Source organism: Gorilla gorilla, chromosome 15 (assembly GCF_029281585.2).
Source record: "Gorilla gorilla gorilla isolate KB3781 chromosome 15, NHGRI_mGorGor1-v2.1_pri, whole genome shotgun sequence".
Classification (NCBI taxonomy): domain Eukaryota; kingdom Metazoa; phylum Chordata; class Mammalia; order Primates; family Hominidae; genus Gorilla; species Gorilla gorilla.
This window is the reverse complement of record NC_073239.2, coordinates 115068871-115140959: the sequence shown is the minus strand read 5'-3', so window position 1 is coordinate 115140959 and position 72089 is coordinate 115068871. Positions and strand designations below refer to the sequence as shown.

Sequence of the window (72089 nt, the reverse complement as noted above, 5' to 3'; positions counted from 1 at the left end):
TTCAGGGAAGAGCATTTAGGGCACTGCATTGTTGGAAGAAATAAATGAAGGAAGAAGGAAAGAAGGAAAAGATCAAGGGAGTGAGGAAGGAAAGAGGAAAGGAAGGGAGGGAGTAAGGAAAGGAAGGATAGCAGAAGAAGAGGAGAGAGAGAGGAAAGAAGGAAGAAGGGAAATGTAATAAGTCTCTGTGGTATGAGCAGTTTTACAGTATAGAGCATTATTTTGCAGTTTGTAAATTATGAAGACCTGAGTGTAGACTACTCTGTACATAATATTATGCATATAGAAGGCAGCTGATAAATATCTTTGATTAATTTGGAGGAAATTTTACATTTAAGTTGGGAAAATAATAGCAATTGTTACCATTACAAGCAAACTATTCTGTGTACATGTGTATACAGCAGTATGTAATTGTTTTCCTCAGGTGATTCCAAAGCTTCCTTTAATTTAATAAAATTTTAATTTTAATTTTAATTAAAATTTAATAAATAGGCCAGGTGCGATGGCTCACACCTGTAATCCCAGCACTTTGGGAGGCTGAGGCAGGCAGATTACTTGAGGTCAGGAGTTTGAGACCAGTCTAGCCAACATGGCGAAACCCCATCTCTACTAAAAATACAAAAATTTGCCGGGCGTGGTGGTGGGTGCCTGGAATTCCAGCTAGTCTGGAGGCTGAGGCAGGAGGATCGCTTGAACTCTGGAGGCAGAGGTTGCAGTGAGCTGAGATCGCACCACTGCATTCCAGCTTGGGTGACAAAGCAAGACTCCGTCTCAAAAAACAAAACAAAACAAAACAAACAAACAAACTAAATTAATAAGTAATAAATGAAAGTAAGAGACACTGGGCTCTTTTTAAAAATTTTATTGCTTACATCGAAAGAGTATGACTTGATGAGTCAGTATATGTATGCCTGTGAAATAATCACCACAATCAAGCTAATTAACACTTCTATCACTTCCCATAGTTACAATTCCTGTGTGCATGTGTGTGTGGTTAGACAATGTGGAGGGGCCTGGAACATGGAGGACATTATACTAAGTGAAATAAGCCAGACCCAGAAAGACAGAAACTGCATGACCTCATTTAAACATGGAATGTAAAATAAGGGTGTCAGTCTCTATCTGTGCTCTGCTCTGTCATCAAGTCATGCGCCTCCTTCACCATCATTGGTTCTGAGTTTCACAGAAGTCCATAAACGTCCTAAGCTAGTGAAGAATGGGCCCTGTAGCTCACTGAGAACAGTGGCTTTGGCTGAAGCCGCTCGGGACCCTTCCATCAGATGCGCCCACCTGAGAAATCTGGTATACTGCTCAGCTCAGCAACCTCAGGTCTCTGGTTCGGGAAGGATCTCTGAGCCTTCCTTCTCTAGGCTGGGGTCGGTGGAGTGAGTTCCTCATGGACAAGTAGTTTCCATAGTGGTTGACATTCTTTTCTGGGGTCACTTGGCAAATTAGGGTCAAGACTTGGTTTAGAAAAAAATTGTTCAGAATCTCTGTTTGTAAGTGGGTGGACTCTTTTGATCAGGTTGCTTCCTTTTGATTATAAAATAAGAACTTTGGGCTAGATCTCTTTGGAATATGATCACTCAGTCATGATGTCTGGATACGCACGTTTATTTCTAGGGGACCTCATAGTATATGCATCTAGGCCAACTGGAATTGGGCTAAACAGAAGTCTAGATTTGGGGGAAAGTTGGTAACCCAGATTCATTTCGTTTTCTCAAGAGGGGCAGGTTGTGCAAATCAAGCTCCTCTGGCGGTGGCCCAGAGGCTATGTCTTCAAAGATGGGGGTTGGCAACAGTCCATACAGTGTCTCTGCTTGACTGGAGCTGATGCTCATGTCAGTCTGCAATGTTGGCACCTGCTCTGTCCAGGACCAATGGACACAGGGGGGCCTCTATCCATGTCTGACAAGTGGAGAAATGAGCCTTTGTGCTTGAAGATAGCATCAAGTCCATGCTTTGCTTCTTGGTGTTAGGGCCCACTGTGGGTATCACTTGCTTGGAACAAAAAGTTTTTCTGCTTTTGATCATAGAATCAGATGTTTTGCTATAGATATGGGATGAGCCCAGAATAGTCACACTTATTCTCAGCTCACTAAAGTCCTTTCAATTAGCTACCCTCTCTTTACCTGACTAATGTCCAGAACTGCAGTCCCCTATATATATTTAGACAGATTTGCATCAACATTGCATTGTTACACTTCACTTCCTCCTTTTTTTTAATTATGTAAAAAAACCCACATTAAGCCGAATCTAATTACTGCAATGTATATTAGAAGCAGGGCACCATCAAAATTTTATTTAAATTAATCAGGTTTTGATTTAAGATATTAAATTCAAATTAATCATGTAAAAATGGAAATGATCCTTGACGTGCTTCCAGCTGTGACTTCAGTCTGTTTTCTCGTGAGTCACTTTCGGGATGTCTTGGGGGGAACATTACAAAAATTCACGCCGGTGCTATTTCAATTAGATTTATTTAGCAGGACAGATGTAAAGAATATGGTATAATTAAGAAGGAGTTGACGACATGGCTACAGATTTTCAGGATTAAAAGGAAAAAAAAATACAGGAACTAGAGTGAAAATTGACTACTGGCCATGATGCCCAAGTTCAAGTGCAGGGAGGTTAAGCATTCATTAAAGACAGAAATAAGATTTGCAGAACCACAGGACTTTTTCTCTGGAGCAATCTGCAGATCCCACTTTGGTTTCAACTTTGAAGTCTCATTAACAAGCCGGTACTAACTGGTATCGCAATTCTTATCATTCCTAAAATTATCTTTCCCTGTGGCAATCATGGCCTTTGACTAATTTGATTCCGGGGCCATCAGAAAGCTACGAGAGTTAAAATAGTACTTCAAGACCCATTTTAAATCCAATTGCATATACCGGCATATATAATACTACATATAGATATCCAAATATTATTTATGCTCATGAACATATATATTAGGTGTGACTATGTCAATAAATTCTTAAGATGATGCTACTTTTTCATATTTATATATGACAGACTACAAATTGTTTGAACATACCCCGACTCATTTTTAATAGCACTTAGGTGAGTAATGGTCCTCTATTCATGGAGAACTAAGATTGGACTTAGAATGGTTATGCAATTTGCCCAAAGCCTCTTATCTAACTGGACACTAGAGACCAGAACCTGACCATTCTCCTGATCTTCGCACAGCAATTTGTTACTGTGATCCGTATACTCCGTAGCAGTCTCACCTGTAGGTGAATCTGGTTTTCAAGTCTTTAGAAAGCCCCAAGAGTCAGAATACAACTTCAACGGTCTGTATGGGGCACACCTGGTCAGAACAAAAATCCTGGCAAGTGTGATCACTGTGCTGGGGCCCCTCGTCTGTTTCCAGTGTTTTGGCTGAACCCCAGAGAGGGACTGGGGCAGGGGCTTTCCTACCAGAGGATGTGACTCAGTCTGGGTTTCAGAGTCTCAAATAATCAATATTTCCATGCAAAGAGCAATGCATGTGTCCTTTCTTGCATCCCCTCTGACAAACACTATGCTCTGTCATCTGGGCTCCCTGTTCTGCTCCGACCCACCTGAGCCCCACAGACCAAGGCTGTACCCCTACACCCCAAGGCAGCCCACTGAGGTCTGGGGGCAAGCAGAACCTTTTCTCCACTCATGTCTTCAGGTCCCTGGTATAGAGCCTTGACTCCTCCCATCCTACCTTTGACTTGACCCTTACCTCAGGCTGGATTCTAGTGTCTTCAGTTGTCCAGCTGCCACTAGAATGTGAGTTCCCTAAGGAAAGGTACCCAGCCTTGTTTCTCATAAAGAAACCCAATTTAATAAAATGCAGAGACTGTAGTTTGTTGGTCTTTGGATGCTCCATAGGCAGCAGGGGACTCAACACCCAGTAGGTACACAGTAAATTGTTTAATGAGCAAAAGTGGAAGGAAGAGAAAGAATAAAATAATAAATTAGTGAATGAATGTTTCTATGACTGAGTTTATCGTGGATGTTCACTGTATATTGAAGGTGAAGGTGCCAGAGACTCTCCTCTCTCCCTTATGCCAACACACCTTAAGTGAAGATCCAATCAGGGAAATGGTCCCACACCATGGACATCAACCTGACATGTGTCTGGATTGATTTGAGAGTTGTAGAAAGGAGATGATTCATTGACGGCTTCTGCTTCCCACTCATGTGATATCAATGTATGTAATTCTTCTTTCAAAATCACGTTTCACTCTTTTTAGAAAATGAATGAGGTAGGAGGTTAAAATAATAACCCTTTTTTTTTTCTTGGTGGAAAATAGTCTTTGTCAATGAAATGCTGTTGCTGATGGTTCACAAATCCATTCAACCCAAATTAAAGGCGTGTTTCAAATACTAGGAGAGAAATGGTATTTTTCTCTGGCATCCTTTTGCTTGAATTTTTCAATCTCATTTTACACTTGTACGCTAGTACCATGCAACAAGGTGAAGGGAAAGGGTTTGAATTTAGATCTCACTGCTCACAGGCTGTGGGCCTTGGATGAGATGCTTGACGTCTCTGAGCCCCAGTTTCCTTAGTTGTGAGTGGTCAATTGTTTTGGGGTTCGGATTTCAACCTATCCTCATGCTGTTTCTCGCCTCCTCCTAGAAGCCGGAGTTTTCAGGATTGTCACTTGTGGTAGCTGTTCCTGACTTTGGAGGCTGGGACAGTTGCTCTGTCCCTATGCCACTCCATTTGAATAAGATCCTAATAGCTGGCTGCTGCTTACAGCTTCATTCTAAGTCCTCCAGCTCTAGTAAAGCCTTGTGGAAGGCAGTTTGTTCTTTGTAGGTTTTCGTTAGAATCTCACCTTAGTAACTAACTTGAAATTTCTGTGATTTGCGTCCAACAATTTCCATTTTCTGATCCACATTTTGCTAATGACCTCTCTCTAGAAGAAAGATTGCAAAGATCAAATGGGAAAATATTAAGCTTCTCTAGCCCTTTATTCTATCATCTTGCATACTCTTGGCTAATCTTTAAATACACCCAGCAGGTTTCTGCCGCAGGGTCTTTGCACTTTCTCTTTTCCTCTGTCTGGGAAGCTCTTTCCCGGTTAGCAACACACTTTGTCACTTCGCTCAGGACACCTCAAAGCTCCCTTGTCAGTGATCATTCTCCCCTGCCCCCAGCATTTTCTATCCCATCATCTGCCTTTATTTTTCTTCAGAACACTTATCACCTCCTGAAATGCCGGGTCTCATTTACGTCTCTATATAATGCCTTTCCCCAGCCCACCATTAGAGCAAAGACTTCCTCTCTTGTTCACTATTGCATCCACAGTGTCTGGCAGGTGATAGGTGCTCCATAAATATCTGTTGAATAAATATTTCTGTTTGAAATATAATAGAACTGTCACCCAGAAAATGACAGCTATCCTGTGCTCTATGAATCACCTTCTCTTTGGAGAGAACCATGGGCTCAGTGGAAGAGTAGGGACCATCAGCCGCCACGTGACTTAAGCTTTATGCTCTGAGAGTAGAATGCCCTGGAGTATGCATGTGAGAAGAGACAGCCACAGAGACTGGGAGAAAGGCCTAGAGAGAGACCGGCAGGGACCAAACCGCAAGGTCGTAGACAGAGACATGTAGAAGAAGGCAGGTTAGAGAGAGGCCCAATGCAGGAGAGAAACAGAGAGATCAGAGCAGAAACCAAAAAAAAAAAAAAAAAAAAAAAAAGAAACAGAGGGGAGAAAGACTAGCCACATCAGAGTGGAAACAGGGAGGCTGAGCATGCAGGCACCAGGCCCCAGTCCTTCCACCCACTGTCCGCACTTCATCCTTCCAGAGTCTGCCTCTCACCTGCGCACAGAGAGATACTTCTTGCATCAGCCCCTGGCCCTTTGGAAGCCAAGCTTTATCCTATTTACTCAGCTCTTATGGTCAGAGCTAGCTCTTTTGTGAGCTCAACATCCCTGAGGGCTCTCCAGAGGCCTGGAAATCCTCTGTAGCACCAGGGCAGGGACAGCTAATTAATACTGAGAAGGTCTTGGTGGCTCCTGCTAATTGCCCTGACCTAGGCAGGTCTTCATGGGCTGTCACCTCCTCCCCAGCCCCAAGCTCCCAGGGGCCATGTCCTACTCCAAGCACAGGACAGCAAATTTGGAAGAGGTGAAAATTTTACTACATCTTTGTGCTTGACTCTGAAATTCATTACAAAGAACATCTGCAAATATGGACAACCTTAGAGTGTCCCAATGGCCAATACACGAATAACCTTTAAGTATATAATCTCACAGAAACCGTGCAAGGGAGATGGTGCTGTTTTCCTCTTTGTAACTGGGCAAACTGAGGCTCTAATGAGTTCCAGTTTGGCTGATGATGCCACAGACTTTAGTTTCATAAACGAGAATTAGGGTTGAGGTTGATCGATCTCTCTGACCCCTATAATTGCCACTACCCAAGGGTGTCTACAGGATACACCTTCAAAGTGGGACTACAGATTTGGTTTGCAGGCCCACAATCTGTTTTCAGAAACCTTTGAAACCACATGTAATTTAGAAATCAGAATGTGGTACATTTAAAATAATTAATATGTCTCGTAATTACATATCATAGAGCATCTTGCAGCAGAGTCTAGGACAGCACTTAGGGATAGAACACAAAATTTTTGCAGTGAAATAAATGACTGTTCACATTACATGAGAAAAATAAAGACTATCAATAGCCTTATATTAGTTCTATCAGTTCAGGTCAGGTTTTACCACCAGATTAATGATAAAAACTACTTTTGGTTTTGCAAAACGTCTTTGGAACCATGACTATAAGATTATAGGCTGGAACAGAATAAGTCTCAAGAGAAGGTCTTTCTTCTTTTCCATAGGCAGACCACACATATGGCAAGCAAGAACCACACACAGTTTCACTTTTTCAATTAGGTGTTGTTCACAAGTAGGGCATGCATGGAAAGCAGAGAACATTCTTCAACCAAGTTGTTGAGGGCAGACTGCTGTCAGCCTGGCCAGGTTTAATTTGGGGTGATGCCCTCATGGGTATGTCACCCAACCTCAATGTGCATAGCAGTCATCCTAAACTCTGCTTAGGGAGGCCCCTTGGCCTGAATAAAAGATCAGCCCAGGGGCTGATGCACAGTAGGTGTTCCCTAATGTTGCCTATGATTGCTATTACCCAGAAGAGGCTTCATGGCACTCACATTAAACCGACATTAAGTAAGCAGACACATAGACCGTGGGCATTCAACAATTGGTAACTCATTTCTCCAAGCCTTTCTTTAATCAGGGTCTTTGCAATGCAGTGCATTTAATGTGAAGCAGTGTTCAGATGTGCATTTCCCACCCTCCAGCCAGTGCACAGCTCTCCACTATTAAAGCTCATGCACCACCCTCTTTAGAAACACAGAGGGTAGAGTCAGGTAGAAATCACAGGAGACAGGGCTTTTTCTAGGACTTTAGTTAGGTACATCTTCTCCAAAATTCTGGAAGAATCTTTCACACCACTCAAGACAGCTCATGAGAAAAAAAAAGCATCTCTTTATATTTAGACGGGCGATCTCACCGCAGGTGCCCCACTTGTGTGGGAGACAGGCTATTTTTTTTTCTAGGCCCCAAGAAAACTTCTCCCTCCTCCCATCTGATAGGTTGCTGCTACTTCCTTTACAGTGCAAAGATCAGAGGGGCAGCTCCCATCCCCCACCAGTGTGGCAAAGGAAGAGGGCAAAAAACAGGCCAGGTTTTCACAAAGGAAGACCAGAAGCTGCAATGATGTAACGAAGTACAGTGCATGCCAGTTCATGGGCAGGCAGGAAGGAAGGCAATCGCAGGCTTTGAGGCAGGGCACCTGCCTTCTACTTGTCTGATTTTAGCAGCTGGAAGACAAAAAATAACTTGGGCTTCCTGCAGCGTGAGCTCCTCAGTAATCCCCTCTGAGATGGGGTGGGTATGGAGTCTCCTCATATGGAATCACAGCTCAGAAAGGATTTGCTGCCTCGGTTTTCTCATCTGTAAAGTGCGTGGCTGATGACCACTTCACAGGACTGTGAGGACGTAATAATCTTAAGTATAAGAAAGAATCTAACATATAGCAAGGGAGCAAATGAACTAAGGCTTCCTAAGCTCATGATTTTGCAATCATTTCATTTGATCCTTTCCAATCTATGGCACTGATTACTTTTATCTCCATTTGTCAATAGAGAGATGAAGACACAATATGCTCAAATGATTTGCCCAAGTCATGGGTAAAACCAAAGCCAGTGTTGGTTCTTTCTGACTCTGAAAATACATTAATTAATTTCACTAATTATGCTAATTGTAAAACTGAAGCTAAAATGGTAACAAAGAAACACTGATTGGTAGCTATAACAGTAAGAACGCAATTATTGCTCTGATCAAAGAGTCCATCTTTGCAAAGACTATTATTGCAAGAAAATATTAGATGTTCCTATTTTTATAAGTAAGCACCTTTCCTAGTTCAGGGTAGAGGGTCAAGAATTAACTGTTGACTTAATTTGCATCCGGACTGCAACCTTTTTGTGGGCATCTGGACCAATGTGCAAAGATGGACTTGCCCTGCAGATGGCATGACCCTGGAGCATTTCAGGTTCTCTACTTGGCTGAGTCTCTGGGCCTAGGAGGGGAAGAGGTTAACTTTTGAGACCTTTGAGAATGGGGACCTGTGTGTTTAATAGATTGGCCTGCTCCTGCCTTCTCAGGGCAAAGCGCAGCAGCTGGGCTGCCCCCCAGGCCCAGGCCTCCTGTTTTGCACAGCCTCTGAAGCCAGCGTGGCTCTGCCCTGGGAGTCTCCCGGCCACAGGTGAGGTTCCTTGGCCCCAGCAATGCCCAGGGGGCCAATCAGGCTGGGCCTGCATGAGGTAAGATGGAGAATCACCCTGTGTGCTCTGGGCTCTCTCAGAAATCTCAGCAGATCAATGTCACCGTGGCTTTAATTACCCCTCCTAGGCCTCATCCTTATTTCATGGCCTTTAATATGCCTGGTAGGCAGCTGTGGACACACAGATAAACAGCCACCCACCATGGCCTGGCCAGAGGTGGTGCCCACTGTGGCCTCCTAGGCCAAGGGACGGTGGTCTGACAGGGCCCTAGCCCTGCCCAGTGCAGAGCATTTTGACACCTAGATCCTTTGAGTATCTTGCAACAGCCCTGTTGTGCAACGGAGGCTTGGCACCAGTTTGCTGAGGACCTACTGTGTGCCAGGCATTGCCCCTGAGGCTGGAAGCACTGCGGCAGGCCCCAAGTGACTTCTCTAGGCTGTTTCCTGCTGAGGCCCCTCTAGTCACAGGCTGTCCCTGTGTGCTTACAGCCTTTTGCCTAGAGCAGTGTTCTCAACCCAGGGCGATTTTGTCCCCAGGGGACATTTGACAATGCCTGGAGATATTTTCCGTTGTCACAACTGAAGGAGGGACTGCTACTGGCATCTAGTGGGTAGAGGCCAGGGCTGCTGCTCAGCACCCTACAATGCACAGGACAGCCCCCCACAAAGAAGGATCTAGCCCCAAATGTCAACAGGGCCAAGGGGGAGCAACCATGTAGCACAGACAACTTCCTTAACATGGCATATATAAGGCCGTAGAGGTCCCAGGGACTTCCTGGGCCACTCCCTGAGTCAGGGTTTCTTCTTCAACAGTTTAAATCAACTATGGGTCCCCTTGCTCCTGACCGGCCACCCACCACACAGAGCTTGCCTCTTGCTTGTCCTAGTTCCTCTATCTGGATGTTCTCGTTTTTTTCGAGGGCTGACATGCACTCATCTTTAATTACACCTCGCCTTGGAAGCCCCCTGGAGTGGCCATCCCTGGCTTAGTTGTTAGCCCCAGGAATTGCATGGGTTGGTTTATGTTCCTTCCCCAATACCTATCACAGCAAACCCACAGGTCACACACTGAATCCCACACATGGTTCACAGGCATGGTTAAAGTATGGGAACTTGGTTTACATTTTTAAGTAGATTAGAGATATCCAGTGACAACTCTGTAAGATGGTCTTTTTATTGTACAAATGCGCTGCTGCGTTTCTCTGCATATACAAGGACCCTGTGGCTCATGGGGAAGAACACAGGCTTTGCAGCTGTCCTGTCAGTCCCCGGGGGCACACAGCCCCCTGTGTCTGGATCAGTGATTGGGACAAGTCAGTGCTCAAGAAATACCTGTTGTGTCGATGAATCCATCGTATGTTCCTTGATGGAAAAGAAGAGTTTGAACTAGCTGACCCAGGCTGGGATCCCCTTGAAATCAGGATCAGGGGTAATGGCTTTTTCATTCTTCTAACTCCTGCTCCCATCCCAAGGTTACTAAATCCACATTTGCTAATCTCGGGATGCAGGCCTTCAAGAACTGTCATTTGGTTCGAGTTATTCCTTCCCTCTCAGCTCCAAGTTTTAAATCAGTAAAATGAGAAGAATGAAAGGACCTCCCTCCAGGTGCTCATGCGAGGGATTCCCGGTGTGAGGCCCATAAAACATTGATGCCTGTGTAGCCGGGAGTGCAGTGCTGGGAACAGACTAGGGACTGTCTCTCTCTGGAGTACAACAGGTTGGGTCCTACTTCCATGTTTTTGCATACGATTTTTCTGCCTGAGACGTCTCAAGTAAAGGAGGCAGAGGGGGGCAGGAAGAACTTCCTAGGGCACCTTCTCACTCCCCATGAAGAGTGCCTGAGGGATCTACGAACCAAATGAGAGGCAGTGGCCCCTGCTGAGGAGTCTCTGCCCCAGGTCAGCTGTGCTGCCTCCCAGACCACACAATAGACCTCAATGACTAGGAAAGATCCTTCCAAACCTTATGTCATGCCATCGCCAAGTGGCCTGGCTGGTATCTTACCCTTTCACAAAGCACCACATCTGAGGGAGAAAGAAGAAATACCTCTCAGGTTCAAATTATAATACAGGGTTTGACACTGAGTCGGATCATCATTGGGTTGTAATTTATTTTGTTTCTTAATGGAAACTGAATCTATAATATTTTTAACTGGTCAATAAACTAATCAGTTAGATAGCTGATTGCCTATTAGACTTAGAGAAATAAGAAAAAAAATTCATTTGTTTTGGTTTAGGAGAGATTTGAGTTTAGCTTCTCACCAATTCGACTTTAAAATATTTGAGTTTACCTAAGGGAAAATTCTTTCAAGAAAAAAATATTCAATTTTTTCCAATAAAAAATTCTGAAAAATTTGAAAAAAAAAAAACAGCAGCAATTTGGAAAGGACACAGAGATCTATTTATTTCAGTCTTCTGCTCACCCTCCCATCCTTTTGCTTGTCCTTCTGCACCCATTCTGGAACTCCTACACATTGGACCACGGCCAGAACGCCACCAGTGTGATACTCAGGGATTCACGCTGGCTCAGGACCTAATTTGCACTGATGCCTCTTTGAGGAGCTTTATGTCACCCTCATAGCAGTCCTTACAGGGAAGCATTACTTTCCCCACTTCTGCACAGATTTGCCAATTTTCCCACATTCACAGAAACTGCACCTTTCAAAGCTGGGTTTTGACCCAAGACAGTCTGACCTCAAAACTAGTGATCTTTCCTCCACAGAAACATTCATGAGGTAGCCCAAAATTACATGAGGAGCTCTCCAAGGCAGTTTGTCCATTCAGTGATAGGCTGTACTAACAGGACATTTTGAACTTTAACCTCAATTTGAAGATTGCGTTTTTCCTGGACTATGGACATTTTCCCAGAATGGGAGTTGGGGGCGTGGTGTGTCATTTCAAGCTCAGAGACAGAACTCAGGACATCTCTGACTGAACTGTGGGCAGCCCTGACTGAACTCTGGTTGTCTCTGACTGAACTCAGGCTATCTCTGACTAAACTGCCTCTGACTGAACTCTGGTCATTTCTGACTGAACTCTAGCTATTTTTGACTAAAATCTGGTCATCTCTGACTGAATTCTGGCCTTCTCTGATTGCATTCTGGACAGCTCTGACTGAACTTTGGTTGCCTCTGGATGAACTCTGGGTGTCTCTGACTGAACTCTGGGCAGTTCTGATTGAACTCTGGTTATTCCTGACTGAATTCTAGTTGTTTTTAACTGAACTCTGATAATCTCAGACTGAACCCTGGTTGTCTCTGACTGAATTCTGGGCATCTCTGGCTGAACTCTGATAGCTCTGATTGCACTCTGATCATTTCTGACTGAACTCTAGTTGTTTTTGACTGAATTCTGGTAGCCTTTGACTGAACTCTGAGTGTCTCTGACTGAACTCTGGTCATTTCTGACTGAATTCTGGGCATCTCTGACTAAACTCTGGGCAGCTCTGACTGAACTTGGGTCATTTTTGACTGAATTCTGATTTTTTTTTTACTGAACTTTGGTCATCTCTCACTGAACCCTGGTCATCGCTCACTGAACTCTGGGCATCTCTGACAACTCTGGGCATCTCTGACTGAACTCTTGTTGTCTCTGGCTGAACTCTGGGTATCTCTGACTAAACTCTGGGCTGCTCTGATTGAACTCTGGTTATTTCTGACTGAATTCTAGTTGTTTTTGACTGAACTCTGATACTCTCAGACTGAACTCTGGTTGCCTCTGACTGAATCCTGGGCATCTCTGACTGAATTCTGGGCAGCTCTGTCTGAACTCTGGTCATTTCTGACTGAATCCTCGGCATCTCTGACTGAACTCCGGGTGTCTCTGACTGAACTCTAGACATCTTCAGCTTCTACTCCCTGGTGTGTTGAGCACAGGGTGTGTCCTGGAGCCATTGCTGGAGACCCTAGTAGGACTCGTTGGCCCTCTCCCATCTTTTAAAGTTCTCCACCTTCTGTATGTTTTGTTAGCGCCTTAATACCAACCCCTCACACCTTCCTGGCACCCTATGATCCAGTAACGTTCACAACTTGTTCCCACATCTAAGCTCTCCCATGAGGCCGCAGGGCAGTAGCTGTTTCCCTGCTGATAAGCCAGTAAGAAGTCTTTGAAACCCTGAGCCATTTCTTTTTCTCTTTTTATAATGGTCTGCCTCTTAAACAACTTCATCTCCATCATTTTTCCCCGTTTTTTGGGATTTTATTATTATTATTATTTTTAATCTGATAGAGAGGGTGGAAGCTAAAAAAAATCTCACAAAGAAACTGTAGAAAAATCCGTCACCATCCATTTCCCCCCACCCTGGAGACCTTGCTGTTTTAGCCACTCCAAAGAAACACTTTCAGTTGGTCACACCCTTTGCCAACAGCTGAGCTCGTGGCCTGGTCACGTTTACAGCTCGCCCTGGAACGCTCCATGTGGCAGAGGCTTTGGCAGAGCAAAACCACAAGCCACGGTGTCAACTGGCTAAACACCAACCCAGGTGATGGGGGAGGAGGCTCAGGGTAGACACCTGCACGTCCGCACACACTGGTGGGAGGGCAGGGGCAGGAGGCCGAGTTCCGGCAGGAAGGCCACTGGGCCCTGGATCAGAAGGAGGGGTAGGGCAGCAGAGGCCAACATCAGCAGCTGGGACCTCAGCACAGCTGGGATGCTCTCCAGCAAGGGATTCCTCTCCTGATAATGGAGCCAGGGAAACAAGAAGGGCACGGCCACTGCTCCACTGTGCAGAGCGTGCATTTGTAAACATTAACCACCCTTAAAGTCGCTCTTTGAGAGAGGCCTGGATACAGAAGTGAATATTTTAAAATATTAGGGTTTATCAAGGCACTTTTTAAAGAAAGCACCTGCACAGTCCCCATGGGAGGAGAGGTGCGGTAGGCAGTGCAGCCCCTGGCCCGTGTGTGGCCAGCTCATCCTAGGTCTGCCCTTCCTAACAGTGAAGTCTCCTTTCCAGCAGAGGCACCCTAACGGTAGAGAGAGGAGAGGCAGGTGGGAGCCTCCATGGTGGCATATGATGAAAGGAAAAGCTAGACGAGGAAGACAGGAAGAAAGGAGGAAGGCACCGTAGGCAGAGGCTGGTTTTTTGGGGAGTGTGGCTGGAGCTGTGAACAGTCAGTGCTCCTTCTCTGAATGAATTTTCTGGAAAATCTCCATTTAAGATCCAAAAAAAACTAGGGCTCCTTTCTGTCCTCCCCTTCAGTCTTGCTAAGTGGTGCCACCAGCAGGACCAGAGGATGACCCTGAGGGCTTCTGTTTCCGAACGCTTAGCCCCACCCTCCTGCCACCCCAAAGCACTGCACTCCCCTCTTTGCTCATGGTCAGCAAGTAGCCTTGATAAGTGTCTCATTTGTTTGTCAACGTTGGCTGTGAAAAATCATGGGGAAGCAAATTGCTTTTCTGTGGAAGGGGGTCAGGGATCTGATGGGAAACCCCAACTCCTGGAAACCAGCATTGGTGGGGACATCTTTGAGAAATAAAAAAGGAAATGCCTGGAAGCCCTGGAGTTGGGGCAGAAAGCCAGTGCCTCAGAGCCAGCCTCGAGAGCTCTCAGGGCGAGGCGGGGAGGAAGCTGCTGTCAGAAACACGCGGCGAGTGTGTGGCCAAAGCACTCCATCCAACAGGTCCCCATGCATTCTAAATAATTAGGCTGACATCTGGGAATGATTTATAACCACAGTTTATTTGATCCAACAATAAAATTCCAGAGTTTGGCAAGGTGATGAAGGCCGCCGAGGCCGAAATGTGAACGTGATATTGTTAAGCTAAAGAAAATGCATCTATAAATCACATTACACATTCTTATGGGGATTGCAGATTAATGTGCTCAAGTTGACAGGATTTTGGACTCCAAAACCAGTTTCACAAAATGGTCACAAGAAAATAAAAATGTAACTAACAAAACAAATTTGAAGAAATTTGGTGGGGATAGGAAGAAAGGGAAACTTAAGGAAGGGCCCACATCTCTGCATGTGTGAACTCTGATTGGGGAGTAAAGCCAAAAGAAGAACATTTTGGCAAGTTGGATTATAATGATGAGTAGGGTTTATTGAGCATTTACTGTATGCCAAGCACGATGGGCCTTTAAGGGGTATCTCATTTCATCCTCACAATAGCGCAGTGACGTAAGCAGCACATTACAGCTGAGGCAACTGAAGCATAGAGAAGTGATATAATCCCCCAGGTAGCCCTCCTTGACCCTGGTGGAGACAATATTCAAACTGAGAGCCCCCGCACGCTCACCTCACAGACAGAGCAGACAGATCAAATGGAAAGGCTCCCCCATCCTGTCCTCTACACCACCTTGCAGCTGGGCCTCAGCATCTGGGTATATAGAATGCGGATGATAACGCTCGCCATGTGGACTTGTCATTGGGATAATGTTTAATTTAATCTGATAAAAATACTGATTGACCACAGTGCTCAGTACCATGTTGGCTCTCAAGGTGTGGTAGCTTCTTCCTTGCTTTTATTCCTCCTGTAGAAAGTTAATTGAATTTCACATGACTTGCAGCCGGTGGGCAAGAGGTTGACTCACAGCAAGATGCATGCTGTTCTATGTAGGAGACAGGCCATGATGGCTATCGGGAAACAATCTGAGGCATGGTATTGTCATTCCCTGCCTAGTGGTTTGTTGGGTAATGAGGGACGTTGAGACTTCTACCTTGTGGCAAATCAGCTCAAGGCCTACCACCTGTATGCAGAAGATCATTCACTCAGGGATCAGCCAAGGTAAATCACAATGGTCCTGCCAACTGGCCTGTTTATCTGATCAGAATAGACATGAGCTGGGAAGCAAAAATGAACATGGGTCATTCGCTCAGTGCCTAGGCCACAAGGAAGATAAGCAAAGTGTCCCTTAGTCCAGGGCCAGCTCAGCCTAAGAGGGTGAGTCCTTACTTGTGTCCCAGCCTGTCTACACTGAGCTGGAGTTCCCCAATTCTCACAAACCCATGGCTGGGCATATCCACTCTAGCAATGCTGTTTGCTCTTCAGGGTGGTCCTTAGGATTTCATAAAGCACTTACCTAAAATTAACTCATATTTTATTGCAAATAAGACCTACACATTGCTAAAAATTCAAACTACATAAAATGGATAGACAAGAAAAATTATTTTTTGTTTTGGGGATGACCACTGGTTTTTATTCATTCTTTCAGGAGTAGTCTACATGTTAGCATGCATGTTTGTCTCTTTGCGTGATACGCTGTTCTGCCTCTTGCTTTTTATCCAGTTAACAATAGTTAATTTTGTTAACTCTTCTGTATCAGCACATTTAGAGTGACCTCATTTTTCTTCACGACTGCATAGGGCTCTTTTGCATGACTGGATTATCACAGGGATTCCTGTTTAGCTGAACATCCTGGCTGCTTTCAGACTTTTGCCATTATAAGCAATGCAAGCAGCAAGGCCATCCAGGAAAACCAAGCCTGGTCTTAGAAGTAGGTTTCTGGTAGCAAAGCAGAGTTTCTTTCCCTGCAGGTACTATGTGCCAGGTCCTGAGCCTGGGTCTGGTGATAAGGAGGTGCCTCCTGCAAGCCCTGCCTTGAGGGTGTCTGGATGCGTGGTTCAAGGGCAGCTCTTAGAAACCATAGAAACCACAACCAGCTTCCAGCCCTCAATTCCAGGCAATCTCCAGATCCCCAAGTCTTGCTCCCAGCCCTCACTGCACTGCTGGTTCCATTAGGCCATCCAGATAACACAATGGTATTAAGGTGCTAAACAGAAGGTCTTCAGTCCATTTAAGAGATGAGAGCAGAGCTATCTCTTAGGGTTATTATGAAGATTACTAAGGGCTCAGTGTGTATCGGGGTGCTGACTTTTGTGATGGTTATCAGGGAGACTGACCTGAAAACAGATCCTGTATAATACAACTTGGTGGGTGCCATTACTCAGGGATGAGAAAAGACACGCGGGGTGTTGTTTTTGTTGTTGTTGTTGGGGGGAGTCTGTATTTTATTCTTGAAGGGTAAAGAAAGATTTCACAGAAAGTAAAAGGTTTTGAAGGATGAATAGTTTTCCCTACCTTTAAAAAAATAATAGAGAGAATTTCAGGATTCCAGGTAGAGAGAATAGCATAGTCAGAAAGGTAGAGAGGACATTGTGTGTGTGTGTGTGTGTGTGTGTGTGTGTGTGTGTGTGTGTGTGTGTGTGTGAAAGAGAGAGAGAGAGAGAAATAGTGGAGAAAGTCACAAAGGGAGTTCAGATGCAGTGTCAGCCCAGGTCACCAATCCTGTTGCTCTGTAACTTTGGGTGGGGCTGTGGCAGCCCCCAGGGCAGAGGGTACCAGGACAAGATAGCGCTCTCAGGCACCTTTGCTCATTACCAAGACGCTGCTGTGCCAGAAAGTTGTTTCAAAGCCTTTCCTAAACTCCTCTGTCCCCATGCCCTATGCCCTTGGCAGAATAGCACAGCACTTAACAACAGACTGCTGGTCTCAGAAGTAGGGGTTCTGATGCTGGGTTCAAATCCTAGGTCTGTCCCTGGCTAGCTCTTTGACTTTCTGCAAGGTGCTTAACACAACTTTCTATCCCAGTTTCCTCATCTATAAGATGAGAGCAGAATGGCCTACTTTAATGGGTGGCTGGGAAGTCTAAATGGGCTAATCCATGTACAAAGTTTAGAATGCAAAAAAAAGCCCTCCAAAATACTATGGTTACATCGCTCTTAATAGCCACTGTAAAGTCTTGTAAGCATGAGGTTCCGGGATAGAGAAGAAAGTAGGAGGATGGGCTGTGAAACAGGCAGTTGTCACATAAGTGCTCCTACAGGGCAGGGAGGAGGGGACAGGATGGTGGAGGAACCAGGGGCCACTCCCCACAGAAAGGGATTTGATCCGGCTCTTAAAGCAAGATCGGGCATTGCCAGGCCTGAGTGAGGACACCTGGGGCCAGGTTTCTTTTAAATCTTTCTGTTCTCTCCCATAAGCTGAGGAAGCCTGAGTGTTCACAGCCACCATCTCCCCTTAATCCCGATGCTTCCTTCGCCTCAACGGGCATTTAAATAATGCAGCTTTGGCGGGAGGTGGGATGGGTCTGAGAAACTTCCTAACTCGCTGGCGCCCCTGTATGCGGGTGCCACTGCATAATGATCGGGGCTGGCTGGAAAGAAGAAACTTGGTTCAAAATGTATGAGTTCATTTTTATGTTCTACTGAGAAAATTTATTCAGTGTGACTGCTCAGTAGCGAGTGCCGTAAAACACCTTAATCCCTGGTTGAAGAAAGGTAATGTCTTGACAGATGTGTGCCTCCTACTTTCCTCCCGGCCATGTTTCAACAACAAACCTTTATTTCTGCTTCTCGGCTGTAGCAGGCAAGAGAAAAAAATGAGGAGAGCAATAAAGCAGTCAGAAATCTCAGGAGCCAGGCGGCGATGCAATCGTAATGACAGATTTTTAATGTGGCGGGAGAGATTGACAAGGAAATGTCTTCAGAGCAAACGCTCACCAGATGGAATGCAAACGGTTTATTGGAGTAGAGAGGTGCAGCTGAACCGAAGAGAGGGCGGGTGGAAGGTGGTCTTTCTGGCTGCTGCAAGTAAACACGCCCGACACAGGGAGAGGGGGAAGAGAAAAGACACGAAAAATAGCAAGAGGAGGGAGAAAGGCACTGGGCGAGATCCCAGATAGGCCATTCTGAGAAGCGTTTGGCATCTCCTCACACCCCGAACTGGAGCCCAGCGTGAGGCCCCAAGAGGCTGATGAGACAGCAGAGGACCACATTTGGAAGCAAGAAGACCTGGATTCAAGACTGGCGTTCAACTGACAAAGTTCCATTGGATCTTGAAGCCCAGGCGTTGTTCTGGAGCTTCTATTCCTTCCGACAGTGCAGATGTTTTTGTGTGGCCAACATTTTCAGCATTGACTTGATGGCAGGTCCTGCCTGGACCAGGCACTGCAGACAGTGAGGAGAGAGGAAGCTCTGTCCTTGAGCTCAATGAGACGCACACGTGTAGCATTTATCAATCAGGTCTCTGTACAAAATAATACATTTATTATTAAAATGGTATGTATGTGTGCAAATGTAAATATATGCCTGTGTATTCATTTATTTACTCATCCACGCTATCCATCCATCCATCACTCTTTAAAATCAGTTTCCTGTATATAACTCATAATATATTTGAAGTGGCCAAAAAACGATAGTATCCTCCAATTCGAAATTCTCCAAAGGCATATGATGTCATTTAAAACAGTCATAGTAGGAAAACCATTTTATAAAATTCTGCAAAATAATCAAATATTAATAATATGTGTGAGTCCAGAGAGATAGTATTACATATAAGGGCCATCTGTTTTTAAGTATACGAAGATGTGGTATAAAAGTGCATAAGAATGGCTACAGTAAAAAATAAAATGAACATTGAATCAATCCTGAAGACCATGTGGATTATGCCAACGATCTGAGGCCCTCCAATTCGGGAATTCTTCCAATGTTATCTTAACCAGCTCTGACCTTGCGCAAACCCTTTCTTTTTCGCCAGACTCGGTTTCCCCACCTTGTAAAATCAGATGCCCAGGTAACATGATTCTCACCATCTTTTTGTGACTAACATTTTAGAATGCTAAGTGCGAATTTCTGCCAGTGGATATTCTCAAGGCCAATAGTAACTTTAAAACAACAAAGCAGTGAAATGACATGCAAAAGTGGAATGTGCTTTCACAATACATAATACAATAAAAATACTTTTCTTAAATAATACATGACAGTCGAATTCATCTCTTTAGAAACATCCAATCCAACATAAAGATACCCCCTTTCAGCACTAAGAGCTACAGCCCTTCTTGTCCTCGGAAGCAAACAAATGAAACTCCACGTTTCACAGGGATGGCAAATCAAGTTGAAACCTGTTGTTACAGCCCTGCAGAAAATGCAGATCCGTAAGATTTCATGCCAGACTCTGGGTGCCAGACATCTTGCAATAAGGAGGGGAGGAAGAGGGGGACAAGAAAATAGTGGCTAAATGGAAAGACAGAATGGGAGAAAGTAAAACTGTACTTCTCGCCATCCTGACTGCATTCTTCTCTGGCACACTGGCGGTACTGATACCTGCTGAGACAAAACTCCAGGGGGAGAAACTGTGCACCACAAGCCCTGAGAGGTGGAAGGGATTTGTGTGTTAGGATTGGCTGGGCGCAAAGGGGCCTTTCGGATCACTTTGCGTATGACGGTATTCTCCAGCTCCATAGAGTGATGGGGGCATCAGCTTCTGAGAAAAAGAAAAAGGGATGACCAAATCAGTGTGTGATAGAAAGTTGTGTTTGTATTTGCGCAGCATACATCTGGCATGTTTTCTATTCACGTTTCATCCTGCCCGGTCTCATGGTCTCAGAGGAAATTGCCCAAAGCCTCTCCTGTCTCTGTTCAGCCTGGTGTTTCTACTTTTGTCTTAAAACAAATGGCCAAATAAACAAACGATTTGTTTTTCGTAGACTACTGTTCTTCGGAGCTTCCATATTGTCCTGTTAAAATTTACTTCTTAAAAAATTGAAATCCTGCTTGGCTTGGAAAGCTGGCTGAGTAAAGACATTTTGGTCCAAAAAATAAACTAGGTGAAAGGTTTTAGAAGACAGACAAAACAGACAGCTGGATTTTTAGAGTACATACAATAGGTTTTATTGGTTATGTTAGAAAGAAAGAAGGAGAGAAAGAAAGGAAAGAAGGAAGGAAAAGAAAAAAAAGGCAATGAAATAAATTCCTCATTTGATTTTGCACCCCCTTTCCAAATTTCTGACAAGAATTTTCAATCCAAAAGCTATTATAAAAAACCTTTTCCAGCCGGGAGCAGTGGCTCATGCTTGTAATTCCAGCACCTTGAGAGGCCGAGGCGGGCGGATTACGAGGTCAGGGGTTCGAGACCAGCCTCACCAACATGGTGAAACTCCGTCTGTACTAAAAATACAAAAATTAGCTGGGCGTGATGGCGCATGCCTGTAATCCCAGCTACTCAGTAGGCTGACGCAGGAGAATCACTTGAACCTAGGAGGCAGAGGTTGCAGCGAGCCGAGATCGCACCACCGAACTCCAGCTTGGCAACAGAGCGAAACTCTGTCCCTCCCTGCAACCTCCCCGCCCCCATAAAAGAACCTTTTCCCATTCTGTCCTTCAAGAAGTAGCAATGAACTGATGCCGGGGGGTTTGTATCAGCTCTGCTCCACTTCTGAGATGTGACTGCAGGTTAGCCATTTGATTGACCAAAACTTCAACATGCTTGCCTATAAACTGGGCACAAGATGGGCACTATAGGATTCATGGCAGAATCACATGACAGATGTTTGTAAGTGGGATCTGTAAACCATAAAGCGCCCTACAGTTATGTTCTAATAATTATCCTAAATAATTATCCTAGTATCACTGTTGATAAGGGAGACAATGTCTAACTTGCTGCTTTCCAGGTTAATTCAGGGTGCGTTTACAAATGTATAGAACTACATCTTGATCAAAATAGGCTTGAACAATTTTAGTTCAGAAATAAAACATTCGTTATTTCTCATTGGTAAAATATAGCTCCTATGATATGCCCATTCTCACTTTCCCTTTACCTGTGCACAGGATGGAGAAGCTACTTCTATTCTAAGGAGATTAAACAATAGTTTAGTTAGCTTAGTCCTGCTTTTATTTAGAGGTAGACTGTATCATGGAAATGCTAATCATTGTTGGTGATATTTTCACTCCTCTCCCTGCTTTCTGTCATTTTAGATACTGAGCAGGTAGCAATAGGTTGAGTATTAAACTAAAATCATAGAGAGGAAGATAGTGAGGGTGTGTTTTGAAAAAAAATGTGAAGCCAAGTCATTTTGAGTTGATTAGGGCCCAATTCTTACTTTAAGAATTGAGCAAGTCTCCTAAATTTCCTCACCTCTGAACTGAGTACTGGGCTGAAGATGAATCCTAAGGTCTTTTGCTTTTTTTCAGATCTTAAGACATAAGTCTTATATACTATGAAAAATAAAATCAGGAGAATGACCTAGCACTCATTTTCATTACTGTTTCTAGTTATTAAGAAATCAAATCTTGAGGCTTCCACAAAGTATAAATCCAATGACTTTTTTAGAAGTAGAATCAATAGCTAAGCATTGACTTGACGTATGTATGTATCAGTAATCTCTGCTTCAGTTTAGTTTTGCTTTTATTTTAAAAGTAACAAATGCAAAAAATTTAGAACAAAATCTGGAGACTTGGTGTAAATCCTCCTAACATTTTAGAAATGCGTAGCTTGCCTATTTCTGCTGATTTACACCAATGGCTTCACATTGCAGGCACTGTCATATAGCCATTTTCACTTCTTAGAACATGATTTTTTTTTCTTCTCCACATCATGAAATACACTGCAGCGACACAATATTTAGTTATATATTTTCTCTCTTCCCAATTAGAACATAAACTCTAGGAGTGCAGAGATTCCTCGCCTTGTGTATTGCCGTGTCCTGATTTAGAACAGTGCCTGGAATACGGTAGGCCCTAAGTTAATATTTTGCGAAAACGGACCTGCAGTATTCCATCACATGCACACAACACCACTTGTTAGATCTTACTGCACTATAACTGGATGTCCATGAGCATGAGACCCAGTGTATTTTGCTCTCTGCACTGTGTCAGCCCTTGGATCATGGCCTGATCCTGGGTAAGTGCTCAGTGAAACTGCTCCGTGAATGGTGAATGAACACCATCTCCCAGCATGAGACTCTACCACTTGCAAGATTTTGCTGCTATAAACAACAATGTGGTGAACATCTTTGTCATTAAATATTTGCTAACATCCCTTAATTTTTTAAGAGTAAACTCCAGGGAAGTATAATTTTTGCGTCAATGGGTGGGTATATGTTTAAGCTTTTGATGCAGATTGCAAATTTTCTTCCCAAAAAGTTTTTTTTCTTTTCTATTTTTTAAAAATCAATTTACACTTCCACCAGCAGTATAGAAAATATCTCTTTTCCTGAAGCCTCAGCAACAGCGATGGCAGTTTTCAAAACCTTATGAACTTGATAGATAAAAAAACCATAATTCCTCAATGCCATTTTTCATTTCCTTGACTATAAGGAGATTTAACATTTTTATATATTATTTATGTGTTTCTTTCTTTCTTTTGTGTTTTGTTTTGTTGTTGTTGTTGTTGTTGTTGAGATGGAGTCTTGCTCTGTCACCCAGGCTGGAGTGCAGTGGTGCAATCTTGGCTCACTGCAACCTCCACCTCCTGGGTTCAAGTGATTCTCCTGCCTCAGCCTCCCGAGTAGCTGTGATTACAGGCGTGCGCCACCACACCCAGCTAATTTTTGTATTTTTTTTAGTAGAGGTGGGGCTTCACCTTGTTGGCCAGGCTGGTCTCAAACTCCTGACCTCAGGTGATCTCCCGCGTTGGCCTCTCAAAATACTCTGGGATTACAGGCATGAGCCACCATGCCCGGCCTCTGTGTTTGTTTCTTTATTTGTTGATTTTTATTTGATTTTTTTCTTGTTAAATAAATTCAAATACATAAAATTTTTGGGCAGTGCTTGTAATGTAGTAAACATTATATACTGTTATTAAAATTCCTATTTTATTATCTTTTCCTTTTAATCAGTTTGTTAGAACTTACATATTATGTATCATATAAACATATTTACATATTATTATTTGACACATACATTAAAAATATTTTGTCTAGTTTATTTATTTGATAAATATTTCATTTTCGTACTGTCACACTTACCCATCTTTTTGTTTTTTGCCTTCTGCCTCTGCCATTAGCTTATTTTTTGAACCATTTAATATACTTTTCAGACTCATGCAATATTTACAGGAGGAATCAAGTTTAGGGAAAAAAAAAGTAGGTTAAATTATATTATTAAATATAATCCCATTTTGTTTATGCTTTACAATTTTCAAAGCAGTTTAATATATATTTCTCTTGAGTGTTCCAATAATCCTTGCTGTGGTGGATGATGTTAATACACCCATTTTTACAGATGAGGTTATCTGAGATGTGGGTACAAAGGGAACACATATAAATTCAGCAAGGGAGCAAGGACTGGCACATATTCTGAATTTATTTTCAGGATTCTATGCATTTTGGCTTTTTCTTCAAAAACTTGAGGAAAATGATGATGATGATGACGATGATGACGACAACGACGATGACTAATTCTAAGTTTGATGTCAGCATTTTGGTGATCTCTGGTCACCTTACATTTCCTAAGTCCAAAGTCTACAGGCAGAGTAAGGTCATTAAGGTTTCCTGAGTGCCCCTTGTGGGCTAGGTGCTTCCATGCGCATGGTCTTAGTTCATCCCCACTGCAAACCTAGGCAGTCACAGTTGTAATTCTGGGTGTCTCTTTTCCTTTTTAATGGGCAGGAACTTCAGACTCCCAGGTGCCCCCTGTGCACCCCACGACACAATGCTAGTAAACAATAGAGGCATGATTCCCACCCAGACAGGGCACATACAAGACCACAGTTTCCCCCATTTACTCTGCAGCATTGAGTCTGACAACACCAGCCCCTGACTTTGAGTGGCAAATTATAGCCTGGTTGTATAATAGCTCTCTATCTTATTTATTCATTTTTTTGAATTCCTAAAAAATCATGGCAAGTAGATCAGCATGGCCCCCTGCCCCCCGCACTGTGGAAGTTTGATAATGTATGTCCTAACCGCTTAATTGATTGATTACCTCACTGCAGCTTCCTGAGGTACCGAATTTATCTCTAATAGCCAGAGTCAGGCTCTGCAGGCAACCGTGGGGGGGCCGGTGGTCCCTTGGTGTCGATTTGCTCTTAACTGGAAAGTCATTACCACTTAATACATGTAGATTGTGTTGAAAGAAAATTATGTGTAATGAAATGAGGGAAAAATTAGTGGAGTGTTATGGGCGAAAGCAGATGTTAGGGAGGAATTATGCTAGCAGAGATAATCACCTTCGTTGGTTTTGTGTGTGCTGGGGTGTTAACTGAGGGAGAGGCAGGGGGAGAGTGGAGCGAATGCATTGATCGTTGCAGATTCACCCCTTAGAAGCAGCAGCAAAGAATGACACCCCCTGGACTCAGAGACTGGGCTTCCATAGCTTGTCTCAACCGTATCTGTGGCTCTTCCTCCCTGCAGTCTCCCACGATGCCTGGACACAAAACATCTACCTGCGGGTGCTGAGGAAGACAGCAGGGAGCATGCCAGGGAGGCCTCTTGCTAACTGAGGCCAGGTGATGAGTATCCTACTCTAATTTTCAGAACGTTAGCTGAATCAGATACAAAACAAAACAAACAAAACATCCTCTCCCTCCTAAAACAAAACAAAACAAAAACCTAAGCAAACAACAAACCGACAACTAAAAAAAAGGTTAGCCTGAAAGAGGATAAGGCTGTTGAATCTTTTGGTAAATAGTCATATCTCAAATGGAGGCATTTAAGTGCCTGTGCTTGTGTGAGTGATGCCAGAGAGAATAAAAACTCATTGTTTTTAGGTCTTAGGATCCTTGGGTAAAAGAGCTTGGCACACACAGCCCAGACCTCTTGCCTGATATATTTGCTGCTGAGGAAACTGAAGCTGAGAGAGAGAAAGGTCCTCGCCCACAGTCGTAGACCCAGTGAGTGGAAGCAAGGCCAGCCCCTGAGTGCAGGACAGGGGGATCTCACAACCCACACTGCTTCTTTTAGGACTCCCGGGTCTGACCCACTATGAGGTGAGGCTGCAAAACAACTGGATGTTTTTAATATCCTGGCAAGCACGCAAATACTTGCATGCATCACAGAGCCATCCAAGGTATGAATTTCAGCCTCAGTTTTCAGCAGGTGGCTCCGCCCATAGTCTGCACCAGAGTTTTTAGAAACAATTGTGTTGATCGTCTTTGCGAAAATTCCCAATGTAAGTCCCCAAGATGACTGGGAGGTAGGTTCCATCCTTTTGGTTTTCTGTAGGACTAAACAGGCTTTGTAAAACTGTAACTAGTCATCCCTAATCATGTGGGATATGGGCTCCAGGGTCAGGGATAAGCGCATTGTGTGACCATGCCAAGTTACTAACCTCTCAAGCCAGTGTCCCATTTGTTAAAGAGGTGATGGCAGTCAGACAAAAATAATACTTACAAAACACTGAGCACAATGCCTGGTGCATATGGTAAGTGCTCAATAGTTTATGTTCATTAAGTTCATTGTTCATATAAATAAGTGTTAGATTTTGCATAGAAGCATACTACATGCTAGTGTGTGTGTGTGTGTGTGTGTGTGTGTGTGTGGAGAGAGAGCATGTGTATGCAAATCTCTCTCTCTCTCTCTCTCTCTATATATATATGTATATATATATATGCCTGTATGTGTGCCTGTATCTGTACATGTATCTATCATCTTTAAGGACTCCATGGTATGCAGTTAAATGAATATATAAATATATATATATATATATGTATATATATATATATATATATATATAGAGAGAGAGAGAGAGAGAGAGAGAGACTCTATTGGGATTAAAATACAACAAATCATTTTAAAAGGTTACTGAATTAATGTATCAAAGCCTTTCATTAATAGGCATGTTTTAATCAGTAAATCTGAGGAATGCTACAATCTGATGTTGCAGACTCCTGTTTTGTTGTTAATGTTAAGATACCCTACTATGTGAACTTGTTGAGGGTGCCTACCCTGCACATCATAAATTACTCTGTTCTGGAAATAACTGGCAGAAAACTAAATGACCAAGAGTTTAAATAAACGAAGGCATATTACCTATACTGATAGTGTCCTTGTATGAAACCTGTTTCACTGCAGAAACCGTTGCTTTGCCATCTGAACAGTCCACATAGAAATGTGGAGATTCTCCTCCATCCACTTGCAAATGTTTAAGACAAATTCACTTTGGATTTTGTTAATGGATCCCAGCATCATGGCTTCATTTAGAACCGGAAGCATTTACCAGATATCCATGATTACCAAGGAGACTACACAGTTCACTGAGGCTGTGAAGGTATGACCAGTTCCAGGATGTTTTGTTTGAGTTACAGTAATGGTCATGGTTAAGAGCAGGATTGGGCTACACCACCGAGTATGTCAGCATGATTCTTCATTTGCTAGTCATACTAGGGAAGTCATACTCAACGAGGAAAACCTGGCAAACAGAAAGAAGATGAATGAAGCACAACACACAGGCACACGCACACATGCACACACATGTGTGCACACACACTCACAAACACACACACACTACCAAAACTCATCCATAATCCCCTCCTCACCCAAAATGAAGCCACTGTTAAATTGTTCTTGGTATTCTTCTGTTCTTTGCCTATAGATGTGTGTATGCGTGTGTGCCAGCTCATGCGCATGTATGTGTGCCTGTATCTGTACATGTACATACCATCTTCAAGGACTTCATCTTATGCAGTTAAATGAATACACTATAACTGATATAACCAGTCACAATCTTAGGATGCTGCCAGTATTTTGTTATAATAATCCAACAATGAATATCTTTCTATAATGTGTAGTATATCTCTGATTATTTTCTTAGGATAAATTCCTAAAACTTAATTTCACTGCCATAGAGTAAGATCACTTTAAAGATCTGATCAATATTGCAGTTTGTAGCTTTAGAAGGGAGTCCGGGTGGAAGGAGGCACTAAGGTATCTTAGTTCCCTCTGAAAAAATACATTTGATTCTTTGCATACTGATATCATAAAGCTCAGTGGTATAGATGCCATCATTTACCCATTAAAACTAGTTATTTATCTATCACCTTATGTTATGCACATGTCATAACCTATCTCATTTTCAAACATCACAAAAGCCAACAAACTAGGTATCAAGCCATTTTACAAAATGGAGGAATAATTTTAACTAAATGTTATTTATTGTATTTATAAATAAGAGCAAAGTGCTGTTGACTAATATTGCATATTGACTAAGGTTTACAATAATTACTGAAGAATTCCCTCATGATTCTACTAATACAAATGCACAATATATCTAACTTGCTAGATTATTTGGAGAATCCAAATAAATCATGTATGCAAAAATGCCTGGCATATAATTAAATGAATATACAATAACTTACATAGCCAATGGTACGTAAGTTTTGCTTCAGTTATAACTATAATCAGTATTGTTACAATTAACTACAAATTTCATGATCCTGGTAAGGGTTTTGGACAGACCCATGTTCCAATCCTAGCTAGAAATGTGGCTTTGGTGAAGTAGCTTTATCTCTCCAGTTCTTAATTTTCTCATCTGTAAAATGAATATAAAGATACCTGCCTCGCTGGGCTTTAGTGATGAATTAATGAGAACATTTAAGTAAAATAGCCCAGTGCTTATCCTGGCACACAGTAGGGACTCATCGTAGAAATGCAATCAGTCTTTACTTTTTAAATCTATGACTAACATCTACAGAAATTCCACTTTCAAAAGCATTAGACCCCAGATTCACAGCTGAGCAAATTTGTTAAGGGAAAGCCAACTCACTCCTCACTGGTCTCTGTGTCAATGGCTTCAAGAGGCAAGCATATTTTTTCAGAGCCCCTGAAAAACTATGATGAATGTTTCAGAGACTAAAAGATTAATTAAGTTGCTCAGTGCTGCGCCATTAAATGAAATGGCACTGTGCTAGTGGCACATTGCTGTTGTTATTTATACATACAAGAAAGCAAAATTTAGTTGATGCTTTGGGTGAGCCTGCTGTCGGTCACTCACACAGGCAGGCTGCATGTGAAGTCCAAGCTCTACCTCCCTCTCTTATTCATTTAGGGGAAGGAGCTTGCAACTTGCAACCAGCTAGGCAGGGAAGGGAAGGGCCCTGGATCTGGGTTTAGTTTTGCAGATGACTTTGCCCAAAATGTTGACAACCGCCTGTCTTCCAAGACATTATCTTTAATACCAGAACCTCAACTTTTCTTACTTCATCTGGAAACACACTTCCACATGCAAGGATTATCCATATTATCCATACATCTCACAGCAGGGACGTTAGAAGAGAAAGCCCTTGGATTAGAGGCTCTCAATATAAATTTAACCAAGAGGGTTTTCCTTGAATCTCAGCCTCCTCAGTGGTAAAAATGAGATGAAACAGACCTAAAAGATCTTTTTATGCTAACTAGAGGAAATAACGCGTGGATAATCTCAGGCATATGGTGGGACTTCAACAAGGGTGAATCCTTCCCTTTCTCCCTCTGAAGGCAAATTTAGTCCTATCGTCTTTTTTTATGTGTTTGTTTATCTCAATGCAGTGGGAAAACTTTGCAATACATATTCAAAACCACTTAATTATTCTTCAAACTTTATTTTGTGTATAACACTTATTAGTTACATAAACAATCATGACTTTGAGGCGCCCTTATACCAAATGTGCCAGAACACCATGGTTCTTTGTCCTTATATTTTCTAATTTTTGAAAACAACACTTTTTTGTCTTTCTCTTTCTGGTTGGCCTGCTAATAACCAATTCTCTGAGTAATAACACTTTTATCAGCTACTGCAGTCTCCTATCCTTTTGAGCAAGCTTAAAAAACAAGTGATCACTATAAAATTTATTGATTCTGAACTAGAGTTTCCCATATAATTAAAGAAATTGTCTCTTGAAAAGACTGGGCTGTGCTGAGGACAGTTGAGGACTCAAATGGGCAATGCACACATAGGGGTGTTCAAGCCCTGAAGTGCGGAATCAGAATAATGACATTTAAAGTCCTTCACATTCTCAGATTGAATGACTCACAAGACCAGTTATTATACTGTAATTTATTCCAATCCTATGCCGTCAGTTGAATTTCGAATAAAGAATTCATCAGTATTTACGTGAGTGCTTAGTAAACCTCTGAGAAATATTTCATGCAAGGTGTTAGGTCACCTTGCCTATGACTGGGTTGTATCCCAACCTTTTTACCCATCCCCTCTTGTTCCCACTGGAGTGAGTGTGTGTCTTTCTGGAGCATGGGGTGATCTCCAGTAGGCTTGTCCTCAGCAGAGTGTCCCAGTTATTTTAGGTGGCCTCACAGGCCTATGTCACCTCTTTCCAGATTGCTCACACATCTGCTGTTTCTTGCAGTGTCAAACAGATAAAACCATTTCTTGTGTGTGCTGTAATATAAGAAAGTTAGGCAAGCACTGCTAGATGATCCCTCAACCTACAGGAGTATCTGCTGCTAATGCCTATGGTAAGGATGCCCTTACATGGTGTATCTTCATATTTGCCTCTTCTTGTAGTAAGACAAAAGGAAGGCATGACCTTCCTTGCTTGACTCTAATATCCTGGCACATCATCTAAGAAGCTCCCCTAACACACTCTTGCTTAAACCATTTGCTCTTTTGCTTCATCCAGTTTGCCAAAGCAGAAGAAGACAGTGTAGGTAGATTATGGATTAGATTATATGATCTGCAGTCCAACAAGACTGTATGATTTATCATCCTGATACTTGTTAGCTATGTTACCTTGGACACAGACTTTCTTTATTTCTTTAGGTCAGTTTCTTCATCTTTAAAATGACACTATTAAAGGAAAAGATGTGTGCGTGTGTGTGTGTGTGTGTGAGGAGAGAGAGAGAGAGAAATGTAAAAAGCTAAATATTGATACAATTTAACCATTTTAGAAAGTACCATTTAATGCCTTTACTCCTTTACCAGTGAATCTAAAGACATACTCAGGTATTAAATAAGCTTTCTCTGGAAACACACTCTATGCTAGAAATAAGAGATTGAAAGACAGATATTTATTTTATGACCCATTACCTTATTGATCAGTGGGGGAGAAACATAATATGTAGATAACAAAATCAATTTTGTTCTTTGTACATAAACATTTACTTCCTCTCCACTTTTGCAGTTCTGAAGAGTTTATATCCCATTTCCTTGACATTGAGGTTGATTGTATGATTTTCTTTGGCCAACAGGACGTTAAAAAAATTAACATTAACCTCATTTATGTAAGAGCTTTTAGAGGCAGTGAGAGTTTCAGCCAACTCCCTTATTCGTGATATCTGCCATGAACAAACAATATTCAGCAGGCAGGGGCTCTTCCTTTAACCTGGGTCCCAGTATGAGAAGACCCAGGAAGCAGATCCTCATTCCACCAGAAGATTGGAGGGGAGCCTTTGAGCACAGAGCTGCAAAGCTTCAGCCTACCTAAGGCTGGCATGTAACATGGGGTAACAAATAATTGGAAGTTATCTGTTACACAGCATCATTACAGCACAGCTTACAGATACAGATAAGAACACAATAGTTACATATTATAAGCCAGGAAGTGTAAGACTATTGAAAAGTATTTAGATCTATCCTGAGGTGACAAGGAGAATTTCTTTTTTTTTTTAAGATGCAATTTCACTGTTGTTGCCCAGGCTGCAGTGCAATGGCACGATTTTGGCTCACTGCAACCTCCGCCTCCCAGGTTCAAGCAATTCTCCTGCCTCAGCCTCCCAAGTAGCTGGAATTACAGGCACGCACCACCATGCCCGGCTAACTTTGTACTATTAGTAGAGACAAGGTTTTGCCATATTGGACAGGCTGGTTTCAAATCCCTGACCTCAAGTAATCCACCCATCTCGGACTCCCAAAGTGCTGGGATTACAGGCGTGAGCCACAGAGCCAAGCCAGGGAATTCATAGAGAGGTAACATTGGAAGTGTGGGTCAAGAATGATGGCATGAAGAGTACATTTATTTAAATGCTGACAATATATTTGGTAAACATCAAATATGTTATCAATGAACAGTCCACCCGTCAGCTTGGACAAAGGGCCAACTAGAAAAGTGTGTTCAATGAATAAGTCATCTCTTGTGCATTTCTCTTGAGTTTGGGCTCTGCAATGGCATAGAGATTGAGGACATCATTCTGGCCTTGACTTGCTTTGAGTTCTTTCAGGAATTCAGACATTGGTTTGTAAATCCAGAGTTTAAGCTCAATTCAATTTTGAAGAAAACACAAAATGTGACCTCAGCATCAACATGATCCTTGTAGAATTTCCTAACACAAACTAATACCTATCTAGAAAATCACAAATGCATACTTTTGTTGAGGTGCTTATTCTTAGACAGGTTGTTATATGCATTTGAACATGAGGTACAATTATAATATTTCTTTATAATTCTAAGTCTCTAATGGTTTATGTTTATCAAGCTTGTTCAATGTAAATTTTTGAGATATATGTACAAGAAATTGAATGCTGTCTCTTTATTACTTGCTATTATACGACTTGGGGAAAAATCATTTAACTTATCAAAGACTCAGTAGTCTTATCCCAGAAACTGGGCAATTATTTCGTATGTAATGTTATTATTTTGAAAAGCAAATGAAACAACACCTGTAAAAGTACCTGATGTAAAAACAAGTACTTCTTATCCTACGTCTCTTCCTTTCTTGAAATACATATGGCATGTGTGTATTTTGTATGCATTAAATACTGATATGTGTTCAAAACCCAGCCAAAAGTTAGAACTTAGGAAAAAAATGGGCTGGGCACGGTGACTCATGCCTGTAATCCCAGCACTTTGGGAAGCTGAGGTGGGCAGATGACTTGAAGTCAGAAGTTCTAAACCAGCCTGGCCAACATGGTGAAACCCCATTTCTACTAAATATACAAAAATTAGCCAGGCATGGTGGCGAACGCCTGTAGTCCCAGCTACTCAGGATCGCTTGAGTCCAGGAGGTGAAGGTTGCAGTGGGCCAAGATCGCACCACCGCACACCAGCCTGGGTGACACAGCAAGACTTCATGTAAAAAAAAAAAAAGACTCTAGGTAATAAAGAAACATGTCTCTATTATCAGCCAATGTTTTCTTATTTGCAGTTCTCTCTCCTTCAAAACCTCTAACTCTGGATATAGCCCCATGCATTTCTCATAGCCTTTGTCTCATGTCAATGATGATCACTTTAAACATAAGGGTGGGTAGCATGGTGGGCAGGTTCAGTAAACAAGCTTGCCTGGAGTATGGGTACATTTCTGAAAGGCTCCTCCATAAATAAAAGATTAGAGTAGAAGGGAAGTATAGGGCCCATGACGAAGAGTGAAATCAGCTTAAGTATCTGAAATTTGCTCTGTGGTCAATGGGCATCCACTGACCATTTTTGATTTAGACTGGTATTTTTTAGTGGCTAGTAATATTATTACCAAAAAAAAGACTGATATTTGATCATTTTTGTTTGGCAAAATTCTGAGATAAACAAATAATTATTTATAGCAGGAAATCACAGCGCTTTTAATATATTAATGTCTTGATTTATTGAGTCTTGGATTTTCATGTCTCTCTCTCTCTTTTTCTCTTTCTGTCTACTTCCCTCCATGCTCTCACCTTTGTTATATAATTTTAAATAACCTTATTTAATTCTAAAAAAAAACTCTATGAGGTAATTATCATTCGTTTATATTAATTTATTTTTATAGATGAAGAAACTAGATTATAGGAAAGTTAAATAAATTATTGCTCAAAGTCCCAGAGTTAATAAATAATGAATCTAAGGAGATATTTTAACCACTACAACTTTAACTGCTTTCAAAATTTTCTGTTGTTTACTTTGAAACTTAAAATTATTTTATCTTGCTTGCCATCAAATAAAATTACTGCTTTGAAAATGTTCAATGTGTTTATCCTGGGATACCACTTTTGCCTGTGGTTCCCCTGGTCTCCCCAAGAATAGGCACAAACCAGCCTAAGAAACATGAGTGCTAAATGTGACTGAGATGGAACATGTCTCACTGTGGCAAGTATTTGGACCAAACTGAATGTAATTCCTTATGGAGACTCGAGTGACAGAGTCCACCTGCTACAACTGGCCAACTGTATCATAAATCCAACCATTTAATTTTTTTAAAAATGCAATTGGATGGTGACAGCCGCCACGACATTTTCTTGCAGAAGGCTTCTGATGAAAGAATTTTATCTTCTTTCCTTGTCCATACCAAGCTCCTTATAAAGAAAGCAAGTAGACCTAATATTCAGAATTGAATCATGTGGCGTTTTTAACCAAGCACCAGATTTGTTTTAATGATTCTCTTAACAGTGATTCACCCAGGATTCTCGCCTGTGTCCCTTTTGTGCCCGAGTACAGATGTGCATCTAGAACACATTTAGTTCTATGATTTCAAAGAGTGGACGCCCACTTTATGCATATGATTAATTCTACATGCAGCTAATTATACCCACAATTGGCTAATTGTCAGTGCAATTAGCCAATTGCAGGCCCAATTGGCCACTTGTCCCATAATTTGAAGGTGCAAGTGGACAACTGAAGGAACAATTAGAGGCATGCAGAGTTTTACATATTTAAAGAGGAGGCTGGGGGAGGAAAAGCGGCTGAAAATGTGGTCCTGAATGCAAAATAAAAAAATCCATATGTATAGGTCTTTGAGAAAGAAAGTTATTGTTCACTGGACTTTTTATTCTCATGCAATTTTCAAAGTCAATATTTTTTTCCTAAAAACTTATAAAACAAACAAACAGATTTTCGAGACTGACACAGCTGAAGCCAAACTTTAGATCAGTAAGAACTAACTCCTCCAACTCAAAGCCTGTGCATTTTAAGGGTTACTAGTAAAACGAACGTCTCTCAGAGGAAAATTGCAAATGTTACCAAGCTTTTGGCCAAATCCTTTTGACTTTTCTCATTTCTTCTCTAATTATTCTTAATTTTCTTCAATAAGAATTTTTTTTCCAGTAGCTACATAATCCAGGAGACATAGAAGAAATGACTGCTTTCACTCACAGCTTTATTTATCTGGCCACCTTCAGAGATTATGATATTGTTAGAAATTATTTGCTCCAGTACAACTACCTAATTTCAAAGCCCCAAACCTATAAATACTCTCCCTTCTGTGCATGCCTCCTCATCAGGTGTCTCACCGCAGGACACCCAGATCCAGAAGGAGCCAAAAATAGCCAGAAATGGTGTGAAAAGTGGCACATTGTAGGCACTTAGTAAACAGTGATTGAGGACGACTGCCACTCATTAGGGGTTTAGGGCTGAAAAAGAAGTTTGGAATCATCTCTCATAGCATGGATTCGGTGGCTGCTAATGTCCTTGTGAGTTAAAATAAAACAAGATTGCTATGATTCCCCTCATATCTGCAACTGATATTTTCAGACCTTAATCTGACATAAATTGGTCACAGACTCAGAAGCAAACCCAGCAGACTTTCAGATATCAGAAATACCTGCTACAAATAAATGCATGAAAGCCCTGCAAGAGATCCCACTGCCCTCAAGTTCCCCAAATTTTGTGATCTATTAAACATGAGTCTCAAGGAGTTTTCTGAGAGCAAATAATGTTATGGTCAAACATGGATGGAAACACAGGAAAAAAATAAAAAGGTCAGCAATAAAAACAAAAACAGAGACTGTGTAAGTCACATTTTAACCCAGTATATTTCACATGTAATTTATCCAAGGAATCCTAACAAAATAACTAATACTATGCCACAGAATTAAAAGAGACACATGTTGGGAAATACAACTAGGTATGTTTTAGAGCTAAATCGATAAGTTAATACACACTTTTACCAAACTTGATTATCTGGTTTTCAGGTCACAGGAAAATTTTTAAATAGGTCACTTCAGGGGCTCAAGAGTGAGACTACATAAAGGGACTCTGACATAAAAATTAATTTGAAATTTGTATTACAATGCTATTCACTGGAGGGGAATAATTCATGTTTCTGGGCCTCAGTTTCCTCACTTGTATAATAAAAGCATTGAATCTGATGGACACCAAAGTTCTTCCGGTCCTGGCATCCTGTGATACTCAGTGGTTGCGCCAAACAGTGCTTTACTTGATGAACATGTCTCTCCTCTCTCTACTCAAACTCCAGGGCTTGCTACCCCAGTGGTCGAAAGGTGGAATTCCTAATTCCAAATTTTCTGCGTGTTAGTTTATGATCTGGGATAAGTCTCTTAACTTTTCAAACCTCAATTTCCCCGAAGAGAAACTAAGGATAATAATATCTCCAAAGAAGTCTCAGTGAGCTGAAGAAATGTGAAAGCCATTTGAAAAGTATGAAGCACTCCCTATTACTGTTTCTGTTTTTTATTAAATAGGATACTAGCCATTTATAATAAGTAGTAGTTATACTAATGACCTTAACACAGATTCAATTATTATTAACATTAATTGCCTTATAACTACTACTAATATTCTAATTGTGATAATGAACCGATGCCGTGCTTGATGCATTTCAGCAGCAGATTTTGTTCTGCTAAACTTGGGGTTTTGCTTGGAGGGGAGAAGAGCAGTGCTGGCCTTCGGGCCGTGCCAGGAAAATGTGTGGGCCAGATGGCAATCCAAGTTGGTCTGATAGAACATTTCTATTTCTGTGGATTCTCAAAAATGAACTGACAGGCACGAAGCAAAGTGGTGACTCATAGCCTTCAGGTCCCTGAGTTACAGCTTCTGAGCTGCAATTTCCTATTGTCCTGGCAAACTCATTTATGGGAAGATTCAATCTAGAACCTTCTATCTTCATTGCCATCATTGTCATCATTACAGTCATCACAACCACTCTTTACCAAGCACCTACTGTGTGCATGGGAGTATTACAAATTATGGTCTATTAAAAAAGACTATGTTGGCTAGGCACAGTGGCTCACGCCTGTAATTCCAGCACTTTGGGAGGCTGAGGCGGGTGGATCACGAGGTCAAGAGATTGAGACCAGTCTGGCCAACATAGTGAAAACCCGTCTCTACTAAAAATTAAAAAAAAAATAGCTGGGTTTGGTAGTGTGTGCCTGTAGTACCAGCTGCTCAGGAGGCTGAGGCAGGAGAATCACTTGAACCCGGGAGGTGGAGGTTGCAGTGAGCCGAGATCCTGCCACTGCACTCCGGCCTGGTAACAGAGTGAGACTCTGTCTCAAAAAAAAAAAAGTCTATGTTAATCTGTTAATCTCTGTAATGACCTCATAATGTATACATTCCTATCTCCATTTATTCTTCAGCTGAGGATACTCTGGGTCAAATAAGCGACTTGCCCGCCAGGGCAGAGATGCTGATGGGTGGAGTTAAGAGCTGAATACCAGAAGTCTACTTTTTTTCTTCTATATGATACTATCGTTCCAATTGACAGCATCCTGAAGATTGCAATCCTCCTGCAGGCAGCCACTGTCTTGTGTGTGAGTGTGTGTGCACATGGGCATACACATATGTGTATTGTATATTTTAATTCCACTTAGCAGAGGGACTATAAACTGGCCTGGCACAGAATGTCCAATGCATAAATGCTTGCTGGCTTGAATTTACAAGTCTAAGAGATGGTCCACCATGATTTTTTTTTTTACTTTCATAAACTGATAAAATATTAATGCTAGTCCCATATTCTCATTCTACAGATGTAGCTACAAGGACTTGAGCACAACAGTCATTGGCAGAACTATGCTCAGAATCTAAACCTGACTCCCAAGTGGCCACTCGACATACCACATCTCATGGGAAAGGAGAAGTCCATTTATTCTTAGTCACAGTTTCTCTGTAGTCTTCTCTAGTTGCTGACCATCAAATGATTTAATGAAAGGAAGACATATCTAGATACTACAAACATCTTTTTCATTATTGTCAAGAACACGTGGAAAAGGGTAGAAGTCTGAGTTTCTCAACTTGTCTTTGGGTATGAGATTGGACTGCAGTGAGAATCACTTCTACAATAGGAGACCTTAGAGACTTGGGGGCTTTGGATAGGCTTCAGCTGTGATGGTCATCCAATCCCCAGCCCTAAAGAAACATCACCCTACACCATCAGAGCAGAGGGGATGGACACTCAGTACAGTCATTTTAGTAGTGAGATAGTAAAATACTATTTTGTATCATATTCTCGCAAGGATTGACTTTTTTAGACACACACTGAGTTTTCTTTACCAAATGAACATTCCATTTACAAAAAGTATTATCAAATTAATAGCATAACAAGTTTTCAGGGGAGGTTTATTAGAGTCAAATATTTTAAAAGCTGTCATTTAAACAGAAGTAGTTGTTAAATTGAGGAGATAATTAGGTACCTGAAATTAATCAAAGTATGTTTTTAAAAATAAACTCTATATTTGACTCATTGCAAATATATTTCAGTCTTGTCCAAATTCTCTGTAATATATTTGAAACTGGCAATTTTGCAAGCAAATCTGCAAATAGCCTTTGGCCATTAAAATCTTGCTCTGCCCTTACCGTGGTGGATTCCACAAAAAAAGCGCCCCAAATTAAAATTTAAGCTATAAGATACGTGGAGTCTACAGACATTGACATATAATTTATAAAGCTGATAATGCTGGATTGAATGCCTTTATACTCAATTTCCTATTACTTTCCTCTTTCTCCCTGTATTTTCTCTCTCTCTCTCTTTTTTGAATTGCCTTTAATACTATGATCATGCCAGCTTAGTGGCCTAGATGAACTTATAAGAGAGAATAACTAGATCGGTGACATTCCACCAGTAGGAAAACTGGAGTGAGTTGAGATTCATTTATTCAAAAAAAATATTTTTTGAGCACCTGTAACATGGTAGGTTAGGGGATGAGGCAGTGAGCAAAGACACTGTATTGCAAAGAGGGAGAAAGTAATGGTATACAGCAAAACAAACAAGCAAACAAAACCCCAAATGAAATAGATGATATATCAGGTGGGAATAAGTCCTATAAAGCATAGAGCAGGGTAAAAGGATAAGGAGTGATGCGGGGAGCGGGAGGAGCCTGCTTGGGAGGTAAAAGTGAAAGAGATAATTCCTCCCTTGCATGGATGAATATTTTTGTGCTGTGCACTCTTTGGCACTTGTATTTCTGTTTCATTTTTAATTTTTAAATACAATTTCAGCTTTGTAAGAGCTGAGGTGATGAATGAAATACAGATTTCTGCTGTATTTCATTCTATGGCAGACAATTCTATGGCAAAGGCAGGATGTCAGGTTTTTGTGCAAACAGGAGAGATAGCAGCAGTTCTTACTGACATTGAGCCAGCTAGACTCAGTGATCACTGTCTCCCGTCACCCCCAACCTGGAGGAAATCAGACCCCACCCAATATAGAGAGCATTAATTATGGAGAATATTAAGGTCCATCCTTTCTTCATCATCTCAGCTAATTGAATGCATTTTTTCCCAACCCCATTGGTAAAATGGGCTCTGCCTAAATTACGGCTTAGAGTTATTTTTCTCTCTTGGCAGAGTAACCACTTTACAAATTCTTTTTGTTTTTGCTTTTGTTTTTGAGGCAGGGTCTTGCTCTGTCACCCAGGCTGGAGTGCAGTGGTACTATCAGGGCTCACTGCAGCCTTGGCCTCCTGGGCTTAAGTGATCCTCCCAACTCAAACCCCATGAGTAGCTGGGACTACAGGCATGTGCCACCATGCCTGGCTAATGTTTTGTAGAGATGGGTTTTGCTATGTTTCTCAGGCTGGTCTTGAACTCCTGAGGTCAAGAGATCCTCCCTCTTGCCTCCCAAAGTGCTAGGATTACAGGCATAACTCAGTATGCCTGACCTTACGAATTGTTTATTCTCCTCTTTTCTCAGCCTTTATAGAGCTTGCTGCTTCTATTCAAATGGCTTTCTCTTGTGTTCATAATTTCAGCGAAGTATGATTTGATGTTAGTGCCATGAGGAGGAATAGGAAAAAAAAAAAAAAAACATGGCTCCAATGTTGTGCCAAGACCTGGGCTAGGTGTTTTGCCAACTTTTGTTGTATTAGTTAACCCACATTAACAACCACAGGAGGTAAAGAATACCTCTTTGTTCAATAATATTCCCAAGGTCACAGAGATGATGAACAGAGAGGATTCACCCTAGAGCCCCTAGAGTACGCTTGGCCTTTTAGCCCAGGGCTTCTTAAATAAAGTTGTACATCTGTAATACTTTGGGCTGGTTTGTTAAACAATGCAGATTCTGAGGCTCCAGGTCCAGAAGAATCTGGGAGTCTGAATCCCTAGGTGAGCCTGGGATTCTATAAAGTTAAAAAACCGCATTCCTCCTTAGTGATTCCTAAGATCCATCAAGTTTGGGAAATTTTGGTTCATGAAATATGAAGCCCAGAAGGAAAAGATGCGCAAGACATATCTGGGGCTAGATCTCACATTCCTGATCAGGGTATTTAATATGAAAACTGAAACTTCTCCCCACTTCTGCCTGACCCAGCTTTACTTTTATTTTTTCCATAGCACACTGTCTTCTGACATGTTGTGCTGTGGCTTGCTGTTTAGTCTGACCCCCCAGTTACAACATAGGTTCCACCGTTGCAAGCATCTTTGCCTTCATGTGTTTCCCTGCTATCCCAAGCACCAAGAACCAGGTCTGGCTTATGGTGGGACCTCAACAAATTATTGTTAAATTAATTAGGATCTTCCTTGACTTTCAGTTTGAGCTATTTCCACGGGGCACAGCTACCACTTCCCTCTTCCGACAAGGGTCCCTTTAGCTCTCCAGAATTAGATTTCAGTGGCTGCATCTCCCTTGTTGTCAGCAGCAGTCTAATGGTTGTGGTAAGCAATCTCCACTTCCTTGCAAAAAAGCAGAAAGTGTGGGGCTTAGAGATATTGGCGCATGGGGCGCCTACTCCTCTGTCTCAGCTCCCAAAGCCTTGGTGCTCATGTCTATTACTGGGTGATGATGCCCGTTGTGCTAAGGTCTCTCCCTACTTTGCTAGAATCTGAACACATGGAAATAAAGGGCATTGACGACTATTGGTGAGAGACGCTAACGGAGATGCTGGCAGTAGGCTAAGGCCAAAAGATAGCACTGTTTTATAGTCTCACAGACGTGACTTGAATCACATAGATGTCATATACCACCTGTATGATCCTGAACAAGTCTCTTTACCCCACTAAGCTTCACCTTCCTCTGTTGTCAAAAGAAAATGAGTCTCTACCTCATAGAGCTATTTAAAAGGCTAAAGTAAAATAAGGTCCATAGAACTAGCTAATAAGTCAAAATAATCATTTTTGCATTCTCTGGACCACGAAAAGATAGTGAAATGATGAAAAAAATCATATATCTTTATGTGCATAAATGTATACATAATTTAGAATTTTATATGTGCATATAATTTAAAAGTGAACTCTGATGATTTAATTGAAAAAGGGGAGATAAAATTCAATTGTAGGTGGTCTATGGCTGGAAGCTACATCTCTGGGTCTTAAGGCATTTCCCAGCACACAGTAAATATTCAACAAAGGTGTGTTGAATAGTCAGCAAAAGTCCTCATCCTAGGCCCAATACAAGTGAGAGCAGTGGACACGACATAAAGTCAAGAGTGAGCAAATGCAAGAGGTTCAGGATAAGCTGAACCTGTCATATAAGCTAGAGTCCTATGTCCCAATGCAAAGATTAGAAATAGCCTCCCTTGCCCAGATCCAGTATAACCAGTACACGGCAATTAAAAGATAAAACCAGTGTCACCTTGGGTAGCATCAGTATAGACTGCTATCAGGAGGACCTCCAACAGTATTACCAGCTGCAATAAAAAAGCACTTCTTTGAATGCTTTTTCTACCTAATTGTCAAAACCGAATAATATTATCAGCTTTTTTATCCTTTGAGTATTTTTCTAATAAGAAAGCACGGAGATGCATTGCAAATAAAAGCAGAAGATTTGAGGATGCAAAGCAATCATGCAAAATGACTTTCATATCAGTTTGATAAGCAGCTGAAATTTAATAACTACATCTCTCCTATGGTGCTGGATGAAAGTTTAATACTTTCTGCTTTGGCTTCTTTCTTCTGCAAGATGCTTATTCAGAACTGTAGCTTCTCTTTTATAGTCAGGAAAATGAGAGGTGCAGTGGATTAATCAAAGCCTTGAGAGGCTGGGCCCAGCCCCAGCCCAGTCCAAACCACAGTGTCTGAGAATCTAAACCAAGTCAAGCCCAAGGCTGTGCATGACCACTGGGGAAACAGGTAAAGATTTCCAAATATCTCAAAATACAGGTAAGATGTCAGTCACTATGGAAATCACATACCTATTTAAAGCTACGAAATAAGTTTAACTCTCCAAATTATCGTTATTCTTTCTTTGGTTGAGGGTAAATTGTACAACAACAAAAAGAATAAAGAAAACCATTTGGAATTAAACAAAAATTCCATATTTTAAAAAAGAACAAATCAAACCCAAGAATATGATGACTCTCTTATACACAGGAATGTCTTCTGCAGATCAGGGTGCATCTTGTAAAGAGTGGATGAGTGAATTAATTAATACCTGATTGGTTTGCAATTTATAGCTGGAAGAGTTCTGAGATGGTATCAAGCTCAACCTCCTCATTTTAGAGTTGGGGGAATTGAAATGTAGGAAGAATTTTGATGGTCAGATTCACGTGGTAGTAAGTAACTGCATCAGCACAGGTCCGATGGCACTGGACATTTGTCTCAGTAGGCCTGGCGAGACCATCAGGATTCCAAGGGTCTCCCATTCCCCACGTTGTCTACACAACCTAGGCAGGGAATTTGTTCAGTGCTCCCAGCACCCAGCTGACAACAGCCACAGCTTTCAATGAACCACTTTGAAAAGATATAAAACCTAAAAGGAGAGGGAGGAGCATTTGATTAGATGTTATCCACACAGAATTGGGAGACCAATTCAAAACCAGTGTTCTGTACTAATGGATCTTTCCAACTCTGCGTTCCAACGGCAGCCAAGAGGGGATGGGTCTCCCAGAGCGGGGAAGTCTTGGCCCTGTTAAAGGGCCAGCCGAAATGGGGTTCCGCTGGCTTGCTCTTCTACTGCCCCCTACTGGGGAGATTTTTACCAAGGAACGAAGTGGGCTACTGCTAAGTTGTTTTTCACAGTGGGGGCAACTAAAGTCAACAAGGGATTGTAACTCAGGAGTAGAAGGCAGAGATCATTTTCAAACACATAAGGCAATGTGAAAATGTACATGAGCCTCCTAAAGGTTAAAGATGAATCCTGATAACGACTCACATTACCTCCTAGGCGAATTTGTCTGAAAAAACACCAGCACGTCTTTCTGCTCTTTCTGTATGTATGCACGTATGCAGATACGTGCAGAATACTATATATTTTTAAGATAGGTATAAACAGATAGTAATACAATGAGGGAACATCTGAGCTAGTCATCAGCTCTAACTGCAGCCTTTTAAAAGAAAATGTAACTCCAGATGTCGTCTTAAGAAAATGAATCAATTAGGCAAATGAGGAATTTCCTCATAAATCAGAGGATGAGAAGCCAAAGTCCAGTCCTTGCCCAGGGGAGGAAACAGAGATGAGGGCTGCCCGGAGGTTGCCATTTTTCATGGCCAGGTAACCCAGCCGCCTCCTGCTCTCCTGAAGTCGTGTTTACCTTATTGAATGCTGGTTTGATTTGGAAAGAGTGTTCTGAATGTTCCAACCCTTTTACCCTGAAGATAATAATGCCTCAGCCTTCAGGAGTGGGACCCAGTATAAGCTGGTGTCACTATTCATGAAATAATTGAGTTTACACAAAAAGTGATTTCAGTAATAGCTGCCTTTTTATAAGTATGTACATTTTATTTAAAATTACTGACTCAAAAGGCAAGGTAGAAAAAAAAATCACCTCCAACAACTTCCTGTAATTGCGAATTATTGTGAGGGAAACAGAAGGAAAAGATTTCGAAATTATGAGCCATTATGCTCGAGAGAGAGAGAGAGAGAGAGAGAGGGAGAGAGAGGGAGAGAGAGAGAGGCAGTGGGAAAAAAAAAAAAGACAGCCTGGCTTCATGAAACACAGCTGACAAGCTCGACTAAATTACCCCCGGACCATTACAAAAATCACTTAATTGCCAAGCATTTTGTTAGGTCAATTGACTCTAATTGAAAAAATAACAAAAAGCTTATTATGCTGCAAATGCGGCCGTGGAAAATGAGTCTTCTGTTAGAAGGAAACAATAATTCTAAATTTCAGCTGCTGCTAACACTACAAAGTTCAGTGTTTCCTTCGGATAGAATCCGCAGTGGAGGAGAAAGTGAATATGCATCAATTGATTTTTTTTCCTTTTAGCGCTTCCCCCCCACACTTCTTGCTCTTCCTGATCTTCTCCTTCCCTGCCTCATCCTACCCCCACCCTCATCCCCGCCTTGTCCCCACATGATTAGCAGGGGCCCCCTCCACCCCCTTCCATCAGCAAATATACACCTCACTCCCATCTCCCTCCTTATCTTCCTGCAAGAAAGGGTTGGGAGACAAAGAGGGGGCCAGCAGTGTGGGGCCCTGGGTTAGGAGAGATGTCCAGTATCTGCCCTCCCCAGCCCCGGCAGGATGCTGCAGCCTCGGTAAAATGCCTCCCCCACCATTTTCTTTCCATGAGCTGCTCTTTCTCTCTCCCCTCCTGGCTGTCGCCTTATCTCCTCCCCTCCCCTTTTAAATGCAGATAATAGAATAAGGCGAACAGCTTATGTCCGCAAAATTCCTCTGAAATTGCCCCCTAACATGCATACCCAGAGCTGGCCTTGATTGACATCAAGTGCAGTAATTAAAAACCCCGCCAGCTGACATAGGTGAAGGTTTATTTATAATTACCCATTTTTAGGATGGCTCGTCCAGGGTCGGTGCATTTAAAAAGATAAGTCGGCCACAGCTCTGTTACTCCCCCAATTATAGATTTGAATGGTGGGAGTTTATAATGGGGGCGGGGAATTCTGCTTTGCAAAAAAAGGAATTATTTGTTCATAAAACCAGGAGGCCAGGGTATGAAAGTCTGATGGCAGAGCCTTTGTCTAGAAAGCTGTGGGAGAGACAGTGTGTGTCTGTGTGTGTACCTGTGTGTGCACCTGCATGTGTACCTGGGAGTGTGTGTGTCTATCTATGGGTGTGTGTGGGCCTGTATGTGTACATGTGTGGGTCTGTGTGTATGGATGCATGCACCTGTGTGTATACATGTGTGTGCCTGCATGCACATGTGGGTGTATGGAAGGGGAGTCATGCGGTGAAGCAGAAAACACCTCCCTCTCCCTGTGCTTAAACACAGAGCTGTACTCACAAATCATTTCCCTGCTTGCTTTATCTAAAATGTTAAAAATCATGCCCAGCTTCAAATCCAAGACTATCAGATCTGACATTCCCAAGAACCCACTGTGAAAGAGGATTCCTCCGTGGGAGCCCAGGGAGCTGGGACAGGAGCTTCTGGGAGGACTGTGTGGGCATAGAGTTCCTAGGAGGCGGAAGCTGCCTGCACACAGCAGGGTGTTTGACACCCATGGGGCAGTGCCCAAAAGCAGCAGCCAGCAGGTCCCCTCTCCCCAACATCCGCTTCTCATTGTTGCCTTTTTTTAGAGCTTGGTATCACTTACCCAGAGGGGCAGAGCCGGCCATATCAGACTGTGCATCTCACGTGTGTGGTTTCTTGGGCCCCACAGCTGGAGACAATGGCAGGAGCGGCCTTGGAGAGCCCCGAGTGTCACCTGGCGTCTTGGCAGGCAGCTGAACCTAGAAGTAAACTGAGCCAGGCAGGGAGCTACAGGTGTTAAAGGTACCAGAAAGCAAGGCTCAAAAATCAGATATGAGAGAAAAGGGGAGCAACAGGAAGCCTTTGTATAGGGGGTGCCACTGCATTTCAGACATGCCTGGCCGGGGGGCACAGGGCACAGGGCTTGTCCAAGAAGACAGGATGCAAAACCCACTGCTGACCAGGGAGTCAAGAGCTGTGAAAGGGTCTAGGTGGGTCACCCAGAACAGTCCCTCTGCCCCAGAACGCTGCACAGAGAGATTGCCTGGAAGGAAGCAGATCCTTCCGATTAAGTGGCAGAACCCTACTGAGAGAAATAAAAGTGAGGAATGGTGAATTCGGCACCACTTGCCAGACCAATGGGCTTCATCAATTAATCACAGCCAAATAATCACCACCTACATTAAAGAATAATACATGAAAAGGACAGGAGCCTCACTGTAACTTATGCAGAAAGGGCTGCCTCCCTAATCCCTCTGAGTCCTGACATGTTAACTGGGTAGCGACTAATTAGATGTCAAAAATTCATAAGCGCTCTTTAATATTGCATATATCTGCAGCCGACATTTCAATATGAGAGTTGTATACACAGAAGTCACTATAGCATTAAAACACAGTGGGGAGGAAGAAATAAAAGGGAACCAATAAAAACAATGTCCCTTAAAAACCCCAGAGAGTGCCAGCTTTGGAAGTGTGTACTTTCTTATTCAGAAAAGTTATCACCTTAATAAGAATTATAGGCAAAGGGGTTTCGCTGCTCTGTGCTGCGTGGACAGAAAGGGGGTGAGGAGACGAGCTTATCAAAGGCACTGCCAGGTAAATAGTAATTTATTGTGCATGCACAATGAACATTACCCAGTGTCCTGACACTGGGTGATAATGAAAGGCATGTTATTGTGGAATCCACTGAGGGAATTTCCACTCCCCCCCCGCTCCCTTCTCCTCTTGTCTCTCTTGAGCAAAGAAGCCGTGATGGGTCCTGGCAGCTTCTGCCTGTTTCAAGCCATTTCACATAATATAGAAAGCACCTGAAGTTTAGTGGATTAAGTAAGTGAGTTAGTTTGCCAGCTTGGTGATATATATGTTGCCTGCATGTGAACTTATATTTCAAATGCTGGGGACTATATTTTTATGAAACAAGCCTTTTCCTGTCGGAAGAATTATAGGAATGTGATATAATACAAGGCAGTGAGATTAAAAACAATGCATCATAGCAGAGAGAAAACGCACTGTTTTATGACTTGCATCCGTTAATTGAACCTCTCAGGAATCAAGAGAAGGGCTCTGCAGGAACCTGCTGGAAAATCACTCTCTTTTTTTACTTCCATGTTTTGTTTTTTTGTTGTTGTAGTTATTTTTATTTTTTTATCATACATATAGATACATATATGCATGCATATATATATATATATATATATATATATATACACACACACATATTTATGGACACACACAGCCATGAATGACGTATGTTGCTTTCTGTACAATACTGTATTTTTATTTTCTTTTAATGCTGCTCACATTTGACTTAGAGTGAGGAAGTTGTGTTGAAGAGCATTAAAGAAGCTATCTGAATTCAAATCATTAGGTGGACAATTGTTAGTAGCTGTGCACAAATCTCATTAGCCTTCTGGGCCTCAGTCTTCTCTTCTGCAAGACAGGTGTGGTGATGTTGTCCTTCCAGGTTGGTTAAAGCAAAGTACAGTAAAGACAACAGGAAAGCCAAGACTCCTGTGAGATTCCAAGTGCTATATAGACTTTCTGTCCTGATTATCTTGAGTTGAGACCATGGTTGGGCTGCTTTTTGCCACATATACTGTGATATTGACACAGATTTATATTTTATTGTCAGGTGAATTTTGTTTTTTACTTGAATTTCCCCATCATTGCAACAATGCACCAAGCTACGCAAAAATGATTAATGATCAGTTTCATGGTTTGAAGGAAATCCCTTTCAAAGACAGTCTGGTGCCCCATCTCTGATTACATCCATGCAGACTCAACATTTGGGTGCAATGCTGGACCCATGCCTCTCCCTGGAATGTCAACACCAAGGGGAGGTTTCCCAAGAAAGGATGAGACCTGACTTAGTCATCTGGCACAATGCCAGGGTCAATGGTCAATCTTTATCTGATTATACAGGGTCTTTGATTTGAAATTCACTATGTTAATTCAGGCTGAAAGGGTCCTTTATGATCAATATTTAAATCGTAACTAACTGCATTCACTTGCTATTTTTGTACGTCTGATTCTTCTTACGATGTTAAATCAGGTTCTTCCCTGGTTTCAGCATTTCATATTTCAAAACAATATTCTCTATCAAATTTGACCAGTATCTAGGAAAACAAGATCTCTCCTGGCTTTCCTGGAGTGCTGATAATGAGACCTTTCTTTCTTTCAGTTGGTTAAGATTAAAGTCCAAGTCACTTCATTCATTCATTTCATTATTCACCCACCTCATTCATTCACTCATCCATCCATTCCTGCATTCACCTTTCAAATAGTCTTGAGCACAGCTCCTAGCGCCTGAAGCTATGTGTTTTCTCTTGGCAATAATGTGAAAAAAATTTATAGCCCAGTGGGTTTGGGCAACAAGTAAACAAGTGACTCAGACACTGATAGAAGTGCCAGGAGAGCAGCAGGTGCTTGTTAGGGGAGTGTCGGAGGAGGCAAAACAGGGCCACTTAATCTGGTCTAGGAAGGGAGTGGTCAGGAGAGCTCCCCAGAAATGTCAACCAGTCACTGGGGATAGAAGGACTAGTCTGAGATGAGAAATGACAGTAGGGGAATTGGCAGAGGTGAGAGGAACAGCACATGTAAGGGCTTAACTCAGGAGGTCAGTGGAGTGAATTTGTATGGTACTTGTTCTCTTTCTTCCATCCAATCATCTTCAGGAAACAGTACTTAGCATTGTTAAGGGGGAACCACTCCCTCTTGTTCTCAGCTGTAATTAATAGCAAAATTAACCCCTGTGTCTAGTTTCAGGAGTGGACTCTCATTGGCTTTACCGATTATTGTACCCATCCCTTTGGCCACTGTGATTGGTTCAAGGATGAGTACACAACCCAATCAGAGACAAGGAAATATGAGGTATTTATTGGGGATTCTGAGAAAGGGAAGCCTTCTTTTTCTTCATAGGATCTCTCGGAACTCTTTCTTTTTCTCTGGATAGTAGTTTGTGAGGGTGTAAAGTCTGCAACAGCTACAGCCATTTTTTTTTTAATCAATGAGGAAGAATCCAGAACATCCAGGAATATTGCATACAGGGTGAAGCCAGCATCGTGAAAGGCAGTACAGAAAGGTAGGGAGAAAATGGATGCCTATCATTCACGTGGCTGGGTCTGTGATTGGCAAGCTCAAGAGCCAGGAGACCCAGTGATTTAGTTCCAGTCCAAGTCTGAGCATCAAGAGAGTCTATAGTATAAGTTTCTGTCTGAAGGCCAGCAGACTCTCAGCCCAGAAAGAGATTTGACACAGGAAAAAAAAAAAACCCTATGTTCCAGCTCAAGGCAGTCAGGTAGCAGACGTTCCCCGTAACGTAGGACAAGGTCAGCCTTTTTGTTCTATTCAGGCCTTCAACTGATTGGTTAAGGCCCACTCAAATTCAGAAGGGCAGTATGCTTTATCCAAAGCCCACCAGTTTAAATGTTAATCTCATTCCAAAACAGCCTCATAAAAACACTCAGAATAATGTGTGATCAAATGTCTAATTAGTCTGCAATCCAGTCAAGCTGACGCATAAAATTAACCACAACTGGCAGGAACTAGGACTTTGTGTGAGTATCCATAATGTATAATGTAATGCCTGGTACACGGTAGGTGCTCAATAAATACTTCTGAATAAAGTTCATAAATAGCCAGGTTGGCTGGTAATTTTTAGCAAAGAAGACACAGCATTGGGATATGGTATTTATCTTTAAGAGCATAAAGTTCAATTGATAACCCCTGGCTCATGCACTACTCCTGAGCTCTTCACTGGTGAACTTGAGCCGAAGGTTGGGTTCAGCTTCTCATCATTTCTGATTTGGAAGGAGCTTTTCCAAGAGTTCAGAGGCTCCTTTCAAAACTGAGCCTGAGCCTCCTAGCAACCACAGTCACAGGACCTGAGCAGCCAAACCCATTCTGCCTTCAGGGTTGCTGCTCTCTCCCCATGCACACACATTACACCAGCCCCTTCCAGCCGCACAGCCACTGAGCATTTCTGTAGCCTCAGTGTGCAGCTGTGCAAATAAGCACCCTTGGCTTGAGGTATGCCATTCCCCATGAACATGACATTGAGCACCAAATCCCAGGACTTAGCCTCTGTTTTCAGCTCTCTTTCCAGAAAAGCTACATGATGTGAGTCCTGAGCTCTCTCTGATTGGACTCCTTCCATATCTGAACTCTTTCACTCTGGCCTCTAGTTCCAAGTCCTACTTCCTGTGGTTTGAGTGTTGCTTGTGTGGTCAACATGCTCATGCCTGACAGTGACCCTGGAAATGACAACTATATTGAAAAGAGGAGGCTTATTTTGTGTGTACATGTAGGGGGGGAACTAGATCTGGCAAGCAGGAAAGATGATTTTGACTCAAAGTAAAGATCAAGCTATGTCCAGGGATAGTTCAGAATATGGGATCATGGGCAAGTTATATATTCAAGATCCTGAGTTTGACTTGGTCAGGCCTTGAGTCTGCTCTCCACCATGTCTTGGACAGGTAGGGATAAAAATGATCAGAGAATGAGAACAGGATGAAGGAAGCAATGATGCACAAGGAGAGAGAGTTTTGGAAGCTTGGGCTTGTGCAACGGAAAAGCCTTTTTGACTGAAGGTGGGGCATGGGCAGGTTTGCTCTGCACACATGTAAGTGATGGAAGCCCCTTTATAACTTGGCTGTGTGGTCATCGGGAGGTGACTCTTCCTTATTTATTCTTATCATCCAGAAGAGAGTCAAATCCTCCAAGTCCCCCCACCCCACCTTTTTTTTTTTCACTTTTCTAGGCCAGTTTGGGAGAGGAAGTTCTGCTTAGATACCTACAGTGGCCCAGGTCAAAGAAAGTCAGTCGTTGCAAACTTTCACTAGGTCTTTGCATATCAGAGATGCCAATCATTTCTATCCACGGTGAGCTTTAGCACAGTCAGGAATCAGGATGATTAACAACAGGACTGGCTCTGTTCTGTGGAATGATGTAAGTGGTGGATGGTGCCAAGTCCATGATACACAGAAGCAGATTACGTTACAGTTAGAGCCAATATTTTCTCAACATGAACTTAAACTGCTCTACTTCTGAGAATGATTATACATCCCTGAGATGCCACATCTGTGTAGATGTGTATGTTCATGTGTGTATGTCCACATGCTTTTATTGAACATCTACTGTAGGGTAGGCAATGTTCTGGATAAAGGTGATATGGCACATCGTCTTTACTGGGTTGAAGTTTGCCATCTGGTGAAAAAGAGATGCATTAGATAAATGATTATGAATGCACTCAACAATCAGGATAGTAGGAAATTGTCAGATGCAGAATTGAGCTCTGAGGATCTATTGTTTCTTCTGGGCACTCATTTGAGAATCAGGACCAAGTCCCACTTGCTATGTAAAATGAGGGCAAATGTGTGTCTCAGGGGTTCAGGAAGAGCAGTCAGTTTAGTGGTCACTTTGCGACTTTGTATAGATCTGCTTTATTCAGACTGATCACCCATTTTCCAATTGCTGCAAGTCTTGGCTGTTGTAGGCTCAAGGCTGCACCATTCTTTAGAGAATCACCCTCTGCTGTTAGAACTCCTCACCCTAGAAATTGCATTTTCCACCCACCCACCCCAACACAGGTGGCCTGCAGCTAATAGCTAACTGATGCATGGGAACAATCGTCTGGAGTCAAGTCACCAAGGGGACCAACATTGTGGTGCCATTTATAGCCCAGAGCTTCTGTGGGATCAGGCATGAGTGAGTCTGCATCTGAGACTTCATCCTTGCTCAGCATCTTCACCTGCCCATTCCCTGATTTCCTCCCTCTTTTTAAAGTTTCTCTCTCAGTAAATCACTTGCACAAAGATCTCCATCTCAGGCTCTGCTTCTTGGGACCACAAGCTCAGTGATGTGCAGTAGGGCAGGGTGACCTCACAAGGGATTAGCGATAACATCTTCTGCCCAGTGCTTAGTTAGTTGCTAGGGCCTAAACCTATTCCTTATACATCCCAGACAATGGTCAGGGGCAAATGAATAATTTATGGGCCATATTAAATAATCCAGAAGAAGCTTCTAGTTTATCCCCGGCTGAATTCTTAAAACTCTATGGCTTTGAGCTCCGAGGGAAAGACAAGCAGATCTCAGCAGAAGCAGCTGGTTGGAAGCTGACAAAAGGAAACTAATTTGGGGTTCAGCTAGGGTTAACTCACTGGAGAGACCATTGGACTTTAGGTCTTAAAGATAAAGGAGGAAATGGTCATTGGCCATGGTGATGAGGGCTACCAGAAGTCACAACTCCAAGTAGAAGCTATAAACATTCAATGGGTGACAATGGTTCTACTTTGGAGACACAACAGATGATAATTACACTCATTAGAGTAACAATTTATTACAAGCTTATAAAGTGTCATTCTATATAGAATGCATATTATATCACTAACATCCCCCTCAAAATGCTACTGTGGCAAATGTTATTACTCTGATTTTCCAGGTGGAAAACTGCATTTCAAGGAGAGTTATCTATGTGTTGGAGATGAGCTTTAAAGCTTGGTCTAGCAGATCCCAAATCCAGCATATTTATTTGACTCCAAGTCAAAGGCCAACATTTCGACAGCAGATTGTTTTTTTTGTTTGGTTGGTTGTTTTTGTTTGCTTGGTTTTCACTAAGACACTTAATATGTATGTGACAAAGAATTACCCTTCGTGAGTGTTGCTTAGTTGTACCTGGGCAGTGCCCAAGCCAGCATTAACCAACTCCTAAAGGCAAGTATGATAACTGCTGGGCCTGAAGACTGTACCGCCTGCTCACAGCATCTCAACAAAACCACCCAGGTACAGGAACGTGAATTTAAGCGGCTTTTGTGCTTTGAATTTCCCTGATCATTCCTTCACTTTATATTTCACTTTGTATATCAGACATTCCTTGTGAAATGATGTGGAAATAATAAAGTCTAGAGAAATGGCACCCAAATTGATGGTTAAAAATTATGGCAGAGTTTGGAAATAAATTCTTACAATTTACATGAGAAATTCGGTGTTTTGTGGGGCAGGGTTAAGGGGGGACTAGACTGGCAGTCTAGTCTTGAGATATATGGGCACAGATGTAATAAATATAGAAACATTTGCTCTCAGAGGTGTCTGTTGAGTCAAATAGACTGACGGGCAGAGGGGAAGTGAGGTGGAGGAAAAGGGAAAGAATTTCCACAGGGAGGAAGAAACGGACGTTGTGACTTCTTCAGTCATTGATACAGTCATTCTTAGCATGTAAGGAACAGAGTGTCTCTTTTGCAGATAACTGTCCTTATGCTTTACGATTTCAAGACACAGTGTCTAATTGGCCTAGCGATTATAAAGTCCTGCTTACCAGGTGACCCAGTTGACTTATGTCAATGGGGATGATGATGATGATGACAGAAATAGCAATAACAACAAAGCAGCCACAGTAATCATCGTTCCCATTTACTGAGTGTTTGCTTTTCCACATGAGACATTAAACAGAAATGTCTGTAGACTCTGTTGCAACTAGAAATTTTCTTTGGTTTGGAAGAATTAAGAAAGAAAATATGGTAACATTTTTGAGGATTTGCTCTGTGCAAGATGCTTGACACTTTATATAGGGTATGTTATCGAATACTAATAGCAGTCCCTACAAGATATAGGACATAACCCTCATGAGGCAAAAGAGGCTCAGAGGAGTTAACTGGTCACCCAAATTGCACTGCAAATTAACAGCAGGGTGTAGATTCAGGACAGGATGCATTACTACTTTCACAGGGATGGAATGGCCAATTCCTGATAGGCAGGAGCCACTTAGTAGAAATGGAGTAGAACAGACTCCTAGCTGTGTTTTCAAGATGTTGCCTGGGTCAGACTGCCTCTCTCTTCTCTTCATCCCCCCCCACCATGGCTGTAACGAAGATTCAGTTTTCCCCCAAGACAACTGAATTTTTATTTATAAAGCAAACTCCTAGATAGGTCATTGCAAGTAAACAACTGATAAACATTGCCCAGAGTCATTGATCCCCAGTGAGCACCCCAGTGATTCCTTCTAACCCAGGAATCCAGCTCTTCTTTATATATCTAAAGGAAATTATTCAGAGGAGAAATAAACTTGAAGAAAACAGATACTTTAGAGTGCTTTCATTTATAATACATCCAAATTGAGAAGAGCTCCTATATCTAACATGAAAATATTAAAAAAGAATCACCCCCTCTACCTTAAACCAAAATGCAACTTGCTGTGAAACAGAAGAATAATTCCCACTGGGATTTTATTTGGAGATAGCATCAGAAAACAAAACTAGTGCTAAGATATGAAATGAGAGCAAAACTATGATGACTTTTAAAAAGGAAGATGCAAAATTTAGATTATTGCAAAATCATTATGATTGCATTTGTTATGAGGGTCTACCTCAAAAACAGGAGAACAGAAAATCCGGTGGTTTATAAACAAAAATATTTTTGGAATAATCACAGTTAAGTAATGAGACTGTTTCAAAAAAATCTAAAATTTAATGGTTTTCCATATGTTAGCAGCAATCATTTAGAAAATATGGAAATGTTAATTCATTCTCTCTAGAAGCCAGAAAATATAATTTTATCTAGAAGCACTATGGATACAGTACACATAGAGGAAACATTGTATAAACTTATTAATGAAAAATATAAGCATGGACTTGATTCAGGTCCCTCATGAATAGTATCCTGTGCAGTTCCAGGGTGTTTGCACTTACCATTTCCTCTTCCCCAAATGCTTTTCCTCCTGGTTTCATAATTGGTTGAGAGTTATCAAACCGTCCAATCATCTCAAAGAGGATTCCCTTAGTTCCGTTCCACAGCTGCCCACTGTGATACTGTAATTGTAATATTATATATATAATATGTATTTTGTCATCATTTTCCCCCTTTTTCCTGGCACATAGCTCCCCAAAAACCTTGGAATCTTTTAGTATCACTTAAGAGTGTCTAATTTGTATGCTAAGGAGATGACTGGTGGCTGGTTGCTCCCAGCATCAAGATGGGGCCTTGTCTGAGGTACCAGCCCTAGAACTGGGGGATCGAAATTTTCAGCCTCATCTTTGAACTCTGGGGAGGTGAGAAAAACTGAAGGTTGGGTTGATCACCTGTGGTCAATGATGTCGTCAATCATACCTATGTAATGAAGCTTTCATAAACCCCCAAAAGGACAGGATTCTGAGAGCTTCCAAATTACCGAACACTTGGAGGTACCTGTAGGGTAGCTTGCCTGGAGAGGGCATGGAAGCTCCTTGCTCTCTCTCCCCTATCTCATTCTATGCACCTTTTCTTCTGGCTGTTCATCTGTATCTTTTGGAAAATCCTTTACAATAAGCCAGTAAACATAAGCACATGTTCCCTTGCATTCTGTGAGCCACTCTAGCAAATTAATCACACCTGAGCACAGGGCTGGAGAACACTTGATTTGTAAGCAAGTTTGGCTGAAGTTGTGGCTAACCTACTACCTTTCACGGGCATCTAAAGTAGGGAGCAGTCTTGTAGGTCTGAAAATTTAACCCATGGGATCTGATGCTATCTCCAAATAGATAGTGTCAGAATTAAGTTAAGTCATAGGACACCCAGTTGGTGTCTGCTGGAGAACTGATGTGTGGGAAAAAACCTACAGATGTTGTGTCAGAAGTATTGACTTTATAAGAAGAGGAACAGGTGTGCCTTTTCCCATCTCTCACACCCACTGTCAGCCGAGTCACTTTCACTCACTTTACCCTATTCTTCCCAGCACTTAGCATTATTTGAAATAATTTTATTCACTTGTTTACTTATTTATCATCCATCTTCTTAACATAAACCAGAGCTCTATGGAGCACACTTCTTTATGTTCAACTCTGTCTGGCGAAGAGTTGACACTCAACACATGTGTGTTTAATCAAATTTGAAAGTAAAAGTATGGTCTATGTAGAAAGACCGCACTCTGTAAAGGTGTAATTTTTCCCCAATATAATACATTGGTTTCACTAGCTCAAAATCCAATTTCAAATAAGATAGCCTCCAGACTGGGGAATGGGAGCTTGATAAATGATGCCAGGGATCATTTGGGAGAATAAATATATAAATAATAGGCAATGCAGACAGTTATTCTTGAGAGAAGACAAAATTGAGGGCACCTAGCCTAGCTATGTCACAAAACATTTTATATTTCTATAATAATGCAGCAACAGAGCACAGGCCTGAGTACAGAGTTCATTGGCAGGTCATGATGTACAGAACAAAAAGGAAATATAGTAACATGTGATAAAGAAGTTATCGAATACTTATCAAAGATGAACTATAGTAACACGTGATAGAAAAGTAATGAGGAAGCAGGCAAAATTTTGGACTTGTCCCCAGGATCTGTGCTCCCTGGTACACATGCTGCATAACCACCACCACCGCCCCCCCCAACTCCTTTGAGTGCCACCAGGACTGGTGAATATGACGAGTTGCATCCCACTTGTTAGGTTACCATATATGACAAAGGTGAATAAGTTTCGCAAATGTAATTAAGGTTCCTAATCAGTTGACTGAGTTAATAAGAAGGGAGATCATTCTGATAGTCTTGACCTAATCAGAAGGGATCTAAAAGTGATTTAGTCCTTTCTCAAGATTCAAAATGTGAGGCTGGGCTCGATGGTTCACACCTGTAATTCTAGCACTTTGGGAGGAACAGGCAGGTGGATAACATGAGGTCAGGAGTTTGAGACCAGACTGGCCAACATGGTGAAACCTCATCTCTACTAAAAATACAAAACTCAGCCAGGCATGGTGATGCAGGCTTGTAATCCAAGCTACTCGAGAGGCTGAGGCAGTAGAATCATGTGAACCTGGGAGGCAGAGGATGCAGTGAGCCGAGATTGCACCACTGTACTCCAGCCTAGGTGACAGAGTGAGGATCTGTCTCAAGGAAAAAAAAATAAATAAATAAAGTGAGAGGGGTTATGGATGGGGTCACATGACAAGAACCTGAGTTCAGTCTCTAGGGTGTAAGGGTGATCCTCAGCCCCTCAGCCCTGAGCAAGGAAATGGGGACCTGAGTCTTGCAAAGGCAAGAAAATTAATTCTTCCACAACCTGAGAGAGATGGAGGCAAATCTTTCTCTAGTGGAGGTTCCAGGTAAGGGCACATGCAATGACACCTTGATTCCAGACTTGTGAGGCCCTGAGCAGGGGCCAGAGACACACTGTGCCTAGAATTCTGACCTACAGAATAGTGAGCTAATAGTGGCTGCTGTAGTAAGTCATTATGTTTGTAGATCTTGCAATGCAGAAATAGAAAACTAGTGCAGCGGCAAAGGGAAGAACAGTTCAAAACATATCACTGGGCTCGCTTATTAACCTCTTGAGAAACATTAGTATAGGCTTCCATAAAATACTCTGTAGTGGTAAATTCCAGAGAGATTAAATAACTAGGTAGAAAAAGTGAAACTATGTTGTCTTAGTTTGTTTGAGGTGTTCTAACAAAGTACCATCGACTGGGCAGCTTATAAACAACAGAAATTTTTCTCTCATAGTGGTGGAGGCTGGAAGTCTGAGATCAGGGTGCTAGCCTGGCTGGGTTCTGGTCAGGGCTCTCTTCCTGGCTTGCAGACTACAGACTTCTCATTGTGTTCTCACATGGGAGAAAGAGAGAGGGCTAGCTCTCTTCCCCTTCTTACAAGGGCACTAATCCCATTCATGAGGGCTCTGCATTCATGACCTAATTACCTGCCAAAGGCCCCACTTCCTGATGCCATGCTACTGGGGATTAGAATTTCAACATATGAATTTTGGGGGGCACAAACATTTAGTCCATAACACGTATAGTGTCCAGGTGAATACTTATCTGATCTCAGGATAGAGGCATAATTTTGAAGCATGAAAATGACAGAAAAAATATCTCATACAATTCAAGAGATTTGAATGTAAAAAACAAAAAAAAAGCCTTTTAAATGAAAATAAAAACAACACAAATCTGGGAAAATATTTGCTTCAGAGATAACAGGTAAGGATTTAGTACTTTTCTTATATAAAGAACACAGAAAAGTACATTGAATATGTATACATTTCAATGTGTATATGTGTGTATTTATGCAAATGTAAAATGAAAACACTAACAGCAAAATGTTCACATACCATCTCTGAATAATAAAATTATGAAGGATTTTTAAATTTTTTCTGGAGATTATATTTCTACTCTGTTCATTTTCTAAAATGATTATTAATGTGATGAACATACAAAAATAAAAATATATAATAACATTTCAATATATTGCTACAAAGAAATAGTATGTAATTTAACAGACTTTTAAATTTTTATAAATATTTGAGTGTTAATGATAAGGGGAAATATTAGAACATACATGCATGTGTATGTTGGAATTACCACTGTGTAGAAACCTCGCAAGTGTATAGATGGGTAAAGATTGGAAGACATTATGTTGTCATTAAAATAGGTTCTATCTTACAATAGTTAGAAAGGGAAGACTAAATCCCCTTTATAATGTTTTATATTTGAATTACATATGTCTCTATATCTACTATATTTGAATATTGATAGATGATTTATAATAGATTGGACAGATAGATATAGATACAGATTGATTATCACTAATGGGAAAACCCAAAATTCTAAATGCTCCAAAATCCTACGCTTTTTGAGTGTTGGCCACCATGACTGAATTAGTGGAAAATTTCACACTGACCTCACGTGACTGACCCCTTCAGCTGTAGCATGTCTTTTCCATGCATACCCAATTTCCCCCTTGCAAACACGCACACAAATAGTAATAAAACGGCATGTGTGCAGGCTGGATGTGCCAATGGCAGGTTCCCCGCCATGCCCCACATGGGGCCCAGACCTATGTGCATTACTCACTGTTTTTGTTTTCTTATTCTGTCCTCTATGGTGCAAAGACGTTGTTGAAAATGTCAAAAAGTCCTGCATGATACCCATAGGGTAATGTAAATATTCCAAAATTGTTAAAATTCCCAAATCTGGAACACTTCTCATCCCAAGCATTTCAGATAAGGTAAAGTCAACCGATATAGATATGGATATAGATGATATAGTTATAGATTACAGATAGATAGAGATGGAGAGAATACCTTGTCATTAGTTTCCTGTATTAGTTTCCTGTGGCTGCTGTGACAAAATGCCACAGAGTAGGTGACTAATACCACAGAAAGTTATTTTCTCACAGTTCTGGAGGCCGGAAGTCCAAGATCAAGGTGCCAGTAGGGCTGGTACCTTCTGCAGCCTCTCTCCTGGCCTCAGATAGCTGTCTTCTCCCTGTGTCTTCAGATCGTCTTCCTCTGTGTGTTTCTGTGTCCTTTTTAAATAAGAAAATCAGTGATACTGCATTAAGGCCCACCCCAATGACTTCATTTTAACTTAATAACCCCCTTAAAGACCCTATCTCCAAATATGGTCACAGTCTGAGGTACTGGGACTTAGTACTTCAGCACAGGCTTTTTTTTGGGGATGGGGGCATATACAATTCAGACCATAATATCAGCAAAAAATCTCTCCTTATAAGGAGAGAACAGCTCTCAACTTAAAATGCTGTGTTAATATCTTTCTTACGCATGGCCTTAGAAAAGTTACTTAATAAAGTGGGAATAATATTATCCTGTTATCCTTAATTTGGCTCTTTCAGTCTTGATTTTGTCAAAGGTGTAAATATTGTGGCCCCGTGTATTATAAAGATTATCATTAGGATGATACATGGGGAAGATCAAGCACAGTGCCTGGTGCTCAGGAAGCATTGAGGGGCGTGCATTGAGGATCTCCCCCACTCACCCTATGGCTTAGTCAGTGTTTCCCAGGTTGCTTTTTTTACACATGTTCTCTAAGAGCAGGGAGAGATAACTTGAGGCAAAACTTAAACAGGCATTCAGCAGTATTGTTTTTATATTTACTTAAAAACAACAAAACACATTGGCCGTTTCTATAACAGACCCGTATTGATGACAATAAAAGTTTCAACTCATTGTGATGTCAAATTTTCTGGGAAAACAGTCCACATTAACTTTGTGGCTTTATAAGCATAGAGCTTTATACCCTGTGTTTCTGTAAACACACACTTTGGATGCAGACATACGCCACCAGAGAAATAAGACCCTACACTTCTCTCCAGTTCTAGAATTTCTCATAGCCTGTCCTCAAAAAGGGAGCAAGATAGAAAAATCAAACAGTAGGCTCATATTGCAAAATCACTGGGAAGACAGGAAAAAAACCCCAGAAAAACATGAAAAAATGGGCAGGCAACAATGCCAGAGGACAAATAACAGATGGACAAACAGAATTTGAAAGCAAACGCCAAAGACTAGAACAGGCAGTAGCTAAGTTGGACAACATTGTTAGAAAAGATTGCAAAATCATCAGATTCAGCCAATGTGAACTCTTATAGGGCTCCTACCTGTAGAGCTGAAACACAGGGCATCACAACTTCCTTATGGAAATGTATGCCCCTGCTCACTCTATCTATTGTCTTGTAATAAAACTCAGAAGCCTGGAATTCCTGCAGTATTGGAAAGAGGAACCAATTTTGAAGACTAATTTGCAGTGGGGTTTTCCAGTGAGGAACTGTAAGCATTCGTTTCATCCACATGCTCATCACAACCCTAACCCAGTGCATTCATAACCTCTATGGACCACTGATGGCCATCATACGGACATAGCAGAATCCGTGCCACCAACACAGTTTTCCTATCAAATGAGACTATGCTAAACACCCACACCAGAAGTCCTTTGTTATTTTGCAATATGGCTCATCAATATTTGTTCATATAAACAAAAAATTAGCTGTACTTAAAGTCTCTAGTAATGAATAAGTCTACCTCACTGCTGACAGATGAGCCAAGGGGATGCATCACCTCCCATGTTATTGAAGTGAAACCAGCTAGAGAAGAGCTGATGACTCACAGTTAGCTCTCAGCGAAAGCACATTGAATGGATGAATGCAGGCATACACCTTGTGCGCTGAATGTTTACCTGCACGAAGGGTGGTCTTGAGCTCCTTCCAGAATAGAGGTTAGATGAGAATCTCCCATAAAGAAAATCAATAGAAATAGATGCCGTAAGTGTTGGTTAGATCAGGGATTGTCAAACTGCTCACTGGCCAAATTTGGCCACGACCTGTTTTTATATGTCCCTCCAACTAAGAATTGCTTTTACATGTTTAAAGATCTATAAAAAGAGAAGAAGACAGAAAAAAATAACAAGAAGAATATGTAAGAGGTACCAAAGAAAGCTTGCAAATCCTAAAATAGGTATTACCTGGCACCTTGTTAAAAAAAAAAAATTACTTCCACTGCTCCTCCCCAAGAATTGGCTGATTCTTTGTAGAGTGGAGATTATGCATTACTTTCGAGTTTTGTCTTGTCTGCCCTGAAGGTGATGGCTTCCTGGATCACTGTGTGGAGAGGAGTTTTAAAAGCATGAGATAGTCTGTAATCCCAGCACTTTGGGAGGCCGAGGTGGGAAGATTATGAAGTCAGGAGATCGAGACCATCCTGGCCAGCATGGTGAAAACCTGACTCTACTAAAATACAAAAAAATTAGCTGGATGTGGTGTCACGTGCCTGTAGTCCCAGCTACTTGGGAGGCTCAGGCAGGGGAATCACTTGAACCCAGGAGACGGAGGTTGCAGTGAGCTGAGATTGCGCCACTGCACTCCAGCCTGGCAACAGAGCAAGACTCTGTCTAAAAAAATAAAAAGGCACGAGATAATTGTAGAAAGTATTTATTAATGGATTTTATGTGCCTGTAACAAATAAGAGCTTTACATGTATTAACTAACTGAATCCTTACAACAACCCTTTATATGAGTACTCTCTACTCCTCTTTTTAAGAGGAGACAAATGAGCAACAGAGAAACTAAATGACTTGTCTGAACACACAGCTAGGAAGTGGTAAGAACCAGGATTTGAATTGGGGCTATCTATAGTTGCGGATAGTTAGAAATAGATGAGTCAGGGTAGGTTAATATATGCTACAATAACAAATCACTACACATTTTGTGTGGCTTTCAGTAGAGAAGGCTCATTTCTTGCTCATGCTGTGGCTCCATAGTGAGTCGGCTGTTGCCTCACAGTGGGCTGGCTGTGGCCCTACTTCACGTGTGGGTCTCTGGGACCCACGCAGAGGGTGCAGTCTGTCTCTAGAACATTGCAAGCCATGCTGCAAAAGGAAAAGAGAAGGAACTCTATGTTGGCTCTTAAAGCCTCTGACTAGATGTGACATATGCCCCTCTGATCAGGTGTCATCAGATGGAACAGGTCAAGTGGCCACGCCTGATGTCAGTGGGGCTAGAAAGCATAATCCTCCTTTGGGAGGGACAGTGAATACCTGAGTCAGCAGGACTGTCTGCCATGGAACATGACAGAGGATTTCAACCAGTGTCCCCATGGCACAGGATGTTGGTTAGGAGTCCTGGAAACTGGCTGATTCTCCCTACTGTTTTTCCCTGACTCTCCAGAAATGAGAGCATGCCAGTCAGTAGTAGCATCTCATTCATCAGTCAGGGTCCCAAGTACCACCTCCCACTTCTCTCTCTTTCCATGTGTGTCTATAGTGCTTAAAATAAATAAATAAATGCATTTAAGTTAATTTCTTTAAATAAATATTACATATAACATATATTATTATATTTTAATATATATAACCTATATTAGACTTATATAGTATGTAGTATATTGATATATTTGTATATATAATATATATATATAACATGTATGTATGCATGTACTTAGTTTAAGAAATTTGCTTACTCAGTTCTGGTAGCTGGCAAGTCTGTAATCCATAGGGCAAGCCAGTAGGCTGGAGATCGATAAGAGGTAGTGTATCAGTCTTGAGTCCAAAGGCTGGAAACTCAGGCAGAATTTCTATGTTGCAGTCTGGAGCCATAATTCCCTCTTTGGGAAACCTTGGTTTTTCCATTTAAAGCCTTCAACTGATTGGATGAGGCCCACCCACAGAGTGGAGGGTAAGCTGCTTTCATTAAACTCAATGGATTATAAATGTTAATTACATCTGAAAAATGCCTTGATGGTAACATTTAGACTACTGTTTGATCAAACAACTGGGCACCAGAATCTAGCCAAGTTGCCACATATTAATAAAATCAATTGTCACATTTAAGGACCATGCTTCAGTGTAAAATCCTACCAACAAAGCTATCACCCTCATGGTCTTTAGCTCTTTATACTATTAAGTTGACACTGATTGTGGTAGTAAATTCCCAAATGCCTTAAGGATTCAAGTACACTACAATTTATGTTTTGCCATTTGAGGTTCAGAATAAATGTTCCCAATTGGTGAATGGCTCTTCTCCATGTTATTCCGGGACCCAGGCACCTTTCATGTTGCACTACCCTACCTTTAACACAGGACTTTCAGACTTGTCTCTATCAGGCCAATGGAATGAGGGGAACAAGAAAAATTGTTAGTGGGAGTATTGTTAGAAAGGAATTTCTACAAGGCATTTCTGCTTAGAGCCATTGGCTAGAACTCAGTCAAAGGTCCATGCCCATCTCAAAAAAGTATAGGAACTATAGTCAAGCCTGTACCCAGAAAACATAAACAATAAAATTGATGATCTTCAAACTAACCTTTGCCTTATTTCTGCACCCCACATTCTCCACAGTGATGTTAAATTGTAACATGGTGATGAGGGAAAGAGATTATAGCAAGTTATGAAAATTTTTGGTTTCTAAATTGTGTATTTGCAAATTGGAAAGAATGTTTCCTCTTCTCATGTGAGGAGTAAATGATCTATGGAAGTAACAGTGCCTGATGTAGTTTAGATGCCCAGCGTTTCAAATGTTTGCTTTTAAACAGTTGAAAAAAATAAAACAACTGCACCTTTCAGAAGATTTGGCAATCCCGTCCTTTACATTTCACTGGTTTTGGAAGGGGAAGAAAAGAGTCAAATGTCTCAAGATAAAACAAATAAAATCTGTACATTTTTAAAGTCTGTTTTCAAAGTCCCTCTGAACTTCTTCATGGCTAAAGCCTGCAAAACTGGGTCATACACCTAAGAAACCAGCTCATCTTTGTTAAGATGGGTTTCATTTCTTACTGACCCTGTCAACAGCTCTGAAGAGCTAATTTGCTAGTTCAGTGGCTCATCATCAGTTTCTCTTACATGAAAATGACAAAGGTCAACTGTGTTAAAAACTTTATTTTTCTTAATCCAAGGAATTTCAATATTTCTGTCCCTCTCTGATTGAATTAACAAGAAACTCATTTAATTGCTTATTATACATGGAGAACATAGGTTGTCCTTGCTGGACTGTATCCCTATCTGACTGCATTTGAATGACATTTGAGGCTCTATTTCAGTTAATTTGATAAGTATGTCCCTAAGATCTGTAAATAAACCAACTTGTAGTCAAGGAATTCAGACGTGACATGTCATATACCACCTTTGTCATTCTTTAAGGACTAGTGTGGCATCCTCATACTTTCAATATAGTTGACCTGGCTTCACACTTTGATTCCAAAACTTACTGACTTTAGTATCTTGTCCAAATCACTTGAATTAGCTGAGCCTCAGTTTATCCTTCTGTAAAAAGGACCCACTAAATATCCTTACCATGAGACCCTTTTAGGATTAAATAAATTTTTTCAGCAAAGTTGTTAGGAATCACGTTAGGTGTTCACTCATTTCTTGGCACCTTTTCTGTCTGTTTAGGTATAGCTCAGCAATCTTTTTACAACATGCCACCCCATTGAGTTAGAGCACTTTGTTTGCAAGCAGAAGAAACCAAAACAAATTGGATAAAATAAAAACTGGGCATTTAGTTGAAGCCCACAGTCATGTCTTCCACTGGGGTAATACACCCAGTTCTTGAACAAGGCATGGGACAGCATCTATACAGTCTAGGAAATGCACAAAGATGTCATATTTCAACTTCTCTCAGTTCAATTCAACTTCTTTTCTATCTGCAGATCTGCTTTACTATATACAGTATCTACGAGGTGAAAGACACTGAAATCATAGCTCTGAATTTTTAAAGACTCCCCCATAGACTTTGTGTTTGCTGGGAGCTAATCTACTATGAAATATAGCTTATAAAATTTCAATTCCAAATTCATTTGGCCCATCTTATATCACCTGTTTACATCTAGCCCAACCCACCGTGCCATTGTGTGGATTCTCAGGGCCCCTTTCTGTGAGTAAGAAAAGAAGCTAAGACGATCTTGTGAGTTTAACAGACACCGCGCATGTCTACTACAGTGAGCAATTAAGAATGATTTTATTTTTATTCTGAATAACATAGATGAGAAAAAATAGAATTTTGCCTCCTTCTTCTTACTCCCATAATTCCAGGGACATAGAGAAATCACTCTGGTTTCAGTTGCAGGTCATGATAGAGTTGATAATCTAAGATGGAGGGAAATAAATTACGTCAGTGAGCCCACTGTAAGCATCATCTGGAAGCCGCTGGAAGCCTCTGGAAGCTTGAATACCAATGCCAGTACAGGGGAAGTTTCCTTTACATAAAGCACAGAACGGCAGAATGTGAGAGCATCACACTTGGCTGCATTTTTAATGATCTCTCTCCAGTGGGATAGATGGCGAGAGCTCTTTTGACTGAGGTGTGTGGGCAGCTCTGCGCCCATGGCCTGGTGAGACCCAGGCGAAGTTATGGGAGCTGCTGGCGCTGCCTATCATGAGTCTCCTGCAGACCTCTCAGCAGGTTCCCAAATGAAAATGCCCTCTTCCTGGGCTGAGGCAATTAATTGAGGACTTATTTTTACCTGTGAGAGAAACTTCAATCTCATATATATGTGAAACACACTGCTGCAAACATACTCAATTTCAAATAAATATTTTATTCCTGCATCTTTTAGAGTATAGCTGTTATTAGAGAAAGTAAAAGAATAAAGTCCAAATTTGAGTTCTATCTCTTTTTTTTAATATAGGATCTGGCTCTGTTGCCCAGGCTGGAGTACAGCGGCACAGTCATAGTTCACTGCAGCCTCAATCTCCTGAGTTTAAGTGATCCTCCTGCCTCAGCCTCCCAAGTAGCTGGGACTATAATAGGACCATAGGCACATATCACTCCACACCTGGCCAAGTTGATTTTTTTTTTTTTTTTTAATTTTTGTAGAGGCAAAGTTTTTCTGTGTTGCCCAGGCTGGTCTCCAATTCCTGAGCTCAAGTGATCCTCCTGCCTCTACCTCCGAAAGTGCTGGGATTACAGGCTGAGCCACCAAGCCCAGCCTGAGTTCCTTGTTTAAAGGAACACATTTTACAGGTCTCTCTTGATGAAAATGAAGATGAATGAATAAATAAACAAATAGGCAGATGGATTTAAAAAAGCTGTTGTTGGCTTTGGGACAATGAATGAATCGTAACATTTTAAAGTGTACAGCTTTTAATTGCCTTTAATTAGACAATAGTTTTCCAGACATTTCCTACGAGGAAGCCATTGCACATATATGTATATATGTTTGTTTGTCTCTAATTTACTAATTATTAGTACATTATGTAGGCGATAAAATTCCCATTTTTCAGATTTAAAGATATTGAGGCAAGAGAGTTCAGGTCATTAGTCTGAGATAATATAGCTTGTTAAAAGCAATCTAAGGCATGAACCCAGTTTATCAGACTCTTAGAAAGGGCAATTGAAGAAAGTGAGTTGGTTCAAAGAGAACTGCTCCCTAAACTAAGGATAAAATTGGCCGAGATCTCAAAAAAAAAAAAAAAAAAAAATCAGCATTTTTTTTCAGCAAAACATATTTCTCTAGATTCTTCTCAAAGATTCTAATTATATGAGTCATGTTATGATAGAAACCTAAACCCAACTTTAGTTTATGACCAGGAGAAGTAAAAGAAACTAAAAGTAGCCTCAAAAATAAAATGCATAAAAATAATTTAAAAATACTTGAGGAATCATTTTAAACAATGGGACATTTTCAAGAAGAACAGGGATCCCTGAGAGATGAAAAACAAATTGAGCATAGTCTCAAGTTATCCAAGCTGATTGCTTAGAGGGCTTTGTAGTCTCCCTGAGTTGAGGGGATATTGCTAGGAGGCTGAGGTTACTAGAGCTCACAGGATAGGGTATCAGAGAACAGAGAGAGGTGCTGGGAGAAATTTTGAGAATTTCTGGGTTCCCTTCAACTCTTTAACTAAGTGCTGACCAGCACATGTATGTGTGGAATGTACCCAACACTGGGAAAGAACCACAAAAAAGAAAAAAAAAAAAAAGTCTAAGGAAGTAATCCCCAGAGCTCCCACGGGGAAGAGTTCCTGTTCCCACTAGCCAGAATCAAAAACCTAATAACTCATGGGAGAGCAGGTAGAACGCTCAGATGTGCTTTATCTTAGCAGTAGGATGGAGTCTAAATGTTGCTCTGGTCTTGTCTAATAAATACTAAAAGTAAGATTCAAAAGAATCAAAGTATTTCCAAGTAACATAACTATATCCCAGAATAACACTTAATAATATTTATGAGAATATAAAATATCCAACATTCAACAAAGTAAAATTCACTGTCTTCAACATCTAATAAAAAATCACCAGGCATTCAAAGGAGAAAGAAAATATGACTCATAATGAGGAGAAAAATAAATCAATTGAAACTGACTCAGAAATGACATAACTGATAGAATTAGTAGACAAGGCTATTAAAACAATTCTTATAACTTTTCCCTGAATTTCACGTGTTTAATGACCTTAAGAAATGAGTATGTTGAGACATGGGACATATAAAAAGAAAAACCCAAATCAAACTTCTAGAGATAAAAATTATAATGTCTGAGACGAAAAGTGCATTGCTAAAGATTAACAACAAATTAGGCATTGCAGAAGGAAAGATTAATGAACTCGAAGATATAATAATAGGAACTATTGAAAATGAAATACAGAGAGAAAGCAGGTTAAGGAAAAAATTGAACAGAGGATCAGCAACATGTGGAACAGCTTCAAATGGCCTAAAATACATGTAATTGGAGTCTTTGAAGGAGGGCAGAGCAGAAAAATACCTGAAGAACTAAAGACTGTAGTTTTTAAAATTTAATGAAAACCATATTCTAAAGACCCAAGAATCCCAATGAACTTCAAGCAGAAGAAATAAAAGGCAGGAATTAGAAGGTACTGTGAACTGAATGAAAATTAGAACACAGCATTAAAAAAAATGGGTGGGATGGAGCTAACAGTTCTTTGAGGGGAGTTTCTGGCACAAAAATGCCTGTATTAAAAAAGAAGAAAGGCTTAAAATCAGTGATATCAGCTTCCATATTAAGAAACTCGAAAAATATAAAGTTCCACACAATTTATACATAACCACACACCATAAATAAATAATATTGTGATCCAAACAGCATACACAGCCTCTCTTTCTCCACCCATAGGCAGACACAGACATAGATTTGAAAGCCACAGAGCCAAGTCCTGACACTAGCACCACCAACATGATCTCTGGCAAATAGCTGAGGTTCTCTGGTTTTCATTTCCTCCTCCATAGAATGGGAGAATAGGGCTAGATCTTGAAGACTGGACAGAAGTTCCCCAAAATAACAGAAGGGTAGGAGTGACATTTCAGACAAAAGGAAATATAGACAAAGATCTGAAGGCATCCAGGAACATGGTGCCTCAGGCAAGGGGTGTGTGTACAGTTTAATATGTCTGTTCCTTAGCAGGTGAAGGGAGGTTGCAGGTATGGATGATGCTAGGCTTAACCGTAGGTGACCTCACCTGGCATCTTGAAGGCAATGGATCCAGGAATGACCTCAACAGAGGCCTGTGGTGTCTAGAGACCATAGCTGTTGTCTTTGGATAATCCAAATCATATGCTTCAGTTAATCATCAAATTTACATTTACAAGGTGAATGAGTGGTTAGAGAATTTTGTTACACAACAATACAACAAGAAAAATATCCGTTGATCTCTCTGTCTTTATTAGAAATTTGCCCAGGCCAATTCATTATGTAGGTGTATTGATTCGATGAATTATTTATCTTAGCTCCTACAGTTTGTCTGTTTGTCTGTAGAGTCCCTAAATAAGACAAAGCTCTCAAATGTGGATTCTTTCTGGGAAAGACTCTTAAAATGTTTTCAGAACATTGTTTTCCTTTTTATTTTAGATGAATTCACTGGATTTCAAAGCAAAGATTCTTGCTATTAAAGTATGGAAAGAAACATACACGTGCATCTTGTGGAACATACCCAAGGTCTAAATGCAGATGTACTCAGAGCATGTGCTTAGTGGGCTGTCACCTGAGCCAAGATTTAGTTGCCAGCTTCTGGGAATGTCAAATACTCATCAGCTTTTATTCTTTTCTGCAGAAAGTGACAAATGCCTATCTTGATCACTGGAGCACAAAATTAGCTGAGTGCTTCAGGGAAAGGGCAACAAGGGAAGAAATGAACAAGGGGTCAGAGACCCTGACCCCTGTGGGAAACAGTAGAAACGACTAGGAAAAAGACTCATCTGTCATGGAGATCATGCTGTCCATGGTGCGAAATCACTCCATGAAGGTCTCAGAAGTTCCCCCTGTCCTAGACACCGATATGGTGCATGGCAGAACTGAAACTTAACTTTGACAAGGCAGAGCTCTTTATTTCAAAAGATCAGGAACTGGACTGTGCCTCCTGTCTTGTCCACATTCGTGACCAATGTTTTCTTTTTTTTTTTTCATTCTTGAATTATTTAAACTGAATTCATCTTTTAGGAAACTTGGGTTCTTCTTCATCAGTTTTTTTTTTTTCCAAGAAGAGGGAGTGCGTGGCACCCTTTTTTGAGTGTTTAAATAGATGATGATGTCTTTCGATTGCCTCCCTAGATGGAGTAAAGCCTTGCCAGTTTTACAGTTAAAGATCAGAACTGTTTTTCTTGCAAAGTATTTAGATAACAATCAAAACATTCAGTGTTGGAAAGCAAAAGTCCGAGTTAGCATGATTTGCATTTATTTTTAGGCAAATTATTTATTAACCAGGTATACACCGTCTTTGTTTACATCCTTTTGATGGTTTTGTCAGGACATCTTCAGACCTAAATTTATTTTTATTGGCTTTCCATAATCATGGACTAAACTTTAATTTCTATACTCAGGTCTTTTATAAACATCGGAACTTTTGTTCCGTTGTAAAGTAAAGCTAAGTGTTTGAAAGCATAAACTGCAGTAGAACAACTTCAGGTTTTGTTCATTAACTTAACATTCCACAAATAGTTATTGGTTTCCTATGTGGTTCAGGAAAATATCCTGCACAGTGGTTACTGGGACAGGTTTTAGCTCTCACAGAGCCTAGAGTTCAATAGAGATCAAGACAGCAAACTAAGAAACAGCAGCTTGTTCAGTGACAAGTTGGGAGTTTCTTCTCTTCCCTTTTCTGCTTGGCCATTTATGGCAAGTTGGTGCCCTTTTTTGGGCATAGGGCTCTGAGTTATATATGAACATAATCTACCTCAAAGAATGGGTGGCTGAACCTTACATATAAAGAATGGAAACATGGTAGCTAAAATATGGGTGTTCCTTTGATTATTTCTGACTGATAATATTTGCACTCAATGAGACCTGTCACTTAAAGCAGAGGTCCCCAATCCCTGGGCCACGGATTGGAACCAGTCCATGGCCTGTTGGGAACTGGGCCGCACAGCAGGAGGTGAGTGGCAGGTAAGTGAGAATTACTGCCTGAGCTCCACCTCCTGTCAGGTCAGCAGCATTAGATTCTCATAGGAGCACAAACCCTCTTGTGAACTGCACATGCAAGGGTTCAAAGGATCTAGGTTGCATGCTTGCTCCTTATGAAAATCTAATTAATGCCTGATGATCTGAGGTGGAAGACTTTCATCCTGAAACCATCCACCACCACCCCACCTGCTGTCTGTGGAAAAATTGTCTTCCATGAAACTGGTCATTGGTGTCAAAAAGGTTGGGGACTACCGACTTAGACTGTCAGCTCCAAGAGCTCATGAATTTTTGTCTGTGTTGTTCGCTTATATGGCTAAGATACAAAAACAGTCTTTGCTATATGACAGGTTATCAATAAATACTCACTGAATGGACCATAGACTAAAATTCATCTTTGTATCCTAAGACTGTGATCTGCCATATCATTTTTCTTTACCTTTACATTCTGATGAGGAATGTAAAATTCCTAGTCCTCAACAGTGGCTTACTTTCTACAGGGCTGATTGTGCCTCTTCTGCCTTCCATAGTCCTTTTCTGGCTCCAGTGTGAGTTTGATCTTTGTCATCCTGCTTTGCGTTGCTTCCAGGTGGTTTGTTGTCTGTCCCATTTCTATTGCTATCTCATCCCATTGCTTCTCTTAGTTGTGGGGTTATTTTGATTTCAGGGAGGTAATCTCTTCTTTTCTTTCTTTTTCTATGCAGAAAACCTGTCACTTTTCATGTCACTCTAGTTTGTTTTTTTTATTTGGAAGCCAATCTTTATTCTCAGAACAGTCTTTCCTTTTTCTTGATACTTTTACTCCTACTTAAAAAGCGAGAGTGGCCATGTTGGCTAACACCTGGTGACACATGAGCTTACCTTCAGCACTGCTTGTTCTCTATTATGAGGGTAGAACCTTTCCTTGGCCTGCAGTGGCCTCCGACCAGTGGCTGAGCTCTTAACCTCTTTTTGTCCCCTTGCAGTTTATGAAATCAATCTTTTGGCTATGTCTATTTTCATCCTTAAAGCGAGTAAATAAATAAATAGTGGGGTCAATGGACATTGACTTAGAGTGGAGTAAAAGAACAGGAAGAGGCTTAGAGACTTCTTACGCTCTGAATTTCTTCATTTTACAAATAAGAAAACCGAGGCCCTAAAAGAACATGGTCTTGGTCAGTCGCAGAGCTAATGCACAAAGCTTTAGAAACAGGAACCTGTGCTCCCAGTTCCCCTGCTCTCTCCATTACAGCGACGAGTGAGTATCATTTCTTACAAGGATCCTGTCACATGGAAAGTGTTTCTCAAAGGACTACCCCGGCTCTAAAATGAGGGGAAAGCTTTGGCTTTGTGACGTCTTCTTTCTTCTATCTGCAATACCTTCCTGTATTCTCACACTCTTGAATCGTGTATAAATAGATACATAAATAATTTTTAAAGATCATGGTCTTCGTCTTACAAAGAGTGAGTATTTTCGACTTAATTAAGCATGGGGGTGAGGTGAGTGGTAGGTTTGGGTTGGAGGACATATTTGGGGAGAATGGGATGATGATGTTATCTTCTCTGAAGCTTTTCCGGGGCCATTTGCCAGTGGTCGTTGATAAGGGCTCATTTTGGGCTAGGACCCAGCAGCTGGCTGGCCTTGCCCTTTACTGCCATAAAGACATCATCAATTTCCTGGAAATTAGCTACCGAAATCCAAGAATGATCACTCAGGGCTCAGTCCAGTCCAGTTCAAGGATGTAAAGAACAATTCTCTTTTACAAATCAATTAAGATTTATTGCAAGGGACTTGAAAAGGGAGTGAGATTTATTCTCCAGAGGGACTTCCAGAGCCCAGTGATAGCCTAGTTTGTGTCAACAGGCTTTAGTCAAAGTCCTAATGACGTTTACATATGAAGAGTTTCATTATTTGGGCTTAAGAGCTACTTATTATTACCAGTCTGTGGCAAAAATAAAATAAAATAAAATAAAATGACTCTAAATTAAGGAGCTGATATGAAAATAGATGAAGTTTGCATTGTATTGAGCAAGCATACTTTTATTATTAATTTTATGCATTATTTACAGTGATAGTTACAAATATTGATCTTAGCAAAGCAGAAAGTGTTGTTACACTAACAACGAGATTTGACTAAGAAAAAAAGGTAATAATTATCAATTAGCAGAAATTACTGCTAATAAGAGTGGGGGAAGTG

The 72089-nt window shown here is 41.4% G+C and overlaps 1 long non-coding RNA gene across 1 annotated transcript; it reads right to left on the bottom strand.

The window, feature by feature from the left end:
- Window positions 1-14456: 14456 nt before the first annotated feature.
- LOC129526609 (uncharacterized) lies at window positions 14457-45166 on the bottom strand. The gene is made up of 3 exons (XR_008671284.2): window positions 44956-45166; window positions 41890-42207; window positions 14457-18764 (listed from the first exon to the last, which is right to left on the bottom strand). It is a non-coding gene; the product is annotated as an uncharacterized lncRNA (long non-coding RNA).
- Window positions 45167-72089: the final 26923 nt, after the last annotated feature.